Source organism: Triticum aestivum, chromosome 2B (genome assembly GCF_018294505.1).
Source record: "Triticum aestivum cultivar Chinese Spring chromosome 2B, IWGSC CS RefSeq v2.1, whole genome shotgun sequence".
Taxonomy (NCBI): domain Eukaryota; kingdom Viridiplantae; phylum Streptophyta; class Magnoliopsida; order Poales; family Poaceae; genus Triticum; species Triticum aestivum.
This window is the reverse complement of record NC_057798.1, coordinates 547,275,025-547,347,113: the sequence shown is the minus strand read 5'-3', so window position 1 is coordinate 547,347,113 and position 72,089 is coordinate 547,275,025. Positions and strand designations below refer to the sequence as shown.

The following is a 72,089-nucleotide window of genomic DNA, read 5'->3' as shown; positions in this document are numbered from 1 at the left end:
ACCAAAAGGGTCAAATTCAGTTAAAACTAGATTGTCGCAAGTAAATTGGCGAATAGAAATAAGATTTTTAATGAGGGTGGGTGCAACTAGAACATTGATACGTCTCCGTCGTATCTACTTTTCCAAACACTTTTGCCCTTGTTTTGGACTCTAACTTGTATGATTTGAATGGAACTAACCCGGACTGACGTTGTTTTCAGCAGAATTGCCATGGTGTTGTTTTATGTGCAGAAAATAAAAGTTCTCGGAATGACCTGAAACTCCACGGAACACCTTAGAAAAAACAATAAAAAATCCTCGCCAAAGAGGAAGACCAGGGGGCCCACACCCTGTCCACGAGGGTGGGGGTGCCCCCCTGGGCGCCCCCCCTACCTCGTGGGCCTCCTGGTGGCCCTCCGACGCCAACTCCAACTCTATATATTGGCTTTCGGGGAGAAAAAATAAGAGAGAAGAAATCATCGCGTTTTACTATACAGAGCCGCCGCCAAGCCCTAATCTCTCTCGGGAGGGCTGATCTGGAGTCCGTTCGGGGCTCCGGAGAGGGGGATTCGTCGCCGTCGTCATCATCAACCATCCTCCATCACCAATTTCATGATGCTCACCACCGTGCGTGAGTAATTCCATCGTAGGCTTGCTGGACGGTGATGGGTTGGATGAGATTTATCATGTAATCGAGTTAATTTTGTTGGGGTTTGATCCCTAGTATCCATTATGTTCTGAGATTGATGTTGCTATGACTTTGCTATGCTTAATGCTTGTCACTAGGGCCCGAGTGCCATGATTTCAGATCTGAACCTATTATGTTTTCATGAATATATGTGTGTTCTTGATCCTATCTTGCAAGTCTATAGTCACCTACTATGTGTTATGATCCGGCAACCCCGAAGTGACAATAATCGGGACCACTCCTGGTGATGACCATAGTTTGAGGAGTTCATGTATTCACTATGTGCTAATGCTTTGTTCCGGTTCTCTATTAAAAGGAAGCCTTAATATCCCTTAGTTTCCAATAGGACCCCGCTGCCACGGGAGGGTAGGACAAAAGATGTCATGCAAGTTCTTTTCCATAAGCACGTATGACTATATACGGAATACATGCCTACATTACATTGATGAACTGGAGCTAGTTCTGTGTCACCCTATGTTATGACTGTTACATGACGAACCGCATCCGGCATAATTATCCATCGCTAATCCGGTGCCTACGAGTTTTCCATATACTGGTTCTCGCTTATTTACTTTTCCGTTGCTACTGTTACAATCACTACAAAAATACCAAAGACATTACTTTTGATGTCTTTACTTTTGTTACCGTTACCACTACTATCATATTACTTTGCTACTAAACACTTTGTTGTAGATACTAAGTTTCTAGGTGTGGTTGAATTGACAACTCAGCTGCTAATAGTTGAGAATATTCTTTGGCTCCCCTTGTGTCGAATCAATAAATTTGGGTTGAATACTCTACCCTCGAAAACGGTTACGATCCCCTATACTTGTGGGTTATCAAGACCTTTTTCTGGCGTTGTTGGCGGGGAGCATAGCTCTATTCTTTGAGTTACTTGGGATTTATATCTGCTGGACACTATGAAGAACTTGAAAGACGATCGAACTACTATCTTGCCCTCAACTACGAGGGGAGGTAAGGAATTGCCATCTAGCCTTGCCCTAGATTCCCCTTCTGTTATAAGTAAGCTACCGACACCTAAACCTGCTACTGCTATGAATTCTGATATGTCGCATGTTATTGATGATGCCACTTCTGCTATGCATGATACTTGTGATGAAACTACCTCTATGCTTGATACTACTGTGACCCTTGGAGAATTTCTTGATGAGCAAATTGCTAGGTCTAGAGAAAGAGAAATTATTGAACCTGAATACGATGATGATAGTGATGATGAGAATATGCCTCCTATTCCCGAGGGTTATCTTTTTGATGCAGACTCTTCTGCAGCTATTTTGCTTGCCAGGATAGATATGAACTTAAGAGGTTGCTAGTTAAATGGAGTAAAGAATCTTTTAGAGTAGAATAAGACCCGACCCTGCTTTTGCTACTTCACCTATTTGTGTTCCTGATAAGGATTATTATGATTTTTCTGTTGATCCAGATATAATTACTTTGGTTGAATCTGATCCTTTCTATGCTTATGAATCTAAAACTGTTGTGGCACATCTTACTAAGTTGAATGATATAGCTGCCCTGTTTACTAATGATGAGAGATCGCGCTACCTTTATTTACTCAAAATATTTCCTTTCTCATTAAAGGGTGATGCTAAGATATGGTTTAATTCTCTTGATCCTAGTTGTGTGCAAAGTCCCCAGGATATGATTTATTACTTCTCTGCTAAATATTTCCCTGCTCATAAGAAACAAGCTGCGTTGAGGGAAATATACAACTTCGTGCAAATTGAAGAAGAGAGTCTCCCACAAGCTTGGGGGAGGCTTCTCAAGTTACTTAATGCTTTGCCTGATCATCTTCTTAAGAAACCTGAAATACTTGATATCTTTTATAATGGACTAACTAATGCTTCCAGAGATTACCTGGATAGTTGTGTTGGTTCTCTTTTCAGGGAAAGAACACCGGATGAAGCTGAAATTCTATTGAATAATATGTTGACAAATGAAAATAATTGGGCACCTCCTGATCCACCTCCTGAGCCAGCTCCAGAGCCAATTACTGAACCTATTCCTAAACCAACTCCGAAGAAGAGAGGTGTTCTATTTCTCAGTCCCGAAGATATGCAAGAGGTAAAGAAATCTATGAAAGAAAAAGGTATTAAAGCTGAAGATGTTAAGAATTTACCTCCTATTGAAGAAATACATGGTCTTAATTTACCGCCTATTGAAGAAGTATATGATCTCAACTACTTATTTACTGAAGAACCTCCCGATATCCCGACACAGGTAGTAAAGGTAAATTCTCTCTATAGATATGATAAAGCTGAAGTCCCTCCTACTAAAATTGCTATTCAGTGCTTGGATGAATTTGATGACTTTATGTTTAAGCAAGATGACTTTAATGCTTATTTTGGTAGACAATTAAAACAGAATACCTTTATGATTAAATGATTGGGTGATTATATGGCTGATATTAGAGGTGAACTTAAACTTGTTAGCAAACATGCTTCTATGGTTACCACTCAAGTAGAACAAATACTTAAAGCTCAGAAAGAAGTGCTTGATGAAATGAATAGTAAGAAAAATGATTATGCTGTTAGAGTGGCTACTAGAACTGGTAGAATGACTCAGGAACCTTTGTATCCTGAAGGCCACCCTAAGAGAATCGAGCAAGATTCTCAGAGAAATAATATCGATGTACCTAGTTCTTCTAAGAGGAAGAAAAAGAAAAATGATAGGACTTTGCAAACTTCTAGTGAACCTATTGCTGAACCACCTGAGGATCCAAATGATATCTCTATTTCTGATGCTGAAACACAACCAGGTGATGAACATGAACCTAGTGATAATGTTAATGATGATGTTCATGTTGATGCTCAACCTAGTAATGATAATGATGTAGAAATTAAACCTACTGTTGATCTTGATAACCCACAATCAAAGAATCAATGTTATGATAAAAGAGACTTCGTTGCTAGGAAACATGGTAAAGAAAGGGAACCATGGGTTTAGAAACCCATGCCTTTTCCTCCAAAACCATCCAAGAAAAAGGATGATGAGGATTTTGAGCGCTTTGCTGAAATGATTAGACCCATCTTTTTGCGTATGCGATTAACTGATGTGCTCAAAACAAATCCTTATGCTAAATATATGAAGGATATCATTACTAATAAAAGAAAGATACCTGAAGCTGAAATTTCCACCATGCTTGCCAATTATACTTTTAAGGGTGGAATACCAAAGAAACTTGGAGATCCAGGAGTACCTACTATACTAGGCTCCATTAAGAGAAATTATGTTAAAGCTGCTTTATGTGATCTTGGAGCCGGTGTCAGTGTTATGTCTCTCTCTTTATATCATAGACTTGACTTGAATAAGTTGACACCTACTGAAATATCTTTGCAAATGGCTGATAAATCAACTGTTATACCTGTCGGTATTTGTGAGGATGTGCCTGTTGTGGTTGCAAACGTTACTATTTTAACGGACTTTGTTATTCTTGATATTCCTGAGGATGATAGTATGTCTATTATTCTTGGAAGACCTTTTCTTAATACTGCAGGGGCTGTTATTGATTGCAACAAAGGCAATGTCACTTTTCATGTTAATGGCAATGAGCACACGGTACACTTTCCAAGGAAACAACCTCAAGTTTATAGTATCAACTCTATTGGAAAAATTCCATCGATCATATTTGGAGGTTTTGAATTCCCTCTCACTACTGTCAAGAAAAAGTATGATATTCTTATTGTTGGGGATTTTCGTATCCCCGTTGAGGTAACTTAGTGCTATTCGAAATTTCTCCGGTTCCATGATTATCGGAATGAGTTTGTTAACAAGACTTGATCAACCTTGTTAGTGGATTCTTTTTGATAAGCATGAGATGGATGAAACTAGAAGCACAACTTTCTGTACCATCTTTATATTTCCTGTTATTTAGTAGAAATAAAGTAAAATAGTATTTTCTGTCTGTCTCTCGACTTATCCGTGCAATATAAAAATATCCTGAAAATAAAAGTCATCAGAATGCCATGCCAATTTAATATGATTTTTTCGGGAATATTTGAGGATTTACTGTGCAAAAATCACCGCGGGGGGAGCTGCCACCTGGCCACGAGGGTGGAGGGCGCGCCCCCCTGCCTCGTGGGCCCACGGTGGCCCTCCTCCACTTATCCCTACGCCCATCTTCTTTCTGCCTCACACAAACATGAAAAACCAACTCAAGCACGAGTTCCAGCCCCCGTTGCTGTGATTTTCGATCTCCTTGCTCAAAGCACCTCTCGCAAAACTGCTTGGGGAGATAGTTCCTTGGTATGTGACTCCTCCATTGGTCCAATTAGTTTTTGTTCTAGTACTCTATTCATTGCAAATTTGTGATGCATAGGTGACCATGTTCTTGAGCTTGCATGTCAAATTTATATGGTTCCAAGTAGTTCCAATGCTTTATATGGGCTCTAGGCACTTGTAGGAGTTGTTGCTATCAATTTTATTGAAGTTGATTCACTTTTATTTGAAGTTACTAAAAATTTCAGAAATTTTTCAAAGGAAACAATATGTTTAGGAGGATGTTGCAAGGTGGCCCTTCAAGGAAGCAAGGCCCCAGGCTTGCAATATGTGATGCTGACGAGGAACCACCAAGAGACGCTCCTGTGAGGCCCTGTGAATGACCTTCAGAAAATTTTATGAATCAAGTGGGAATCAAAGAAGAATTTAGCGCATATTTGCGCAGCGCCGGTCTTGAGGACTTTGAAGCTGACAAATGCCCCCAGTATCATGATCTCACAAGTTCATTTGTGAGGAGGTTTGAGTTTTCATCTTCGCGTAATTCTCCTTCAGTCATGTTTGACCTTTATGACAAATCTTATACCATGGACTTAGAGGATTTCACTTCTGCTGTGGGGTAATCTAGAGATATAACACAAGCCACTTTAGGGAGCATTCACTTTCCTGCTATACACAATTTTGCTCTCTTTATAGGTAGATGCATAAATGCTAAGGATGAAGCATGTCACTTGTGTGTCCCTGACCTCAGCATTCTCAGAAGTGCTGTGTTAGGAGACCAATCTTATCATATGGGAGCCATCATAGCTCGTAGGTTGCATCAGAATAGACATAACGGAGATTTCTTTGGAGGAATTTATGCAGCCCGCTTAGCTAATTTTCTTGAGATAGACATTCGCGAGGGTGATCTGGAGTTACCCCCTTCTTATTTAGATTTTGATTCTATGGCATCTCACCAGTTTGTTGAGAGGACTGAACCACCTCTCCAGTATCGACTAATCTTTAACAAATGTCATGTAGTCCATATTGCTCTTCCTGCTCCTACCTTCTTTGATTTTCAGACAAAAGGAAGATATATTATTACCAGAGAGGAGGCAGATGAGTACGAGAGGAGAGAGGAGGCTGCTCGACGCCATGCTACAGCTCAGGCGGCGATAGCAGCTGCATCACAGTATGACCCCAGCTTCACCTACGGGTATCCGCCAGGCTATCCCTGGCAATAGACCAACTTAGGCCAAAAGCCTAAGCTTGGGGGAGTACGTATTTCCCACCGACATTACATTCATGTTCACACACACTCATTGCTAGATGTCGGTGCTCATACTCTTTCACTGTAATATCCATGCTAGTTTATTTTCTTTTTCCTACTTTCTTCTTGTGTGTTTGATAAACCTTAAGAAAAACCAAAAAAATTAGTAGTAGTTTATTTCCTTACTATAGTAATTAAAAAAGAAAATCCAAAAATATTTCCCGCTCTTCTTTTGCTTGTTGGGAGCTTTCCCGTGTAAATAGTTTTTATTTTCTTTTCCTTTATTTGGGGGTCGAGAAGACTATATTGAAATTTCTTAGTGGCTCTTATATGCATGAATGATTATTTAACTTAGAGCCCATATTACTTGTCTTCTCTTTTGAGTTGAATGCTTGCAGATTCCAGCTTAGTCCAATGCACCTGCACTCTTATTATTATACACATCATTCGGTCGTGCAAGTGAAAGGCAATAATGATGATATATGATGGACTTATTGGGATGAGAAAAGCTGGTATGAACTCGACCTCTCTTGTTTTTGTAAATATGATGATTCATCGTTCCTGAGTCAGCTATTATGAAGTAAACATATTTGCAATGACATTTAGAGATTATAGTTGCTTGTGCCATGCTTGATTAGCTATGAGTTATAATGGTTTACCTTGCGTGCCAACATGCTATTAGAATGATTATGATGTGGTATGATGGGATGGTATCCTCCTTTAAATGAATTGAGTGACTAGACTTGGCACATGTTCACGCATGTAGTTGAATCAAATCAACATAGCCTTCATGATATTTATGTTCATGGTAGATTATATCCTACTCATGCTTGTATTCGGTGTAAATTAATTTTAATGCATGTTTACGACTGTTGTCGCTCTCTCAGTTGGTTGCTCCCCAGTCTTTTGCTAGCCTTCACCTATACTAAGTGGGAATACTGCTTGTGCATCCAAACTCCTTAAACCCCAAAGTTGTTCCATATGAGTCCACTATACCTTCCTATATGCGGTATCTACCTGCCGTTCCAAGTAAATTTGTATGTGCCAAACTCCAAACCTTCAAATGAAATTCTGTTTTGTATGCTCGAGTAGCTCATGTTTCAACTAGGGTTGCCCTTATCTTCCATGTTAGGCGGTTATTCTCAAGAGGAGTGGACTCCGCTCCTCATTCACGAGAAAAATGGCTGGTCTTCGGGATGCCCAGTCCCATGCTTTATGCAAACTAAATCAAAATAACTGCAAACAAAACTCCCCCTGGGACCCGTTGAATGTTGGAGGCACTTCTTGTTTCGAGCAAGCCATGGATTGATGCTTGTGGAGGAGGGGGAGTATAAACTTTACCATTCTGTTTGGGAACCGCCTATAGTTTGTGTAGCATGGACGATATCATCATCTCAAAGTTGTTGCGTTGACAGCAAAAGTATGCCACTCAAAATGTTATTCAATCTCTATTTTAAAACCGAGCTCTGGCACCTCTACAAATCCCTGCTTCCCTCTGCGAAGGGCCTATCTATTTACTTTTATGTTGAGTCATCACCCTTCTTATGAAAAAGCACCCGCTGGAGAGCACACTGTCGTTTGCATTCATTATTACTGGTTTATATTGGGTATGACTTGACTGGATCTCTTTTACCATGAATTACAATGTTTAGTCAGTCCTTGATCTTTAAAGGTGCTCTGCATTTATGTTTTGCGGTCTCAGAAAGGGCTAGCGAGATACCATTTTGTTATATCATGTTATGATTATTTTTAGAAAGTGTTGTCATCCGAGTTTTATTATTATGGCTAGCTAGCTGATTATGTTATTGATATGAGTAATTGTGAGACCTTTGTGTTATTGTGAGTATGGTTAGTTCATAATATTGCTGAAACTTGAATGCTGGCTTTTCATGTTTACAACAACAAGAGCAAACAGAGTTTGTAAAAGTTTTTCTTTTTCTCTTTCAGTTTGTCAACTGAATTGCTTGAGGACAAGCAAGGGTTTAAGCTTGGGGGAGTTGATACGTCTCCATCGTATCTACTTTTCCAAACACTTTTGCCCTTGTTTTGGACTCTAACTTGTATGATTTGAATGGAACTAACCCGGACTGACCTGTTTTCAGCAGAATTGCCATGGTGTTGTTTTATGTGCAGAAAATAAAAGTTTTCGGAATGACCTGAAACTCCACAGAACACCTTAGAAAAAATAATAAAAAATCCTCACCAAAGATGAAGACCAGGGGGGCCACACCCTGTCCACGAGGGTGGGGGCGCCCCCCTAGGCGCGCCACCCTACCTCGTGGCCCCCCTGGTGGCCCTCCGACGCCAACTCCAACTCTATATATTGGCTTTTGGGGAGGAAAAAAAAGAGAGAAGAAATCATCGCGTTTTACGATACGGAGCCGCCACTAAGCCCTAATCTCTCTCGAGAGGGCTGATCTGGAGTCCGTTCAGGGCTCCGGAGAGGGGGATTCGTCGCCGTCGTCATCATCAACCATCCTCCATCACCAATTTCATGATGCTCACCGCCGTGCGTGAGTAATTCCATCGTAGGCTTGCTAGACGGTGATGGGTTGGATGAGATTTATCATGTAATCGAGTTAGTTTTATTAGGGTTTGATCCCTAGTATCCATTATGTTCTGAGATTGATGTTGCTATGACTTTGCTATGCTTAATGCTTGTCACTAGGGTCCAAGTGCCATGATTTCATATCTGAACCTATTATGTTTTCATGAATATATGTGTGTTCTTGATCCTATCTTGCAAGTCTATAGTCACCTACTATGTGTTATGATCCGGCAACCCCGAAGTGACAATAATCGGGACCACTCCCGGTGATGACCATAGTTTGAGGAGTTCATGTATTCACTATGTGCTAATGCTTTGTTCCGGTTCTCTATTAAAAGGAGGCCTTAATATCCCTTAGTTTCCAATAGGACCCCGCTGCCACAGGAGGGTAGGACAAAAGATGTCATGCAAGTTCTTTTCCATAAGCGCGTATGACTATATACGGAATACATGCCTACATTACATTGATGAACTGGAGCTAGTTCTGTGTCACCCTATGTTATGACTGTTACATGACGAACCGCATCCGGCATAATTATCCATCGCTAATCCGGTGCCTACGAGTTTTCCATATACTGGTTCTCGCTTATTTACTTTTCCGTTGCTACTGTTACAATCACTACAAAAATACCAAAAGCATTACTTTTGCTGTCTTTACTTTTGTTACCGTTACCACCACTATCATATTACTTTGCTACTAAACACTTTGCTGCAGATACTAAGTTTCCAGGTGTGGTTGAATTGACAACTCAGCTGCTAATACTTGAGAATATTCTTTGGCTCCCCTTATGTCGAATCAATAAATTTGGGTTGAATACTCTATCCTCGAAAACTGTTGCGATCCCCTATACTTGTGGGTTATCATACATCGCAAAGTAAAAGAGGTTTAGTGGAAGAGGGAAGTTGAGCTTGACCAACACAATATATAGGAATAGATGATCCATCTCCGAGGGTAATGGAAAGGAAAGAAGATTTAGTGCAAGATGATAACCAATTACTAGATGCAGACATATGACTAGAGGCCCCTGAATCAAAGATCCAATCCATACCTGAGTTTCCTTGTACAGCAAAGTTATTCGTGGCCTGGAGAAAAGTAGCTTGAGCCCAGCTCGGCGTCGCAGGTGAGGGTGGCGTCGGGAGCAGTGCCGGCGGATATGATGGTGAAGGCAGTAGGGTCGGCTGGGGTGTGTAGTAGGCGCTGTCATCGGTGGAGTAGTGACCATAAGGAGCATACGTCGGGGCGGCGTGAGAGGCATTGGCCGGCTGTGGTGAGGGTGGCGTCGGGAGCAGTGCCGGCTGAGGTGTGTAGTAGGCGCCGCCGTCGGTGGAGTAATGACCATAAGGAGCATACGTCGGGGCGGCGTGATAGGAATTGGCCGGCTGTCAGGGGTTGAGAACCCCGGGAGCACCAGTAGGCGGCCGAAGGCCGGGTTACCAGGCACCTGAGTATGCCGGCGAAGCACCGAGTGCGGATGGAGCGGACCAAGGCATGGGCCACGCTTGAACGAGCCCTGTCCAAGGATCATGAGGAGGCCGCCATGCAACCGTAGATGGAACACTGGTGGGTGGTGCATGACTCGGTGTTGTTGATGTCGTAGGCGGAACCGAACGAGTCGACGGTGGCCTGTAGATAGGATTTTTGCCGCGGTAGTTCGGACAAGGGCGCTAGCCTGGGGGCGGTTGAGAGGATGACGATGCGGACGACCCGGCGGCAGGAGCCGGCATGGGAGGCGGCACTGGTGTAGACGGCGGAGGAGGACGAGCCACGGCATGAAAGACCTTGGGGCGAGAGTCCTTGCGAGCTTGTGTTTCCGCCGCGAGTCGGAGCAGGGAACGAACTTCTGCGAAGGTAGGAGGAGGTCGTATCATCGGTATGAACAAGGCTTGCTTGTCAAAGTCCTCGCCGAGGCCGACGACAACGATGTTGATTAGATGTGAGTTGCTGACTGTATCACCGAGTTCGCAGAGCTCATCACCATTGGTCTTAACGCGCTGGCAGAACAGGTTCACCGGGGCGTCTCCTTGCACCATATTGTGAAGCTTGGCATGAAGAGCGTTTTCCGAGCGTCAGTGTTGCTTTGGAAGAGCTGACGGAAGGAGTGCCATATGTTGGCAGCGGTGGCGCCGTCGTGATCGAGCATGTTGAAGATCTCGGTGGTGATGCGGGTGTAGAACCACTGGACGATCGCCAGATCGTCTTTCTGTTGGGGAACGTAGCAGAAATTCAAAATTTTCCTACGTGTCACCAAGATCTATCTATGGAGAGACCAGCAACGAGTAGAAAGAGAGTGCATCTACATACCCTTGTAGATCGCTAAGCGGAAGCGTTCAAGTGAACGGGGTTGATGAAGTCGTACTCGTCGTGATTCAAATCACCGATGATCAAGTGTCGAACGCACGGCACCTCCGCGTTCAACACACGTACAGCACGGTGACGTCTCCCACACCTTGATCCAGCAAGGAGAGAGGGAGAGGTTGAGGAAGACTCCATCCAACAGCAGCACAACGGCGTGGTGGTGGTGGAGGAGCGTGGTAATCCAGCAGGGCTTCGCCAAGCACCATGGGAGAGGAGGAGTAGGGAGAGAGGTAGGGCTGCGCCAGAACTTCGTGTATAGCTCCCATGCGCCTCCCCACTATATATAGGGGTGGAGGGGCTAGTTTCTTGCCCTCCAAGTCCATTGGGGCGTTGGCCAAGGTGGGAGGAAAGAAATCTCATTATTTCCTTCCCCACCGATTGTTATCCCCCCTTTTTAGGGATCTTGATCTTATCCCTTCGGGATATGATCTTATTCCTTCTAAGGGGGATCTTGGTGCGCCTTGACCAGGGGTGTGGGGCCTTTCCCCCACTACCCACGTTCATGTGGGTCCCCCCATGCAGGTGGGCCCCACTCCGGAACCTTCTAGAACCTTCCCAGTACAATACCGAAAAATCCCGAACATTTTCCGGTGGCCAAAATAGGACTTCCCATATATAAATCTTTACCTCCGGACCATTCCGGAACTCCTCGTGACGTCCAGGATCTCATCCGGGACTCCGAACAACATTCGGTAACCACATACAAGCTTCCTTTATAACCCTAGCATCATCGAACCTTAAGTGTGTAGACCCTACGGGTTCGGGAGACATGTAGACATGACCGAGACGTTCTCCGGTCAATAACCAACAGCGGGATCTGGATACCCATGATGGCTCCCACATGTTCCACGATGATCTCATCGGATGAACCACGATGTCAAGGACTTAATCAATCCCGTATTCAATTCCCTTTGTCTATCGGTATGTTACTTGCCCGAGATTCGATCGTCGGTATCCAATACCTTGTTCAATCTCGTTACCGGAAAGTCACTTTACTCGTTCCGTAACACATCATCCCGTGATCAACTCCTTGGTCACATTGCGCATATGATGATGTCCTACCGAGTGGGCCCAGAGATACCTCTCCGTTTACACGGAGTGACAAATCCCAGTCTCGATCCGCATAAAACAATAGATACTTTCGGAGATACCTGTAGTGCACCTTTATAGTCACCCAGTTACGTTGTGACGTTTGATACATCCAAAGCACTCCTACGGTATCCAGGAGTTACACGCTCTCATGGTCGAAGGAAGAGATACTTGACATTGGCAAAGCTCTAGCAAATGAACTACACGATCTTTTGTGCTAGTCTTAGGATTGGGTCTTGTCCATCACATCATTCTCCTAATGATGTGATCCCGTTATCAACGACATCCAATGTCCATAGCCAGGAAACCATGACTATCTGTTGATCACAACGAGCTAGTCAACTAGAGGCTCACTAGGGACATATTGTGGTCTATGTATTCACATGTGTATTACGATTTCCGGATAATACAGTTATAGCATGAATAAAAGACAATTATCATGAACAAGGAAATATAATAATAATACTTTTATTATTGCCTCTAGGGCATATTTCCAACACTTTCAACCATTGCGGATCGTCGGGGCGGGGAAGACAGTTGGCGGCGACATGCGAGCGCAGGTTGCAGCGGCCGAGGTGGAGATCAAAAAGATGTCTCCAATGATAGTAGTTGTGGGCGGCGAGATCAAGGACTATGGGGATGTAGGGGCTAACGTTGAAGATTGTGTCAGCAAGAGACATTGGTGCGGCGAGGATGGGTGTAGAAGAGTTTTGTGGAGCTATGGAAAGGGCCGAGAGAGAAGCGGCCGCGGCGTTGGCAGCCTTGGCGATGAGCGTGGCCCGGCGCTCGAAGTAGCCGGGCGGCGGTGGCGGCGGCGGCCTCGACGGAGCCATACCCTAAACCCTAGGACCGGTATCTGATACCATGAAGGATGAATAAAATTGTTGCTTATTGATTGATTTGGTGCGGCATACAAGAGTATATAAGAGGGTACAAACTAATTTAGGGTAGGGTTACAAAACTTACTTGGACTAGAAGTTGTAATGACTACTCTAACAGAAAGGTAAAAGGGACAAGTGAGAGGCATATGAGAAGATCCAAATCCTCTTGCAGAATATGCCTGTTTTAACTAACACGAAAAGAAATAAGCTGTCCAAGAAGCATTACACACTACTTGTCTCCTCTTTGATGTTGACATGTCTCAATTATTCGAGTATGCCGCCCGCCTAGAAGTTCTATGTATTAAACATGTATGTACACTACACAGATCCCCGTTTACATTATTAGTCCATTACGCTGTCCAGTCGCAGAGTCACATACAGGAGCTACCAGTACCAGCTTTTTCGGTTTAATAAGCGTGATTATTACAGGTAAGCAGGCTGGATTAGACGCTGAGAGCTCGCATAGTCGATCTGCTCACCCTCTACCATCAGTGCGTGCACCATTGTCCTCTACACTTAAACTACTAATGACCCCCTCTCAGCATGATGAGGAGCCGCGATTTCGTATTGGTTCAGTCAGCGTAGTATTATAGCTGGTTGGCGATTAAATATTCGTGGTCGAAACTGACTGCAGGTTGAGTGTAGAATGTACTACTCCCGGGCGATTAAATATTCGTGGGCGATTAAGTATTACATACCATGCGTACACAATGTCGATTTGGAGCGTCCAACTCTATAATTGCTGTCGTGATGATGAGTGAGCTGAACTGACAGTGATCATTCATTTTCTTTTCCATGGACACATACGAAAGGATAGGGCTAACCAAGTGTTGATCTTGGAAGGAAGGGGTTAATCATCGAAGTTGCGGCGGTAGGTATGTGCGCGAGCGACTAGTCCTCGACCCCTGGGCACGATCAAGGCCATCTTCCTGAGCGGCTAAACAATTTAAGGAGACAACCACCACATATATAGATGCTCTGTACGTACGTTGTCGCTGTTCTGCCGACTGAACCAACCAAATGGAGATGAGAACAATCTCGGATGGATAAACTTGTGCGGCGCAAGCAGCCATACTATACATTCACTTGCAGTGCACATGACGATCGGTGGATGGACACATGTCGCTTTCCTCGGCCTCTGCGAGCGCGAAGCAGCGGCCCGGGTGGAGAAAACAAGGAAAGAAAGGCGCGAGGTGCAGGCTGCCTTGTCTAGCTCCAAACATGCGATGGATTGATGGATAGACAGATGATTGCGCGTGTATAGATGGGCGCAGGTTCGTCTTCTTCCTGGCCGGTTACTGTATTTGATTAGCCGGTGCAGATGCAGACGCGGCGCGCGAACAAGTCTCCCGGGCGATCGCAGATCGGAACTCAGAAAGACGGCCCTTGAGGCCCCGAGGGCTCAAAAGCCGTTTTCGATTTGCCCCGCCCCGCTCAGCAGCGGCGCGCGCGTACGCAACGGAACGACAGCAGCAGCACGTACGTACGGGGTCGAGTATGGTTGGCCGCAATCATGCTCCGTATCTGGCGGAGAGGGACGGAGGGAAGGGAAACGTGGGCAACTGGGCAATGAATCCGAGAGGGACGTATGGCCGGCTGCCTCAGATGGTCATCGGGGGCACATAGTGCTATCTATAGATGCTATCCGTTCCGAACGGATCAGGAGAACGGCGGCGAGGTGTTTCGGCGCCGGGACGTATGCATGTGGCGACCGCTGAGGGGAGGGGGATACTTGGTGAGCAGTGATCCTTCTTGCTGATCGCGCGCCGTCTTTCCTTTTCGTCCGGTCCGGCGTGTGGTCGATACCATGGCGCGCCAAAATTGACTGTCTGTCTGTCTGTCTATCCGTCGCCGTCGGTGAGTGGCGTGCCGAGCAGCCTTGAGGCACGCACCACACGTGGTTTATCCACGTTGGGGTCGCAGCTGGTTCGGACGACGACAAAGACGGACATGAATGGGACACGATAAAAGAGCTAGGAATGTGACGTTGATATATGCAGCCTATATGATGATCTATTGCAAAAGACGCGCACTGCCTTCTCACTTTTGGGGCTTCAGCAACCCAACCTCTCAAACAAGCAAGCCATTCACATACAGATGCCATACCAGCATGCCTCACCACTAGTGTTCGTATCTTCGGACAGAAAAGCAAGGCAGAATCACACAAGCAGGAAACAAGAGCACTTTTCAGCCCCGTTTAGTAGGTCCATTGTGTTCCAAACGTAGAGTTGCTCTCCGAACTTCATTCAGAGACGGGCAACTTTTTACATTCATTAACTATCAAAAATAAGCATACACTCTCCGTAATGCTTCCACGTAAATATTTTGCCCAGTGACTACGGGGTAGTCCTGGCCATCTCAGGCCCGGCCCTGTCGGCCCACCCAGTCCCGGCCCTAAAATCCAGGGCCTAGACCCGATGGGCTTGCCCATGGGCCGGGCTTGGGCCTAAGTTTTGAGCCCACCAGTAGGACCTGGACGGACTTGGGCTTGGCATATTGGCATTTTAAGGAAGAGGTCCGGCCCATGGCCCTAAGCCCTAAGGGCTTTTTAGGGCTTTTTACCAGATGGGCCGGGCTTGGGCTTGAAACGTAGGCCTAGTGATAGGGCTTGGGAGGGCCTGGGCCTCAGTTTTTTGCCATGGGCTTTTTTAGGCCCGGCCCAAGCCTGGCCCAGCCCGGCCCATGGCCAGATATACTACGGGGGCAGCTCTCCGTAATGCAGCGACAGAATCGTGCGTACGTTCTCATCTTCTGGCGCATGCATGATGCTGCCGGGAAGAGCTAAGAGCATCTCCAGCCGTCCCCCCCCCCAAAAGGCATAAAAATGTTGCTTGGGGGCGAGCCGGAGGTATAATCGGCTCTGGAGGCGGTTGGGTACCCAGCCGTCACCCCCAGGTGCCGATGTTGGTCCAGTTTTCGGCCCATTTTTGGCGAAAAATGGCTCGGATCGGTGAGAATCGGCCCATTTTTGGCGTGAATTTTCAACATACATAATTTTGTTTATCACATAGTTCATCACAGAAAATCAATAGAAATCAAATAGTGCAACAAATAGTTCAATACAAATTATATAGTTCAACAAATAAAAACTCATATTTCATCACACGTCGAGCTAGGCGTCACCCTTGATCCTCCATAGATGCTCCACCAGATCCTGCTGCAGTTCTTGATGCACCTGTGGGTCTCGGATCTCCTGACGCATATTGAGGTAGGCAGTCCAGGTTGCCGGTAGCTGGTGATCAACTTCGGCAAGAGGACCTGCCTGTAGTATGGTTCAGTGTCAAACACTGACTCTTCCTACTCTCTCTCATTGATCATATTGTGCAAGATGACACATCAAGTCATGATCTCCCACATTTGATCTTTCGACCAGGTCTGAGCAGGGTACCGGACAACAGCAAATCGAGATTAGAGCACACCAAATGCCCGCTCGACATCCTTCCTGCAAGCCTCCTGAACCTTGGCAAAGTGAGACTTCTTACCTCCTGGCACAGCGTTTGAGATAGTCTTCACAAATGTCGACCATCTTGGATAGATGTCATCAGCTAGGTAGCAACCCTTGTTGTAGTGCCTCCCATTGACCTCGAAGTTCATCGGAGGAGAATGACCTTCAACAATCTTGGCAAAGAAAGGGGAGCATTGCAGCACATTGATGTCACTATGAGTTCTTGGCATACCAAAGAAGGAGTGCCAAATCCATAGGTCATGTGTGGCCACCGCCTCAAGTGCCACACTGCAACCGCCTTTGGCGCCTTTGTACATCCCTTGCCAAGCAAATGGGCAGTTCTTCCATTTCCAATGCATGCAGTCGATGCTTCCAAACATCTCAGGAAATCCCCTTGTTGCATTCTGTGCTAGGATCCGAGCAGTGTCTTCCGCATTGGGTGTTCGCAAGTATTGCGGTCCAAACACCGCCACCACTGCCCTGCAAAACTTGTAGAAACACTCAATGGCGACGGACTCGGTCATGCGCCCATAGTCGTCGAGTGAATCACCGGGAGCTCAGTATGCAAGCATCATCATCGCTGTCGTGCACTTCTGGATTGAGGTGAATCCAAGTGTTGCCGGTGCAATCCTTCTTGCACTTGAAGTAGTTGTCGAACCCCCAGATGGAATTCGCAATCCTAAGGAAAAGCTTTCGCCTCATCCGATAATGGCGCCGAAATACTTTGTCGCCATGCAGTGGAGCGTCGGCGAAGTAGTCGGAGTAGAGGATGCAGTAGCCTTCTAGACGATGTCGGTTCTTTGCGTTCATCCGCCCCGGCGCCGAGCCACCTCGCCGCAGCTTTTCATTGCTCGCCAGCAGGCCGGCGAGGGCGGCGAGGACCATGAGATGTTCCTCTTCCTGGACGTTGGCATCGGCTTCCTCCTCCAGCAGCGCGGCGAGCGCCTCCTCGTCGTCCGAGTCCATTGCCGAGCAGATAAATCGCCGAACACCTTGCGGGCGTGGCTGGCGCGCACCCGCCGGTACACTGCCCCTGCGCTGCCGGAACGCCAGAAAAATCGCCCGGGCGATTGTGGAGAGGTTGCCTCGGCGAAACCTCTTCTCTTTTCCGGCGGGGAGTGGCCTATGTAGCGATGGTGGGCGGTGGGCGGCGGCGGGATCGGCCGGGTGGCGGCCGGCGCGCGGGGGGTGGGAGGCGAATCTGGCCGATTGGCTTAACTTTTCGCCTGACGGTGTGGGCTAGACGTGCTTTTCCCTTGCGCCGGAGCCCCCGAGCGCCCCCCAGTGCACCGGGTTCGGCCTGCGACCGTCGGGCCCAAAACTGGTCAAGTCGGCGGATTTCGGCTTCCTGGAGGCACGACTGAGGCGTTTTTTCGGCGCCGGCACGTAAGAAATTGCCTGGGGGGCCTGTTGAGGGCGCGGCTGGAGTTGCTCTAAAACTACGCGCTCTTGGCCCCCTGACGGGGAAGCAACTCTCTATGGCGGCCCAGTACACACGCACTATGGCTTGCTTTTCGGTCGCACCGCTCATCTTGCTTTGGGGTCGACCAACCTTTTTGCCTTAGACTTTCCCAAGTGGAAGCTGCTTTGCAAGTTGTAATATGAAGCTTATGCTTTATGGGACCCATGTGTCAATGACTTAAAGGTAGGCTAGGCCATGGTAGGGGATCCTCGTCCCATCTGGGAGGGATGGCAAAAGACGATGCATGCCGACTTCGCTTTGAATCTTGCAGATGCACTTCAGATTCTCTGTCCCGGAGTGTTATGCTGCATGTTCTCCCCGTGCCCAAATCCATCTTGCCAAGTTTTTTGGGTTACAGACAATAGTTTGGCCTTTATGATGGTTGACTCATTGTCCATCCCTTGAAAACATTGGCCGAAGCACGACTGACTGACAAAAACATTTGCTATAATTTGGCGCCGTTGCTAAACCTCTTGCAACCTAAAAATGTTTTCACTGTGGCCAAAAAAAAGTGTTTCCAGTCGCCTCATACATAGGCGGGCGCTTACATTATTTTGCTAATCAAACTAGATACCCCACACCGTTCGACAACCCGTGATACTGTTGAATACGTGAATATGTGAGCAAATTACTATGAGATTTAATTCAAATAAGCACAGACCAAATCATGACAGCAATAATAGAGATTGAATTAATTATACGGACTAACATAGTAGATGAGTCGAATCTAGGGCACAGACTAGAAACATGAATTCTACCACCATCTCGAACAAGAAGGACAGAAATACATACGATGCAACGGGAGCAGCACCGTTGGCGTTGATGTTGTCGCCCATGTCGTTGAGGAAGAGGTTACCGAGGCTGCGGAAGAAGTCGTCGTTGGCGAAGTCGTCGCCGCCAGCAGTCGCGCGAGCGCGCTACCCAAAAATCTGATGGCCCCTCTCCCGTACAGGATCACGAGAGGCGGGATTCCGGAGGCCTGATGTCCCTTCTCACGGTGCATGCCAAAAGAAAAGATGGAGAAGACTTACGTGGCGGTGCAATAATCTAAAACGATGGTGCAGGACCATACGATACGGTCGCGGCTAGGGTAGATGTCTGCCTGACTATATAATGCAGGCCGGATAGGTCGCGTCCGAGTCGCGATCCAAAAGAATCAGAAACGATTCAGTATTTAAAGCGTCCTTAATTATTAATTAATGGCTCATTAATTTTTCCCGAACAGCAAAAATATAGACAACGTGCATAGCTTTGTCCTCGGCACGTTTCGAAACGCGACGTGGCGCGGCGAGGAGGAGGAGCGCGCATATAGGTTTCCTCTTCTCATGCTCATACAAGTGGTAGAAGAGTTCACCTTATAAAGAGGTGCAAGTCTCACTCAACTTTCGAGGTGGGATTAAACTTTAGTCCCGCTCACACCACTCACATGCTATGCATGAATGGGCCAAGAGAATTTCAGAATTTTAGTTGGGCTTTGGGCCAAAGGCCTACTAGTAAATTCCAACAATTCCCGACAAAGTCTCATTCACACATCACATCATTTAGTTCCAAAACATTGTTTATATACCGATGCTTAGTGAGGACTATGAAGTTGAACTTTCACTTAGAGATTTATGCTACACTAGGTCACAACTTGAATAGTGGATTATGCCTTGAAATACAAGTTTTCTGCCAGACTAGTTTCACACAAATTCTTGACCGATACTGGGCTGCTGCAAGGCTTCACCGCGGTTGGAGCGTATACGTCATACTCCAGGGCCTTTCATGAATTTATTAGAGAACACCCAATTCTCACAGACTGGGACGTTAACAGTCAAATTCATATGGATGTGTTCCTCGGGAGATACTCTGCAGGACAGAATCTCTGCTTACTCAAATAAGCCACTTGGAACACATTAAGATAACTATCAACCTGCCATGTAGATCAGAAGAGTATTGCATCTTCACGGAGTGGCATAATTAAATAGGGATACTCTCCTCCCAGCTAACCAACAGCTTGTCTCCCACTTCTACTTCACGGGATCTCCGATCACATAGAGTGGGTTACCACTATGAACAATTCATGCAATCACCACTATGGACAATTTTAGTAATGGAATCTCCGTTACATCGACGACGACTAACGCTAGAGTCTTATCAGATACAGATATAAAGCGTTTCCAATTACTAAATTCCCACTTGTACATTAACCTAGCTACTCTGCGGCTTGGACAACAAGAAGGTCGTCTGCCCTACGAATCCATGCACCAGGAACCCGTGAAGATGCACGGCCACCGGCATCACCTTGATCCTTTCGCCGATCATTCTCTTCATCTCCTTCAGGAGGCAAAAGTTTTTCCAAACCGTCATCACGCAAGAAAAGAACCAAACAGTCTTCGTCGTGGGTGCTACGATCTGCCATCAAACATGTTAGCGAGAGCCCTAGCTGGCAGGAAAAGAATAAATAACGGACATAGAATCACCTCTACGAGCAATAACGCCAGAAGGGCAGGGATAGTCGATACGATGAAAGTGGACCTGATGCTGAATAGTGACCTTTGACTAGATGCCTGACGATAATACACTAATAAAGAAGGCAACATCACACTGAGCTGTATCGACGACAGCAGGAGTGTGTTGCCTGAAAAGGAGTCTGCATCAAGAATATTTTCACACGAACTGGATGGAAACCTATCAACAGCACAACATGGTATGGATTCGTACCGACGAACTAGATATACTTGATACATACCAAACAGGGTGGTGTTGAAGGAAGCAACCGTGAGCGAGGTCGCCGGCACTTCTATGGACAGGAGCACAATCGCCATCTTCACACGGTGTCGGTACCTCTTCAGGAGGAGGAGGACTCAGTTATAGTACTACTGATTAGTGAAAGTTAGTGACTGATGCCTACGCATACCGATGTGGGAGAGAAGATGGAACAAGTAGGCACGGAGTTAAAGTGCATAGCTCCGCCATTGAACAAGTAGGCTAGGGGGCACCCCCCCCTCAAATAAGCCACTTGGACTATCAACCTACCATGCAAATCAGAAGAGTATTGCATCTTCACGGAGTGGGATAATTAAAATAGGGATACTCTCCTCCCAGCTAACCAACAGCTTCCTCCCACTTCTACTCACGGGATCTCCGGTCACATAGAGTGGGTTACCACTACGGACAACTCATGCGGTTAGCACTATGGACAACTTTCTAATGGGATCTCCGTTACATCGACGACGAAGGAAGAGTATGACGCTGGAGTCTTATCAAACTACAGATACAAAGCGTTTCTCATTACTAACTTCCCACTTGCACATTAACCTAGCTACTCCTGTGGCTTGGACAACAAGAAGGCTGTCTGCCCTACGAATCCCTGCACCAGGAACCCGTGAAGATGCACGGCCGCCAGCATCACCTTGATCCTTTCATCGATCATTCTCTTCGTCTCCTTCAGGAGGCAATAATTCGTACAGACTGTCATCACACAAGAAAAGAACCAAACGGTCTTTGTCGTGGGCGCTACGATCTGGCGTGGGCGTGTTAGGTGGAAGCATGAAATTTTGAAAGCTAGGAATTTTTTATTTCCTTAATTAATTACAAAGGAAGGACAAATATGGAGCATCGGATTTCCGTTACATTGACGACGAAGGAATAGTCTGAGCTGGAGTCTTATCTGACTACAGAGACAAAGTGGGTCCCATTACTAAATTCCCACTTGCACATTAACCTAGCTACTCCTGCGGCTTGGACAGCAAGAAGGCCGTCTGCACTACGAATCCCTGCAGCTAGTGGTGGAGCTTAGTGCAAGTCTGAGGGGGCCATGCCCCCCCCAGCCCAAGGCAAAATAATGAAGAAAAATTAATATTTGCCCTCCTAGTTGTTCATATTTTTGCTTTGGCCCTCCTGAGATTCTTGTCAAGCTCCGCCACTACCTGCAGCAGGAACTCGTGAAGATGCACGGCCGCCGGGATCACCTTGATCCTTTTGTCGATCATTCTCTTCGTCTCCTTTAGGAGGCAATAATTCGTCCAAACCGTCATTACGCAAGAAAAGAACCAAACAGTCTTTGTCGTGGGCGCTACGATCTGCCATCAAACATGTTAGTGCGAGAGCCAGAATAAACAGCGGACTTAGAATCACCTCTACGAGCAATAACGCCAGAAGGGCAGGGATAGTCGAGACGATGAAAGTGGCCCTGACGTTGAATCGTGACCTTTGACTAGATGCCCAACAGCAATACACTATTAAAGAAGTCAGCATCACACTAAGCTGTATTGATGACAGCAGGAGTGTGTCGCCTGAAAAGGAGTGTGCGTCAACAATATTTTCACACGAACTGGATGAAAACCTATCAACAGCACAACACGGTATGGATTCGTACCAATGGACTAGATATACTTGATACATGCCAAACAGGGTGGCGTTGAAGGAAGCAACCGTGAGCGAGGCCGCCGACGCTTCTATGGACATGAGCACAATCGCCGTCTTCACACAGTGTTGGTACCTCTTCGGGAGGAGGAGGACTGAGTTATAGTACTACTTATAGTACTACTGATTAGTGAAAGTTAGTGACTGATGCCTACACCTACCGATGTGAGAGACAAGATGGATTGAACAAGTAGGCTGGGGGCACGACCGCCGGCATCACCTTGATCCTTTCGTCGATCATTCTCTTCGTCTCCTTTAGGAGGCAATAATTCGTCCAAACCGTCATCACGCAAGAAAAGAACCAAACGGTCTTTGTCGTGGGCGCTACGATCTGCCATCAAACATGTTAGTGCGAGAGCCAGAATAAACAGCGGACTTAGAATCACCTCTACGAGCAATAACGCCAGAAGGGCAGGGATAGTCGAGACGATGAAAGTGGCCCTAACGTTGAATCGTGACCTTTGACCAGATGCCCGGCGGCAATACACTATTAAAAAAGTCAGCATCACACTGAGCTGTATCGATGACAGCAGGAGTGTGTCGCCTGAAAAGGAGTGTGCGGTCAACAATATTTTCACACGAACTGGATGAAAACCTATCAACAGCACAACACGGTATGGATTCGTATCGACGGACTAGATATGCTTGATACATGCCAAACAGGGTGGCGTTGAAGGAAGCAACCGTGAGCGAGGCCGCCGGCGCTTCTATGGACATGAGCACAATCGCCGTCTTCACACGGTGTCGGTACCTCTTCAGGAGGAGGAGGACTGAGTTATAGTACTACTGATTAGTGAAAGTTAGTGACTGATGCCTACGCCTACCTATGTGAGAGACAAGATGGATTGAACAAGTAGGCTGGGGGCACCCCCCCCCCCCCCCCCCCCCCCCCCGGCCCCAACATAGCTCCGCCATTGCACAAAGAGATCAATATTCCGGAATTAAATTTCCCAAATATTTGGCCCCAGCAATGAACCTCTCAAACTAGATGCCATACCAGCATGCCTAGCCACTGTATTCGTATCTTTGCCGCTTCACGGCGAATCGAAGCAAGGCAGAATCAGACAAATATTAATAGACACATTTCCGAACAGAAAACAAGAGCTCTTTCCAGTCTGTTTAGTAAGTCAATTGTGTTCCAAACGTAGAATTGCTCTCTGAATTATTGTTATTATTATCATTATTACTTCCTCCGTTCCTAAATATTTATTTTTTTAGAGATTTTAAATGACTACCACATACGGATGTATATAGATATATTTTAGAGTGTAGATTCACTCATTTTGCTCGCATGTAGTTACTTGTTGAAATATCTAGAAAGACAAATATTTAGGAACGGGAAAGTATTATTTTGCAGGGAAGCTCTCTAAACTTCATTCAGAGACAGACTACATTCACTTTTTTTTTGCGGGTAGACAGACTACTTTCACTGACTATCAAAAATAAATATACACTCTCCGGAACGCTTCCATGTAAGTATTTTGCCCATTGACTACGGGGACAGCTCTAAAGGAATGCAGTGACAGAATCATACGTTCTCATCTTCTGGTGCATGCATGATGCTGCCGAGGGAGGTAATAGCACTGCAGGTCCTTAAACTTGCAGTGGATGTGGTGATTTGGTCCTTGAAGTTGAAAAAGTGGATTATTTCATCCCTCAACTTGTCATGGATGTGCAAATTTAGTCTAAGACCAATCAGAACTCGCCAAGTGGAGCCAGCTGGCCTGGGCCGGTCAGCGCCGCGCATTTTGCAGTTTACCCCTGTCTTTATCACGAATCAACCCGCACTACTACACCTGAGTTAACTGGTGGGTATATTCCTTCTCTGGGTCTCATTGCACAAAACACTACCGACCAGAACGATTTGCTAGCAGATTTGCGCACGACCTGATGGCCTGTGGACAAGCATGGATGCACACGCAGTTCCTTCTGATCTTACCTCAAATTGCCGGGATTAAGAAAGGGAAACTTCAGGCATGGAGAAACTGTACATGTATCAAGTGACAAATACTTGCAACAGAACATATAGCAGCATAAAGAGTCTACAGAACGTGTGTCGGGCAAAGTTGCAAAACAGCATCATTTTCCAGGCCTTTTAGCGTTTCTCTGTACAATGATCACATGTCATCTACTAACAGCTCTCAAACACTACACACTGGTACTCTGACGAGCGAATTCAGAACTAAGTGCAACACCATCCAGCCATTCAAATGAAACATGATATTGAGTGTTGTCTACCCTGGGACGCTGCCGCTTAGTTGCCGGCATTGATTCCAAAAATCCGGGCCTTGTGACTGCAATGGTGTTCAAAAAGAGCATAGGATGTTGATAGTCTGTGGTGTGCGAAGCGATCAAGTACCTTTATATTCCCTACAGAAAATAACTAGCCTAGCTTTATATAACACTCAAGAATGTACCAAAGATATACTTGCACTAATAAAAACAAAAACCGAGTCTATTAATATGACAGTGACATAACAAAGAATTCATTAGAGTATTTGTTTATTTTCACTGAAGAGCAAACCCAAATTCAAAAATACTCCCAATCATTTGTGCGCATAAGTAGATTATATCTGCAGCACGTGAGAATGAAGACTCTTCACTAATAGGTCTAAAATAGGAGATTCTTTGGTATACTCATACAGGGGAATGTTTGCAAGCATATATAGAATCCAACATCAGAAAACATGTAGTCTATTTTCAAGTATGTCATTTTCTACTTTACGATCGACATGTCTTAATCTCAGTGTTAAATCTGCTGAAAGTATCTGGGAGGAAATTTCAACAAATGCTTTACGGTGAAGCGCCAATGATGTATGTACCTTATTAAGACTAGACGGGTGAAAAGATGACGATAAATAGACTTCGGAATAATATCTGAACCCATTGTGAGCCGCTAAAAACTCTGAAGATTATGACAGGGGCGCGCGAGATATTAACATCATGAGCCACCCAAAAAAGTAAGCTCTTTATCTTGTCAGCGTCCACTTGTACCGAGCTACCAACTGCGTATCAAATCAGCTTACATAGTTTCAGCCACAAGGAAAAAAAGTTATGTTAGTATCTTTGTCAAAGATAAAAATATGTTAATATCCACAAGGAGAGACAGGATATTTCTCCCTTGCAATGAAATTCAGAGTGGATAGTTGAACATAGAAACAGAGACAAAACAATCCAGCAGAAAATGGGACTCGGTTGTCTCAAAACCATATGAAACCTCACAGCAAAAATCTCAGACTGGAGTGTTAACAGTGGAAGGAAAGTCAGGTTAAGCATCAAATTAGTTTTCCATATCACCACCAACCTCAGGCTGCTGCTGGTGCTTGCAAAACCAGGAAGAGGTGATTAGGCTTGTGTGGAACCATGATGTATTTTCAGAAGCACAGTCACTCCTTCCTTGCTACAACAACTGCAATGTTATCTACCTTAACCTGAAGGAGAAGGATGCAGTCTGCAGAGCACTGAATTCAGCAGCTCACAAACAACACTTCCTTGGAATCAGCTATGTGATCCTGAAAGCACTTTTTAATTCCATGTACTGAGCCGAGCACAGATAATAACAGACATACAGGCGACAAAAAGAAATGCATTTGAATTGATGCGAGCTCCTATGCCGAACAGGCTACAAACACAAACATACTACTACTGCCTCCGTTCGGAAATACTTGACGCTTGTTTTCAGAAAATGAAGGAGCATATATATCATCCAGTATATACCAATTGAATCTATATACTATCCAACTTTGCCCAAAAGAATCAAGGCATGTATTGTATGTATCGTCCCCTTAATTGCTGCGCAAAACTTTACAGTGCAGAGTTGTTTTGTGCAATGAGACCCAGAGAAGGAATATACCCACCAGTTAACTCAGGTGCAGTAGTGCGGGTTGATTCGTGATAAAGGCAGGGGGTAAACAGCAAAATGCACGGCGCTGACCGGCCCAGGCCAGCTGGCTCCACTTGGCGAGTTTTGATTGGCCCTGGACTAAATTTGCACATCCATGACAAGTTGAGGGATGAAATAATCCACTTTTTCAATTTCAAGGACCAAATCATCACATCCACTGCAAGTTTAAGGACCTGCAGTGCTATTACCTCCTGCCGAGGAGAGCTAAAACTGTGCGCTCTTGGCACCCCGGCGGGGAAGCAACTTTCCATGGCGACCCAGTACGCACGCACGCCTTTCCGCTCCGCCCCGCTGTGCCCTGTCCTTTCTTTTTTTCTTTTGACATCTTGAGGAGCAATGCTACAGCTACGAACAAAGTTAACGTAATCTTACGTGATTAGACAGCTGGCGATTTGTGATTGGGATTAGAGGGGAGGAGGGTTACGTAAAACTTTACCCAAGTCTTAGTAAGTCTAGAATTATCGCATCTTGAGCCTGTCCATCTTGCTGTGAAGCGTTGTGGTCGACCAACCTTTTGTCATCAACTTTTGGAAGTGGGAACTGCAGATGGCAAAAGCCGGTGCATGCCGACTTCGCTTTGAATCTTGCAGATGCGCTTCAGATTCTCTGTCCCGGAGTAAGGTCCCGCCGTGGCTTGTCGTTATACGCTGCATGTTTTCCCAGTGTCCTAAATCCATCTTACCAAGTTTTTTTGGTCACAAACAATAGCTTGATCTTTATGATGGTTGGCTCATGCCCCCATTGTCCATCCCTTGCAAACATGGGCCAAAGCACGACTGACTGACAAAAACATCTGCTTAATTTTGCGCCTTTGCTAAACCTCTTGTAACCTGAAAATGTTTTCACTTTGGCCAAAAAAAAGTTTTTCCGGTCGCCTGATACATAGGCAGGCGCTTACATATTTTTGCTAATCAAAATGGATATCCCACACCGCTCGACAACCCATGATATATAACTTATGATATACTACCTAGTAAACTAATATAAAAGCGTTTAGATCATTTAGATCACTACTTTAGTGATCTAAAAGCGTTTAGATCGTATATTATGGGACAGAGGGAGTACTTAAGAAGCATTCCATGCTCAATCCGTAAAATACAAATCCTTACCCATGAAACGATGTTACCATGGTGACTGTCCATGCCTAAACTAGGCAGCTACTGCCTGCTGCACCTGCACTTCTCAAGTCCTGATCCAATTTCTCTACTATCCTTCTCTGAAGATGCATTTTCAGAGGTCCACTACCGTCGACGCGATTTTCAATATCCACAGAGAAATGTTGCCCCAAAACAAGCTACTTCACACGGCCAAACCTCTCCACAAGCTTCTGCTCAATCTCCAGCCTCTTCTCCACCAACAACGCGTACTTGTTCAGGAGCTCATCGTCCCCCTCGCAGCCCCCAAATGGAACAGCCAGCTTCATGCTGAGCGATTTCCTATCCAATCTGCCCGAGTACACGCGTGAGATCGGCACAAACTCGCCGCGCTGCTTGCAGAGCCACCCATGGGCTGCCCTCAGAGCAGCACCCAGCGAGGCAGAGTCTGCATATCGGTCGTCAGATAGAGTGCACCCACTAGAGGTCAGTGTACAATCAGGTCATGCAGATCTCTTGCACATACCTGGTCTCTGAACAGTGTAAACCGGACAGCCGAAAATGGACGCCATCGTCTTGAGAATGGCCTGGTTCGACGAGGCGCCACCAGTTGCTATGATCCGCTTCGGAGGCACCGGCAGGCCGCACCTCTCGGCATGTCCCCTCATGGACATGAACTGGCCTTCTATTAACGCACGCACCTGAATAAGTTTTGTGTTAAACCAGCCGAAACTTTGCTTGGCATGTTCAATCGTTTGATGACACCGACAAGTTGTGGAGTACTCAAACCTCTGACGGAGGATCAAACTCATCGGTTTCATGTTCCTTGGTCTCAGCTAATGGTCCATTGGTTAAGGTGTCAACAATGTAGCGGTGAAACCCGACTAGGCATATATATTAGCACATGGTGTGAGCGATGACACGAAGAGTGGATGGGGAACGATATGCAAGGTCGATAATAACCTGGAAGTGGTGGCAGGATCTCGTGCTCCTTGTAGTAAAATCCTAGTTTCCCTCCTGTAAAAGAAGAAAAACACGAGACATAATAATCCATGTGAAAGCTACCATTCTGTGGTCAATGCAAGCATCTAGCCTGATGGAAGGAAAGAGAAAGACAGGCTTTTCATAACATAACTGCATTAACCTTAGTGTGATCAACGCATAATCAAACATGTGTACCAACTTGCCGAAATGTAAACTTTTATAAACCTGATAGTTTAAATACCTTAATCTTTTAATTGAAAAAAAAACCTTAATCCAACGAAATTCACACCACCTTTTCAAGATATGCATTTTGAGGGATACTAATCATTTTGATCAAATACATCGCGTACCATTTAGGGGGTCTGTTTGCTCAAGCAAGTTGTTGAACACATCCCATGATTTCTCAGCATAACGATCACGAATGTCTGACAAGGAAGTCCATAAGTTAGCAAGAGTAACAGCACAACAGAAGGCACTGAAAATGGTACCTTCTCGAGTTAGAGATCCATTTTTATAGCAAAGCATAACCATGTAGGTGTTGGGGTCAACTGGATTAGGAAGTACGTTTCCATCCAGGGATGGTTCAGGCACATCAGTAACCCCAAATACCTGAAAGATCATAAATGCGTCACAATTACCACCAAAAGTTGATAGAAACAAAACAGTGTTGCACAATTACTGGTCATTTTTCCGCAAATCCTTTTACTAACTGTTCTGCAACACAAGAAAAACTAGGTTTGATCCGCATAATGGGCCAAATTCAGAACCATCTCCTAATGTACACACTAGCTGCACGTTCACATTATAGCATTGCTCTTAAAAAAAATAGAAGGATTAGTAGGCATGGTGATAGATGATTACTGTATCACTTGTTCCAAGGCTGATTGCTAGATCACCAGGATTGCTCAATGTTAGGCCTGCATAACCATACATATCAGGGTACGGAAATATTCTTTTAAATTTGCAGTATGTAAAGGTTCTTGTAAGCTTTATATTATTCCCTCTGATCCATAATAAGTGTCGTGGTTTTAGTTCAAATTTAAACTAAAACCAAAACCACGACCCTTGCATGCATCGTCCAGATGCAGAGGCCGGGGGTCCTCCTCCATTTCTAAAAAAAATACGAGAAAGCAGACATATCATATGTTTTAAATTCATATGCAGAAAGTCAGAACCTCACGTACCTGCAAGGCTATTGGGGTTGTCCCCTGACCACTGAACAACCAGACAGTTGCTTGGAAACTGAAATCTGAGAAAAACATGAAGTATCCAAGTATATCATTCTGACAGGTTAATCACACAAATCATTATGAATTAAGAAGTTAATTAGGCAACAATAACATCAGAAGGTAACTGGTAAATCATTGATCCCATTGCAAACAACATAATAGTGCCAATCTGACAGATATTGCAATGCCAGTAGCAATGAACAAAAAGTTAGTATCTGCATATAACTCAGAATTTCCAGACATTTACTCAAAAGAAAAATGTGCTAAACCACGCTACTCTGCATAAGCTACTCTGAACATATATGAGGCAAAAATTCGATATAAAAATCTAGACACAAATTCCGCTTAAGCTACCTCTGAACAAAATAAGGAGCTAAAGTTCCAGCGATAGCATGCGCTGGTGCTAGCTTCCCAATCTTCACATCCAAATCTGGAGCTGTAGCCTGTAGTAAACTTGGAATGCATCAGAAACAATCACAAAGCAAACTGGAGGGGGGAAATCAAGTAATAAACTGAATAATCTTGTTATGCCACCAGCTCTTTTCAGTCCCCAAAGATGTGGTTCCTGCAAACTGCAGTTGCAAAACTCTGAACATATAAGAAACCAAAACCTCAAGGGCATCTTGGCGCAGCTGACGCGTCTCAATGTCCATCAAGTTCATCCCGGCACCGTCGGTCTGGTCGATGCAGGCATAGCCGCCGATGAGCAACGACGCCATGAACGAGCTGACAAGCGAGATCCTCTCGGTGCCGTCGTAGAGGCCCCGCCTCGTCTGGAACATCTTCCTGATCTGCGGGCCGGTGCACCGCTCGTGCGCCCGGCACCCCGTCATCCGGGCCAGCGCCAGCGGGCCTCCCAGCGTGGCCTCGACCTCCCGGCACTGCGCCGTCGAGCTGCTGTCCATCCACACGGGCGACTCCGGCGCGGCGAACGCGCCGGCCAGCTGCGGCGCCAGGCCCCTGGCCGGGTCCAGGGAGGCCAACGCGGCGCCCGCCCCGCGGCCCCAGTAGACGCTGCCGTGCTGCTGCGCGCTGCCGGAGACGGCGGCTACGCGGCCGTAGTCCACCCTGGGCTTGAGCCTGCGGAGGAGCAGGTCCAGGGCCTCGGCCCACATCAGCGGCGGCGACACGATGCGGCCCGGCTCGGCCGGGTCCCGGCGGACGCCGCCCTCCGTGCCGTAGTGCGGCAGCTCGGAGTCGAAGTGCACGGCGTCGTGGGCGACGATTGCGAGGCTCGCGTCCAGCACGGTGGCTTTCAGCGACCTGCGAAGACCATGGCAAGAATGAACTACAATGGAACTGGAGGAATCATCAAAGGCAGCAATTCCAATGCGTGATTGACCGGGAATTCAGGGGCAAAAGATGATAGTTGGAAGGATCTAAGGCATGGAGTTTCTTACTGCGTGGAGCAATCAAACCCGAGGAAAAGGCAGCCGTCTGGGAGGGGGAGGGGGATGGAGCAACCATCGCCGTCGGCCATGAGGACGGGCAGAGAAGCTCCGTGGTGTGTTCAAGCGCTGGCTCGCTGGATGTTTGCGGATTTTTTATTTGATGATGACGAAGGGGAGCAAGCCAAAAAGAAGATGGGAAACACTTTAGATCAGTAGTCTGATACTTCTTATTCGCTCAGACGTCTTCTGCACCGTCCATCTTGTACCACATCCAATGGCTCGTTTGCTGGCATCTAATCTCCTTAAATTGCTCATAACTGCCATCCTCAAATTAAGTTTTTTTCATTAATGATTTGAACCAGCGTCCGTCCCTTCCCACAGCCAACAAATAGGCTGACTTCATTCTCCGCCATCCTCCTCCACGACAATCACGCCTTCCTCCACCTGTTGCTCTGCCTTTCCTTGTGGTTCTTTTTCCCGCTCATGGCAGCGACCTTCCCTACATGAGCGGGGACATGAACCCAAACACCTGCGTCGATCTTCTCTGCGGTGTAGTCTTATTCTCCACCATGACGCCAGATATGATCTACAAAGGCCGGGAGAGGATGGTGCGCGCGACATGCGGGTGGATGGTGGCCATGGTGTGCAGCATGGAGCATCCCAGTGGGTGTCGTTCTAGTCATCGGCATGGGAGCACACTTGTAACACAACGCTCAACTGTTGCAGGTCAATAAAGTCGGCAACTTGACGATGCCGACCGCGCTGCTCCTTGCCGCTCCCCGGCGTCGACACACATCTTTTGGGGAGAAAAAGAGGTCGTCAAAGCTAGGGAGAAGATGGCAGCTGGAGTGGACCGTCCAGGGACGGGTTTGACATCGACAAAGCACACACGAAACATGCATGCTTCCTAACATGGGATTCCCTGCTTCTTCATGTATCACCTTTGCTTCCTACCCCGGCCTCGCTCGTGCACGAGGACAACTTAGGCATGTCAAGTCTTCCCCGTGGCCCTATCTAACCACCACACTCAGGCAACGTTGGTCTGATCTCATTGTTGCTGCTGAGATCTTGTGGACCCTATTCCTCAAAGACATCTCTCTTTGGATGGTGCTCATGTTCCAGTAGGGGGCTTCATCCCGTTGTGCTTCGATATTCATGTCTTGTTGTATGTTAATGTCTTGTTGTATCTTGTATGGAAGCAATGTCCAATGTATGATAATTTTGTTTTCTTTGGAAGAAAATTATGATCTCATTTACAAGCTATGTTGATGGAAAAAATTCATCAATCAGAAAGTTCGTCGTTGAAAATATGTACATGCTACATTTGAAACAACTTTCAACTTATTTGGAAGCACATGCTCATTTTTTTTGAAGCACATGCAATTGTCACGTGGCACATGTATGCTGCACCAACTTCTTAAATTTGTATCCAACATATCTCTATTTTGCTTCCTTCTCACGAAATAGAATCTCTTGTTACACAATGAGAAAGCATTATAGGTTTCACAGAACATTTATGCTTCCTACATAGTTGAACAAAGTTTCAGTTAGACACTAATCATGCTTCTAACAATAGCACACTATGCTTCCAAATAAATCAAGCTTCTCTTACACAGTAATCAGGTATGTTTCCACCGTTACTGCATGATGCTTCCAACGTTCAGATTACATGTTGTCTACAACCCAAAATTTTAGTTTAGACGTCCTAGTTTGATCCGAGAATATTTACAGTTGGAACAAATTTTTGAAGTATCTTTATTTTGTAAACAGTTTTTTGAATAATATATGTTTCCATGGCATGGGTTTCCATTATAAAAATTCAATTTTCCATGCCATGTCTTCGCTGCAAAAAGAGAACATCTCCAGAAACAATAAAGTTTCTTTATCTGTTTATTGGAAGCAAATCCGCAATTAGTGGGAAGCATAATCTTTTGTATTTGTTTGTTGGAAGCAATCATAGCTTACCAAAACAATTGACGTAATTTCTGCAAGCAGTTAGTTACTAGAAGCATAGATAAGGAATGGTGGAGAGGTCAGCGGGAGGTTATTATGGAAGCACTTAATTACTATAGGAAGCAAATCCGCAATTAATGGGAAGCATAATTTTTTGTATTTGTTTGTTGGAAGCAATCACAGCTTACCAAAACAATTGACGTAATTTCTGCAAGTAGTTAGTTACTACTCCCTCCGTTCCTAAATATAAGTCTTTCTAGAGATTTCACCATGAACCACATACGGATGTATATAGATGCATTTTAGAGTATGGTTCATTCATTTTACTCCGTATGTGGTCCATAGTGGAATGTCTCCAAAGACTTATATTTAGGAACGGAGGGAGTAGAAGCATAGATAAGGAATGGTGGAGAGGTCACCGGGAGGTTATTATGGAAGCACTTAATTACTATAGGAAGGAAATAACTCAGCGCCTAACAATAGTATCAGATCGGACGAATAGCATGATGTTAATCCGACGGTCATCCAGTGGTCTGATGGGAAGCAAGGGATCAGTAGTCTGATCCCTAGTGGTTCCCAAAGAAGATTGACAAAAACGAATATGCTTTCATTGAGAGTTGAAAAATCAAGACCTCCTGCTAAACGGGTGCTCTAACTAACTGAGCTATGAAAAGTCTTTATTTTGGTTTCCTTTAAGTACCATAATATTCAAAAGTGTGCATTATTCATATTAGGTGGAAGCATGAAATTTTGAAGCTAGGAATTTTTTTTATTTCCTTAATTAATTACAAAGGAAGGACAAATATGAAGCATCGGATTTCCGTTATATCGATAAGGATGGCAATTTTATCCATGGATTCGGGTATCCATGGATACCCGACCCACTTGGGCAAAGGTAGGCCTTGTTTTTGTCCACTCCATGGATATCTAATGGATACACATAGGGACGAATTCAGGGGAGCTCCTATTGAGCGCTTTAAGCGCCGCCGAAGCCGACTAGCGCCTACAGCAAACGACAAATGGGCCGGCCCACGAATGCACCAGCGCAGAAATTGTTTCGCGAAAAAAGGACCCGCAAAAAACCTGCTAGTACGATGACTCGAACTCAGGTCGCCTCTTCAAAAGATGATGGTTCAGCTAACCATTTCTGCCCGCAGATCGCTGTGACAAACACGAACATGAATACTTAAAGAATTATTAAGGCCGCGTTATTTATTACACAATAAACCTTGCATTTTTTACGTTTTATATGAAAATTTATTTATCAAATTTTGAAAAAAGTTCACGAATTGGAAAAGTTCATCATTTCTGAAAAAAGATCATCCCATTTGATAAGAAAAGTCATCTATTAGAAAAAAAATCATCAATTTTGAAAGAAGTTCACAAAATGTGAAAAAAGTTCATCGATTTTAGAAAAAAACTAATAGAATTTTAAAAAAAAGTTCATCGAATGCAAAAAATGTTCATTGAATTTCGAAAAAAGTTCACCAAATTTGGAAATGTTCATTGGTTTTCAAAAAAGTTCACTGAAGCTATAAATAAGTTCACCAATTTTTTAAAGTTCACAAATTTTTTAAAAAAAGTTCATCGAATAAGAAAAAAGTTCACCGAAATTGAAAAAGTTCATCGGTTTGAAAAAAAGTTCACCGAATCCATAAATAAGTTCACCAATTTTTTAAAAAGATCATAGAATTTGAAAAAAAGTTCATCAATTTGGAAAACAGTTCACAAATTTGAAAAAAAAGGTTCATCAAATTCAGGAAAAAGTTCATCAAATTTGAAAAAAAAAACATCAAATTGGAAAAAGTTCATCCAATTAGAAAAAATCATCAATTGTTAAAAATAGTTCACTAAAAAAAGTTCATTGATCTTGAAAACAAAATTTCATCAAAGGTTAAAAAAGCATCATCGATTTCGAAAAAGTTCACGCATTTAAGAAAATAAAAAACATGAAAATCAATGAGGGAGGAAATCTGGAAGAAGAAGAAAAAAGGAAAAACAGAAAACGAAAATGGAAAAAAGGACAAAGAAAAAAAAGAAAACAGAGCAAGAAGGAATAAAGAGTAAAAGAGTTGTAGATTAACAGATCATTCTCGGTAGCGCGGTGGTTGTTCGAACGATGTTTGACGTTGTAGATCGCCGGTTCGAATCCTGTCGGGTTCGCTAAATTTTTGTGAAATTGACATACGCAGTTATAACGGGCCGGCCCAGCGCGGGCCGTTTGTAAATTTGCCTATAACGGGCGCCTGCAGCGCTAAATAGGATTTGCCCGAATTCAGGGGGGGACGAGGGGTCTCCCTAATGATCGTGTCGTACGTTGATGGGGATGAGTTACGCGCTGATATTTTTGCTTCCGTGGAGACTCAGACAGGCGTTGCCAGCGACCACCGTCAAGCAAAAGACAACGGCGAAAAGACTCGCTTCCTGCCCTGCGCTAGCCATGATCGATCGACTACGCAGTTTTTTGTGCACTTGTTTGTGAGTGCTCTAGTTCACAGTGCAAGCGTGGGTGGGTGTATCGGCATGGCGGCACAGCGAACGTGCTGAACTCACTGGTTTTACTCACGGCACAGGAGCTTGCACATTGAGAGCTTTACCTACACATGTAACTTAGAGCATCTTTAGCTGATCCCGCAAAAGGAGATGTTTTGAAGGATTAGACCTAGATATCAGACCCCTAAATTGTTAGTGCATAAAAAAAATTGACTTCCATCCTCTAACAGTTGTCTTCACTTGAAAAAAATTAGTCCGAAAGGATACCATTCTTGGTAAACATAAGGAGGCTACTATCACCTCCCACATTCAAGACTTGGCGACCGGCGCACCGGCCGATTGGCTTGGCACCGGTTACAAAACCCACTACCACAGCTCCGAAACCTTAGCTGACTCCATGCCACTTCAATTTTTCCCGCCGCCGTCCCCGAATCGGCCGTCTCCTAAGCCCGATTCGGCCTATCGCCGCCGCCATTCTCAAGGTAGAAGTCGCGGTTGCCAGTCGACTCCCCGCCACATCACACAGCCCCGCGTCGACACCCACAGATCCGCTTCGCCCCTCCTATGACCCCACCGCCTTGCGTCTCCGTCCCTTGCGCCATCTTCCTCGACTACGTCACCGTCGCCCCTGGAGCTCCGTTGCCACACACACTGTCTTTGTTGTCGATGTATTCCCCGACTCCACCTCCGCCATCACCATCCTCTCCAGCAGCTGACTCCAAGAGCTCTGCCGCCACCGCCATCCCTGAAGTACAACGACATCTGGTGGCGGTCGTGGGGAAAATTCACTGTGGAAGTCCACCACCTCGACCTTGGCTACCATTGGTAAGGTACGCTTGACACAATGGAGGAGGCCGCACGGGCATCCGCCGCCACCACCCTTCATTTCTTCACGCGGTGGGCCACACTTAATTTACCGTACATCGTGCGTACTCGGTCACACTTGCCTCTCCCGCCGCTCGGATTGTCTCCAGCTACGAGCAAATCAAGAGCTGAAAGGCGTATGAGCAACTGTATGTCGAGCGCTTGGATAAGGAGGTGATACCGAAGCTCATCGGGGAGGAGGCGGACCTTCTAGCGCTGAACCTAGATTTTTTTTTCGTATCCGTGGTCGACGAGCGCAAGGTCCAGCATGAGCGTGCCAATCGTGGATGCCTTGAAGTCAAAGAAAATCAATTATGAGATGTGCTCGACGAGATCCTAGCCGAGTCGGAGATTCCGGTATTACTCAGGGGTTTCTTCCATGTTATGATGCTACAATGGGAGACTTTGAAGACCGAGGACGATGCGTCCCTCACCAACGACTAGGAGGCTTGCTCCTCCAACGCTTCGAGGGTGACCACCGTCTCCTCATCTGTCCTGGGCTCGGCCTCCGATGACGATTTCGACATTTATTATCATCAGAAAGATTATATATTATGTAGTTTTGTAGGTTTTAATATCGATGAGTGGATTAGTTCAATGTCTATTTATGGTGTGTATGATGCAAATGTAGTAGGCATGAACTGTTTAATTATGTTATGTATGATGCTAATGTGGAAGCGTTGTCAAAATATGAAATTAACTAGTTAAGTTAGTGTCTCGAACGTTTGCATTATTAACCAACATGTAGGGAATTAGGGGAAGCACGACACAATTTGTTCACGTACATGATGCACGCTGTCGTTTCGACCTCTATGGTGCGTTCAGTTTCATTATTAATTAACCTCGTCTAAAATCTCTATTTTTTGTTGTCTAGCATGAATAACCGAGGATTGATCGACATAAAAAATTGGAGTTGGAATCAATTAGTTATAGCATGGTGCACCCGGTAATTGCCTTTGGCTCCTAGGTGCATATGCACCCATTGTCAAAATACACATTTTGAAAAGTTAAAAAATTCGGAACAAAAATCCGGTGTGTATATCTGGACATTTTATGTGCATGCACAAGGTTTCAGTGAAAAACGACGTTTTCTGTGGCTTGTGTAAAAAAGACAATTTCTGATGCTTCATTCTAACTATTCACGAGGCATTTCTTTATCTTTTTTACACAAGCCACAAAAAACGTCGTTTTTCACCGAAACCTTGTGAACGCACATAAAACGTCCGGATATACATGCGGGATTTTTGTTTTAAATTTTTCAACTTTTCGAAATGTGTATTTCGACAATGGGTGCATATGCACCTAGGAGCCAAAACGCCGCTCTCAGTAGAGCTCAAGTGTGGAACTCGTCTCCCCCTATACCAAATTTCTGGCTCCATCCCTGGATACAATATGATACATGGGCCCATACTTTAGTGACACTAGACTAAGAGCATCTCCAGCCACGCCCTCAACACGCCCCCCAGACGATTTTATCGCGTCGAAGCCGAAAAATGGCCCAGTCGTGTCCCGAGGAGCCCTTTTTCGTCGGCTTGGGCCGAAATCAGCGCTGGCGGACTCAGGCCGAACCCGGCGCGCTGGGAGGCGCCGGGGCGACCGGTTTTGGCGCGAAAGAGTTGCGGGCCCGCCGAGTCAGCGACGCACGCCTCGTCGTCATCCGAACGCCTCGGTTTCCCGCGTGGAAGCAATGGCAAGGCTGCCGCCGGTCAGCCTTGCCATTGATTCCTCACGGGCGGCACGTCATGGGCGGCGCGACAACGCCTCCCCTCCCGCCATGCGTACACATGGCGCGGCTATATATGCCGGTGGCCTCCCTCGCCTCTGGCCACACCAGCCCTAACCGCCCATCGAGCGCCGCTGAGCTCTCCCTCTCCCTTGCGCAGCCACCGGCGCTTCTTCCCTCCCTCTCCCTCTCCCCCAAGACCGATGGTCACGTGTTTCCCCGGCGACGCGGCGGCGGTCAACGGCTTCGGCCGCCGCTCGCTTCACGAGTGGGAGGCCTGGCTATTGTTCGAGGCGAACATCCCGGCGCCACCGGACATGCGCGCCGGGCCGACGGGGTAGAGACTCAGCAACGGTGGAGTGCCCATTCCCCCGGTGCCCGACGTCGAGGCATGCCCCGCCTTCTTTACCGTCGAGGTCGACCGCGTACAAGCCTCACTGACAGAGGAGCAGCTCGCCCTCCCCAGTACGTCGCCGACAACCACGCGACGTGGGCGCCGTACTGCCAGCGTCGCTAGGAGCAGAGGCTGACATCCACCAACGGGGCGTCGGTGGTGGGCGGCGTCAAGAACAGCGAGGGGCGCCGCGTGTGGTGGGGCACCCCCGGCCGCACGCTCGAGGACGTGCTGGAGCACCTCGAGGGCGGCAACGACCCGCCGCTGGCATACCCTGCCGCGGCGGCCGCCCCGGCCCACCGCCGGCGCCCCGGGCAATGGATGCCCAGGAGGTTCGGTTCCTCCTCGACTTCGTCCTTGCACTCCTCCTCCCGTTTTTCTTCCCACTCCTCCGACTCGCCGGCGGTGTTCAGCGTCAAGGCCGAGCCCGCAGCGGAGACGCCGCTTGGCCGGCGCACTCACAGCGCCGGCATCGTCATAAACGAGGGTGGCCGGCGCGCCTCCTCCTCGGCTCCTCCGCGCTTCGTCAAAGCAAAGACGGAGCCGGGGCTCGCGGCCGTGAAAACAGAGTCGGGGCTCCTCGCCGTGAAGAGAGCACGGCGCCGGGGAGCCCGACGAGGCGGCGGCCCTGAAATGGGTGCGCGACGACTGGCTGAAGATGGAGATGGAGCGACAATGCCGCACCCTGGAGCACTTCGAACATCGGCGCCGGGGCCGCGATGAAGGAGGTGTCGTCGTCCTTGACGACAGCGACGACGACGACGCGCCGCCACCGCCACCGGTCCGCCATGGCGACGCCGGGCAGGGCTCCAACAGGGGCGGCCGCATCAAGGAGGAGAAGGCCGCCGCCGACGACGACGGCGAGGATGGCGGCGACGAGGCGACTACGCTGCGTTCAACAACTTCTTCGGCCCGTAGTTGTAGTTTCGGCCTTTTTTTAATAAATTTGCTATGTAAAATGTCGAACATGTCTAATATATGTCAAGTTTGCCGAATTTTAGCCGAACTTTGCCGAATGTTTTTTTTAAACATAAACGGCGTCTGGGGGTGGCACTGGATCGGCGCGGAACCCACTCGCCCCCAGGCCGATCTTTTGCGCCGGCTCGCCCCCCGGTGACGATTTTACGCGCCACCTAGGGGCCAACAACTGGAGATGCTCTAACCACAAACTCCCATTCACTAAAAATGCAAAAACCCAACCCATGTTTCCTAATCCTCTACCATATTAACCTGACATTAAATCTAAACCTAGCTCGGTTGCCTCCCATCCACTCATATCGCCTGCCCCAAGCCCTCCGGTATGGCAGCACTCTGCGCTATAATCACCAATGCGCCATGCCATGCCGGCTCTCCCTGATCTCTACCTGGCCGTCCACCCGACCAGCATCAGTGATAGGCAAGGTATCCACTGCCAACAGCCCTGTGACCCATTCCACCGCCTCACTCCTTCCCTAATCGACAATCAATCTCTAGTGAACAAGGGGGCGAGCCGGTGATTGTCCCAAGAACGATCCCATCATTCGCCAGAGCGCAAAGGAGGAGGTGATTAACATCAATGAAAGTGACTGACAACGGCGGCAACCAGCGGAAGAGCAAGTCCGGGGCTCTTCATGCTGCTGAGGAGCGCACGTGGTCGATAACCACCAGAGGAGTACCGTGCACCCTAGACGGGAGCACCATCAATACAGTAGAAGGTCATATCTGATGCTCTCTCCCTCATGACCTGTATGGGATTTTATATGAAAAGCTACAAGTCGTAGGAAGGTGAGATCAGTTTAAAGATCAATTGACTAGGAGTTAACCGAATTGGGCGTGCAACTCACTAAATCCTATGAACAATCTAGCAATGGCTGGACTGAAGACTGGACCTAGCTAGCCGACTATCAGCTAACTGAATGTACAGTGTACTGAATATGTGAATGTGTCAATGAAAGAGGTGAATTAATTTGATGTTTGTAAGGCTTTGAATGGTGATTTTTCTATGCACATGGAGCTCCATGGGTACCTTGGTATCCAACGGGTTTGGGCATGGGCACAAGTTGTGCTCATGGATACTATTTCCGATCAAAATTCTTTTGGCAAGGAGATAGCGAGCGAAAGAAATATCGACTGGCTAAATGGAGTGTGGTTTGTCGTCCCAAAGACTAAGGCGGGTTGGGCATTCATGACCTTGAGGTTAAGAATAGGGCCCTCCTCGGCAAATGGTTGTTTAATTACTGACCGAAAATGGTGTATGGCAAACCCTCCTGAGGAGGAAATATGTGGGCTCCAAGGCTGTACCCAAGTATACTGGAAGCCTGGGGATTCTCACTTTTGGGCGGGTCTAATGGCTATGGAGAAATAATTCTTCTCGTATGGATCATTCTCGATTAAGGACGGCTCGAAAATTAGATTCTGGGAGGACAAGTGGCTAGGAAATGCCACACTCCGGGAACAATATCCGGCTCTATACATCATTGTGCGTCACAAGGGCGATACTATTGCCACTATAATGGAATCATTTCCGCCAAACGTGACTTTTAGAAGAAATTTAGTTGGACCCAGACTCCAATCGTGGTACATCCTGCTTCAACGGTTGTCCACGGTGCAATTGTCACATGGGTTTGATGTATTTCGATGTAACCTACATGGGAATGGAAAATTCTCAGTGGAGTCTATGTATAGAGCATTAATCCAGTCTGATGTGCGAGTTGATAATAAGAAGAAGATCTGGAAGATGAAGATGTTGGAAATATGCCCTAGAGGCGATAATAAAATTATTATTATTATATTTCTTTGTTCATGATAATTGTCTATTGTTCATGCTATAATTGTATTATCCGGAAATCGTAATACATGTGTGAATATATAGACCACAACATGTCCCTAGTAAGACTCTAGTTGACTAGCTCGTTGATCAACAGATAGTCATGGTTTCCTGACTATGGACATTGGATGTCATTGATAACGGGATCACATCATTAGGAGAATGATGTGATGGACAAGACCCAATCCTAAGCATAGCACAAAGATCATGTAGTTCGTTTCGCTAGAGCTTTTCCAAATGTCAAGTATCATTTCCTTAGACCATGAGATTGTGCAACTCCCGGATACCATAGCAGTGCTTTGGGTGTGCCAAACGTCACAACGTAATTGGGTGACTATAAAGGTGCACTACGGGTATCTCCAAAAATGTCTGTTGGGTAGGCATGAATCGAGACTGGGATTCGTCACTCCGTATGACGGAGAGGTATCTCTGGGCCCACTCGGTAATGCATCATCATAATGAGCTCAATGTGACCAAGTGTCTGGTCATGGGATCATGCATTATGGTATGAGTAAAGTGACTTGCCGGTAACAAGATTAAACGAGGTATTGGGATACCGACGATCGAATCTCGGGCAAGTAACATACCGATTGACAAAGGGAATTGTATACGGGATTGATTGAATCCTCGACATCATGGTTCATCCGATGAGATCATCGAGGAGCATATGGGAGCCAACATGGGTATCCAGATCCTGTTGTTGGTTATTGACCGGAGAGGCATCTCGGTCATGTCTGCATGTCTCCCGAACCCGTAGGGTCTACACACTTAAGGTTCGTGACGCTAGGGTTGTAGAGATATTAGTATGCAGTAACCCGAAAGTTGTTCGGAGTCCCGGATGAGATCCCGGACGTCATGAGGAGTTCTGGAATGGTCCGGAGGTAAAGATTCATATATAGGAAGTCAAGTTTCGGCCATCGGGAAAGTTTCAGGGGTCACGGGTATTGTACCGGGACCACCGAAAGGGTCCCGGGGGTCCACCGGGTGGGGCCACCTATCCCGGAGGGCCCCATGTGCTGAAGTGGGAGGGGAACCAGCCCCTGGTGGGCTGGTGCGCCCCCCCCCCTTGCCCCCCCCCGCTCCTAGGGTTGGAAACCCTAGGGGTGGGGGCGCCTCCACTTGCCTTGAGGGGCAAGCCACCCCCTTGGCCGCCGCTCCCCCTTGGAGATCCCATCTCCTAGGGCAGGCGCCCCCTAGGGGCCCTATATATAGTGGGGGAGGGAGGGCAGCCGTACCCAAGTCTCTGGCGCCTCCCTCTCCCCACGCACCACCTCTCCCTCTCGCAGAAGCTTGGCGAAGCCCTGCCGTGATCATTGCTGCATCCACCACCACGCCATCGTGCTGCTGGATCTTCATCAACCTCTCCTTCCCCCTTGCTGGATCAAGAAGGAGGAGACGTCTTCCCAACCATACGTTTGTTGAACACGGAGGTGCCATCCGTTCGGCGCTAGGATCTCCGGTGATTTGGATCACGACGAGTACGACTCCCTCAACCCCGTTCTCTTGAACGCTTCCGCACGCAATCTACAAGGGTATGTAGATGCACTCCTCTCTCTCGTTGCTAGACAACTCCATAGATTGATCTTGGTGAAGCGTAGAAATTTTTTATTTTCTGCAACGTTCCCCAACAGTGGCATCATGAGCTAGGTCTATGCGTAGTTACTATGCCCGAGTAGAACACAAAGCAGTTGTGGGCGTAGATGTTGTCAATTTTCTTGCCACTACTAGTCTTATCTTGCTTCGGCGGCATCATGGGATGAAGCGGCCAGGACCGACCTTACACGTACGCTTACGTGAGACAGGTTCCACCGACTGACATGCACTAGTTGCATAAGGTGGCTAGCGGGTGTCTGTCCCTCTCACTTTAGTTGGAGCGGATTCGATGAAAAGGGTCCTTATGAAGGGTAAATAGAAATTGGCATATCACGTTGTGGTTTTACGTAGGTAAGAAACGTTCTTGCTAGAAACCTATAGAAACCACGTAAAAACTTGCAACAACAATTAGAGGACATCTAACTTGTTTTTGCAGCAAGTGCTTTGTGATGTGATATGGCCAAAGGATGTGATGAATGATATATGTGATGTATGAGATGATCATGTTCTTGTAATAGGAATCACGACTTGCATGTCGATGAGTATGACAACTGGCAGGAGCCATAGGAGTTGTCTTTATTTTTTGTATGACCTGCATGTCATTGAAGAACGCCATGTAAATTACTTTACTTTATTGCTAAACGTGTTAGCCATAGAAGTAGAAGTAGTTGTTGGCGTGACAACTTCATGAAGACACGATGATGGAGATCATGACGATGGAGATCATGGTGTCATGCCGGTGACGAAGATGATCATGGCACCCCGAAGATGGAGATCAAAGGAGCAATATGATATTGGCCATATCATGTCACTATTTGATTGCATGTGATGTTTATCATGTTTTACATGTTATTTGCTTAGAACGACGGTAGCTTAAATAAGATGATCCCTCGAAATAATTTCAAGAAAAGTGTTCCCCCTAATTGTGCACCGTTGCGAAGGTTCGTTGTTTCGAAGCACCACGTGATGATCGGGTGTGATAGATCCTAACGTTCGAATACAACGGGTGTAAGCCAGATTTACACACGCAATACACTTAGGTTGACTTGACGAGCCTAGCATGTACAGACATGGCCTCGGAACACGGAAGACCGAAAGGTCGAGCATGAGTCGTATAGAAGATACGATCAACATGAAGATGTTCACCGATGATGACTAGTCCGTCTCACGTGATGATCGGACACGGCCTAGTTGACTCGGATCATGTTTTCACTTAGATGACTAGAGGGATGTCTGTCTGAGTGGGAGTTCATTGAATAATTTGATTAGATGAACTTAATTATCATGAACTTAGTCTAAAAATCTTTGCAAAATGTCTTGTAGATCAAATGTCCAACGCTCATGTCCACCTCAACTTCAACGCGCTCCTAAAGAAAACCAAGCTGAAAGATGATGGCAGCAACTATACGGACTGGGTCCAGAACCTGAGGATCATCCTCATAGCTGCAAAGAAAGATTATGTCCTAGAAGCACCGCTAGGTGAAGCACCCATCCCAGAGAACCAAGACGTTATGAACGCTTGGCAGTCTCGTGCTGATGATTACTCCCTCATTCAGTGCGGCATGCTTTACAGCTTAAAACCGGGGCTCCAAAAGCGTTTTGAGCAACACGGAGCATATGAGATGTTCGAAGAGCTGAAAATGGTTTTCCAAGCTCATGCCCGGGTCGAGAGATATGAAGTCTCCGACAAGTTCTTCAGCTGTAAGATGGAGGAAAATAGTTCTGTCAGTGAGCACATAGTCAAAATGCCTGGGTTGCACAACCACTTGACTCAGCTGGGAGTTAATCTCCCAGATGATACGGTCATTGACAGAATCCTTCAGTCGCTTCCACCAAGCTACAAGAGCTTTGTGATGAACTTCAATATGCAGGGGATGGAAAAGACCATTCCTGAGCTATATTCAATGCTGAAATCAGCAGAGGTAGAGATCAAAAAGGAACATCAAGTGTTGATGGTTAATAAAACCACTAAGTTCAAGAAAGGCAAGGGTAAGAAGAACTTCAAGAAGGACAGCAAGGGAGTTGCCGTGCCCGGTAAGCCAGTTGCCAGGAAGAAGTCAAACAATGGACCCAAGCCTGAGACTGAGTGCTTTTATTGCAAGGGAAGTGGTCACTGGAAGCAGAACTGCCCCAAGTACTTAGCGGACAAGAAGGCCGACAAAACCAAAGGTATATGTGATATACATGTAATTGATGTGTACCTTACCAGTGCTCGTAGTAGCTCCTGGGTATTTGATACCGGTGCGGTTGCTCACATTTGTAACTCAAAACAGGAGTTGCGGAATAAGCGGAGATTGGCGAAGGACGAGGTGACGATGTGCGTCGGGAATGGTTCCAAGGTCGATGTGATCGCCGTCGGCACGCTGCCTCTACATTTACCTACGGGATTAGTTTTAAACCTCAATAATTGTTATTTAGTGCCAGCTTTGAGCATGAACATTGTATCAGGATCTCGTTTAATTCGAGATGACTACTCATTTAAATCCGAGAATAATGGTTGTTCTATTTATATGAGAGATATGTTTTATGGTCATGCCCCGCTGGTGAATGGTTTATTCTTAATGAATCTCAAGCGTAATGTTACACATATTCATAGTGTGAATACCAAAAGATGTAAAGTTGATAACGATAGTCCCACATACATGTGGCACTGTCGCCTTGGTCACATTGGTGTCAAGCGCATGAAGAAGCTCCATGCTGATGGACTTTTAGAGTCTCTAGATTATGAATCGTTTGACACATGCGAACCATGCCTCATGGGCAAAATGACCAAGACCCCGTTCTCCGGAACAATCGAGCGAGCAACCAACTTACTAGAAATCATACATACTGATGTGTGCGGTCCAATGAGTGTCGAGGCTCACGGAGGCTATCGTTATGTTCTCACCCTCACTGATGACTTGAGTAGATATGGGTATGTCTACTTGATGAAACACAAGTCAGAGACCTTTGAAAAGTTCAAGGAATTTCAGAATGAGGTAGAGAGTCAACATGACCGAAAGATAAAGTTCTTACGATCAGATCATGGGGGAGAATATTTAAGTCACGAATTTGGTACGCACTTAAGAAAATGTGGAATCGTTTCACAACTCATGCCGCCTGGAACACCTCAGCATAACGGTGTGTCCGAACGTCGTAATCACACTCTATTGGATATGGTGTGATCTATGATGTCACTTACCGATTTACCGCTATCATTTTGGGGATACGCTCTAGAGACAACTAGATTCACTATAAATAGGGCACCGTCTAAATCCGTTGAGATGACACCGTATGAATTATGGTTTGGGAAGAAACCTAAGCTGTCGTTTCTAAAAGTTTGGGGATACGATGCTTATGTCAAGAAACTTCAACCTGAAAAGCTCGAACCCAAGTCGGAAAAATGCGTCTTTATAGGATACCCTAAGGAAACTATTGGGTATACCTTCTACTTAAGATCCGAGGGCAAGATCTTTGTCGCCAAGAACGGGTCCTTTCTAGAGAAAGAGTTTCTCTCGAGAGAAGTAAGTGGGAGGAAAGTGGAACCTGATGAAGTACTACCTCTTGAACCGATAAGTAGCACAACTCAGGAAGATGTTCCTGTGGTGCCTGCACCAACAAGAGAGGAAACTAATGATGATGATCAAGGTACTTCGGATCAAGTTACTACTGAACTTCGTAGCTCCACGAGGACACGTTCTACACCAAAGTGGTATGGTAACCCTGTCCTGGAAATCATGTTGTTAGACAACGGTGAATCTTCGAACTATGAAGAAGCAATGGCGGGCCCAGATTCCAACAAATGGCTTGAAGCCATGCTATCCGAGATAGGATCCATGTATGAAAACAAAGTATGGACTTTGATAGACTTGCCCGATGATCAACGAGCGATAGAAAACAAATGGATCTTTAAGAAGAAGACGGACGCGGATGGTAATGTTACCATCTATAAAGCTCGACTTGTCGCTAAGGGTTATCGACAAGTTCAAGGGATTGACTACGATGAGACGTTCTCTCCCGTAGCGAAGCTGAAGTCCGTTCGAATCATGTTAGCAATTGCCGCATACTATGATCATGAGATATGGCAAATGGACGTCAAAACGGCATTCATTAACGGTCATCTTAAGGAAGAACTGTATATGATGCAGCCGGAAGGTTTTGTTGACCCTAAGAATGCTAACAAGGTATGCAAGCTCCAGCGCTCCATCTATGGGCTGGTGCAAGCATCTCGGAGTTGGAACATTCGCTTTAATGAAATGATCAAAGCGTTTGGGTTTATGCAGACTTATGGAGAAGCCTGCGTTTACAAGAAAGTGAGTGGGAGCTCTGTAGCATTTCTCATATTATAAGTGGATGACATACTTTTGATGGGAAATGATATAGAACTTTTGGACAGCATTAAGGCCTACTTGAATAAGTGTTTTTCAATGAAGGACCTTGGAGAAGCTGCTTACATATTAGGCATCAAGATCTATAGAGATAGATCAAGACGGCTCATAGGTCTTTCACAAAGCACATACCTTGATAAGATATTGAAGAAGCTCAATATGGATCAGTCCAAGAAGGGGTTCTTGCCTGTGTTGCAAGGTGTGAAATTGAGCTCGGCTCAATGTCCGACCACGGCAGAAGATAGAGAAAAGATGAGTGTCGTCCCCTATGCCTCAGCCATAGGGTCTATCATGTATGCCATGACCTGTACCAGACCTGATATAAACCTTGCCGTAAGTTTGATAGGAAGGTACCAAAGTAATCCCGGCATGGAACACTAGACAACGGTCAAGAACATCCTTAAGTACCTGAAAAGGACTAAGGATATGTTTCTCATATATGGAGGTGACGAAGAGCTTATCGTAAAGGGTTACATCGACGCTAGCTTCGACACAGATCTGGATGACTCTAAGTCACAAACCGGATACGTGTATATTTTGAATGGTGGGGCAGTAAGCTGGTGCAGTTGCAAGAAGAGCGTCGTGGCGGGATCTACATGTGAAGCGGAGTACATGGCAGCCTCGGAGGCAGCGCATGAAGCAATCTGGGTGAAGAAGTTCATCACTGACCTAGGAGTCATACCCAATGCGTCGGGGCCGATCACGCTCTTTTGTGACAACACTGGAGCTATTGCACTTGCCAAGGAGCCAGGTTTCACAAGAAGACCAGGCACATCAAGCGTCGCTTCAACTCCATTCGTGAAAATGTTCAAGATGAAGATATAGATATTTGTAAAGTACATACAGACCTGAATGTAGCAAATCCATTGACTAAACCTCTGCCTAGAGCAAAACATGATCAACACCAGAACGCAATGGGTGTTCGATACATCACAATGTAACTAGATTATTGACTCTAGTGCAAGTGGGAGACTGTTGGAAATATGCCCTAGAGGCAATTATAAAATGGTTATTATTATATTTCTTTGTTCATGATAATTGTCTATTGTTCATGCTATAATTGTATTATCCGGAAATCGTAATACATGTGTGAATATATATACCACAACACGTCCCTAGTAAGCCTCTAGTTGACTAGCTCGTTGATCAACAGATAGTCATGGTTTCCTGACTATGGACATTGGATGTCATTGATAACGGGATCACATCATTAGGAGAATGATGTGATGGACAAGACCCAATCCTAAGCATAGCACAAAGATCGTGTAGTTCGTTTCACTAGAGCTTTTCCAAATGTCAAGTATCATTTCCTTAGACCATGAGATTGTGCAACTCCCGGATACCGTAGGAGTGCTTTGGGTGTGCCAAACATCACAATGTAACTAGGTGACTATAAAGGTGCACTACGGGTATCTCTGAAAGTGTCTGTTGGGTTGGCACGAATCGAGATTGGGATTTGTCACTCCGTATGGCGGAGAGGTATCTCTGGGCCCACTCAGTAATGCATCATCATAATGAGCTCAATGTGACCAAGTGTCTGGTCACGGGATCATGCATTACGGTACGAGTAAAGTGACTTGCCGGTAACGAGATGAAACGAGGTATTGGGATACCGACGATCGAATCTCGGGCAAGTAACATACTGATTGACAGAGGGAATTGTATACAGGATTGATTGAATCCTCGACATCGTGGTTCATCGGATGAGATCATCGAGGAGCATGTGGGAGCCAACATGGGTATCCAGATCCTGTTGTTGGTTATTGACCGGAGAGGCGTCTCGGTCATGTCTGCATGTCTCCCGAACCCGTAGGGTCTACACACTTAAGGTTCGGTGACGCTAGGGTTGTAGAGATATTAGTATGCAGTAACCCTAAAGTTGTTCGGAGTCCCGGATGAGATCCCATACGTCACAAGGAGTTCCGGAATGGTCCGGAGGTAAAGATTCATATATAAGAAGTCAAGTTTCGGCCATCGGGAAAGTTTCAGGGGTCACCGGTATTGTACCGGGGCCACCGGAAGGGTCCCGGGGGTCCACCGGGTGGGGCCACCTATCCCGGAGGGCCCCATGGGCTGAAGTGGGAGGGGAACCAGCCCCTGGTGGGCTGGTGCGCCCCCCCCCCCCCGGGCCCCCCTGCGCCTAGGGTTGGAAACCCTAGGGGTGGGGGCGCCTCCACTTGCCTTGGGGGGCAAGCCACCCCCTTGGCCGCCGCCCCCACTTGGAGATCCCATCTCCTTGGGCCAGCGCCCCCCCAGGGGCCCTATATATAGTGGGGGGGAGGGAGGGCAGCTGCACCCAAGTCTCTGGCGCCTCCCTCTCCCCACGCACCACCTCTCCCTCTCGCAGAAGCTTGGCGAAGCCCTGCCGTGATCATTGCTGCATCCACCACCACGTTGTCGTGTTGCTGGATCTTCATCAACCTCTCCTTCCCCCTTGTTGGATCAACAAGGAGGAGACGTCTTCCCAACCATACGTGTGTTGAACACGGAGGTGCCGTCCGTTCGGCGCTAGGATCTCAGGTGATTTGGATCACGACGAGTACGACTCCCTCAACCCCGTTCTCTTGAACGCTTCCGCACGCGATCTACAAGGGTATGTAGATGCACTCCTCTCTCTCGTTGCTAGACAACTCCATAGATTGATCGTGGTGAAGCATAGAATTTTTTTATTTTCTGCAACGTTCCCCAACAGAAGATACCTCTTAAGAATAAAATATTTGCATGGTACCTTCATCGCGGAGTCATTCTTACTAAAGATAACCTTATCAAGAGGAATTGGCATGGAAGTCTGTGATGTGTGTTTTGTCATCATGATGAGACAATAAAACATTTATTCTTCCAATGCAAATTGGCTCGGTCTATATGGTCAGTCATCCAGGTAGCTTCTAGCTTGTATCCTCCTTGTAGTGTTGCTAATGTATTTGGCAACTGGTTACATGGGATTGATCACAGGTTTAGAACTCTTCTTAGGGTGGGAGCGCTTGCCATTATTTGGTTGCTTTGGCTATGTAGAAATGATAAGTTTTTCAATGGTAAAAGTACTTCTCTAATGCAGGTTATCTACAGATGTACCGGGACTCTTCGTTTATGGTCCTCTCTACAACGCGTGGAGAATCAAGACCTATTTACAGAGGTGTGTACACATTTGGAGGATATGGCGAGGGATACTTTTATCCAACATGGGTGGCAGCATGATCTTAGGATTGTCCCACCTCCGCTTTAGGCATTATATAGACACTATCTTTGTATTCCGGCTTTTTATTTTTCGTTTAAGCGAGAGGACTTTGTTTGGCTGTGTGCATCTTAGTTATGCAGAGGCCGGGGTGTAATGCTTAAACCTTTTAAGTAATAAAGCACCCCTTTTCGAAAAATGGATACTATGATGGATGGGTGGACGACATGAAGATGGGTCATGGGTTGGATTTGGACCAGCTCCACCCTGTCCAAACCCGACCCAGTGACATCCCTACACATCGATGACGAAGGAATAGTCTAACGTTGGATTCTTATCAGAGTATAGATATAAAGCGTTTCCCATTACTAAATTCCCACTTGCACATTAACCTAGCTACTCCTGCGACTTGGACACCAAGAAGGTCTTCTGCCCTACGAATCCCTGCATCCAGTGGTGTAGCTTAGTGCAAGTCTGAAGGGGCCATGCCCCTCCCCCCCCTAGCCCAAGGAAAAATAATGAAGAAAAATTAATATGCATAGCTTAGATTTGAAAAAAAAAATCAATTCTTTGCCCTCCCAGTTGTTCATATTTTCGCTTTGGCCCCCTGAGATTCTTGTCAAGTGATACGTCTCCAACGTATCTATAATTTATGAAGTATTCATGCTATTATATTATCTGTTTTGGATGTTTATGGGCTTTACTATACACTTTTATATTATTTTTGGGACTAACCTATTAACCGGAGGCCCAACCCATATTGCTATTTTTTTTGCCTATTTCAGTGTTTCAAAGAAAAGGAATATCAAACGGAGTCCAAACGGAATGAAACCTTCGGGAGCGTTATTTTTGGAACGGAAGCAATCCAGGAGACTTGGAGTAGACGTCAGGGAAGCTTCGAGGTGGCCACGAGGGTCAGAGGCGCGCCCTACCCCCCGGGCGCCCCCCACCCTCGTGGATCCCCTGACCAACTTCTTTCGCCTATATATATCCATATACCCTAAAAACATCCAGGAGCACAATACATCGGGAGTTCCACCGCCGCAAGCCTCTGTAGCCACCAAAAACCAATCGGGACCCTATTCCGGCACCCTGCCGGAGGGGGGATCCCTCACCGGTGGCCAACTTCATCATCTCGGCGCTCTCCATGACGAGGAGGGAGTAGTTCACCCTCGGGGCTGAGGGTATGTACCAGTAGCTATGTGTTTGATCTCTCTCTCTCGTGTTCTTGATTTGGCACAATCTTGATGTATCGCGAGCTTTGCTATTATAGTTGGATCTTATGATGTTTCTCCCCCTCTACTCTCTTGTAATGGATTGAATTTTCCCTTTGAAGTTATCTTATCGGGTTGAGTCTTTAAGGATTTGAGAACACGTGATATATGTCTTGCATAATCTGTGGTGATAATGGGATATTCACGTGATCTACTTGATGTACATTTTGGTGATCAACTTGCGGGTTCAGTGACCTTGTGAACTTATGCATAGGGGTTGGCACACGTTTTCGTCTTGACTCTCCAGTAGAAACTTTGGGGCACTCTTTGAAGTACTTTGTGTTGGTTGAATAGATGAATCTGAGATTGTGTGATGCATATTGTATAATCATACCCACGGATACTTGAGGTGACATTGGAGTATCTAGGTGACATTAGGGTTTTGGTTGATTTGTGTCTTAAGGTGTTATTCTAGTACGAACTCTATGATAGATCGATCAGAAAGGATAACTTTGAGGTGGTTTCGTACCCTACAATAATCTCTTCATTTGTTCTCCGCTATTAGTGACTTTGGAGTGACTCTTTGTTGCATGTCGAGGGATTGTTATATGATCCAGTTATGTTATTATTGTTGAGAGAACTTGCACTAGTGAAAGTATGAACCATAGGCCTTGTTTCCTAGCATTGCAATACCGTTTACGCTCACTTTTATCATTAGTTACCTTGCTGTTTTTATATTTTCAGATTACAAAAACCTATATCTACCATCCATATTGCACTTGTATCACTATCTCTTCGCTGAACTAGTGCACCTATACAATTTACCATTGTATTGGGTGTGTTGGGGACACAAGAGACTCTTTGTTATTTGGTTGCAGGGTTGTTTGAGAGAGACCATCTTCATCCTACGCCTCTCACGGATTGATAAACCTTAGGTCATCCACTTGAGGAAAATTTGCTATTATCCTACAAACCTCTGCACTTGGAGGCCCAACAACGTCTACAAGAAGAAGGTTGTGTAGTAGACATCATCAAGCTCCGCCACTACCTGCAGCAGGAACCCGTGAAGATGCACCGTCGCCGATATCACCTTGATCCTTTCGCCGATCATTCTCTTTGTCTCCTTCAGGAGGCAAAAGTTTGTCCAGACCGTCATCACGCAAGAAAAGAACCAAATGGTCTTCGTCGTGGGCGCTACGATCTGCCATCAAACATGTTAGTGCGAGAGCCCTAGCTGGCAGAAAAGAATAAACAGCGGACTTAGAATCACCTCCACGAGCAATAACACCAGAAGGGCAGGGATAGTCAAGATTATGAAGGTGGCCCTGACGCTGAATCGTGACCTTTGACTATATGTCCGGCGGCAATACACTACTAAAGAAGTCAATATCACACTGAGCTATATGAGAGAGAAGATGCCTACGCCTACCGATGTGAGAGAGAGGATGAAACAAGTAGGCACGGAGTTACAGTACTTACCAATCAGGGACGCCAACGACGCGGCGAGCCCCAACAGCAAGAAGGATGCCCGTGGCAGAGCTTCTGCAATAGGTTTGACCTGCCGGGCAAGTAGTGTGAACACCGCGTTGCACACGTACTATGTGAACAGGACGAAGAAGACCTTCGAAACCCGACAGCGAGTAGGATACCCGTGGTAGAGCTTCTGCCACAGCTTTGACCTGCCGGGCAAGTAGTGCGAACACCACGTTGCACCCGTACTGTGTGAACAGGACGAAGAACACCTTCGAAAGATGTTTCCAAACAAACTCCTCCGCCTTCTCCTCCATCTTGCGAACCTCCTCCCCCCCCCCACCGGCTTGGACAGCAAGAAGGTCGTCTGCCCTACGAATCCCTGCATCCAGTGGCGGAGCTTAGTGCAAGTCTTAGAGGGCCATGCCCCCCCCAGCCCAAGGCAAAATAATGAAGAAAAATTAATATGCATAGCTTTGATTTGAAAATAAAATCAATTCTCTTCCCTCCCAGTTGTTCATAATTTCGTTTTGGCCCCCTGAGATTCTTGTCAAGCTCCGCCACTACCTGCAGCAAGAACTCGTGAAGATGCACCGCCGCCGGCATCACCTTGATCCTTTCGCTGATCATTCTCTTCGTCTCCTTCAAGAGGCAAAAGTTTGTGCAGATCGTCATCACGCAAGAAAAGAACCAAACGGTCTTCGTCGTGGGCGCTATGAAATGCCATCAAACATGTTAGTGCGAGAGCCCTGGCTGGCAGGAAAAGAATAAACAACGGACTTAGAATCACCTCCACGAGCAATAACACCATAAGGGCATGGATAGTCGATACGATGAAGGTGGTCGTGACGTTGAATCGTGACCTTTGACTATATGCCCGGCGGCAATACACTACTAAAGAAGTCAACATCACACTGAGCTATATGAGAGAGAAGATGCCTACGCCTACCGATGTGAGAGATAAGATGGAACAAGTAGGCACGGAGTTACAATACTTACCAATCAGGGACGCCGATGGCGCGGCGAGCCCCGACAGCGAGAATGATGCCCGTAACAGAGCTTCTGCCACAGGTTTGACCTGCTGGGCAAGTAGTGCGAACACACGTTGCACAGGTACTGGGTAAACAGGAGGAAGAAGACCTTCGAAAGATGTTTCCAAACAACCTCCTCCACCTTCTCTGCCATCTTGCGAACCTCCTCCCCCCCTCCCCCGTGCCGGCTTGGACAACAAGAAGGTCATCTGCCCTACGAATCCCTGCATCCAATGGCGGAGCTTAGTGCAAGTCTGAGGGCGCCATGCCCCCTCCCCAGCCAAAGGCAAAATAATGAAGAAAAATTAATATGCATAGCTTAGATTTGAAAATAAAATCAATTCTTTGCCCTCCCAGTTGTTCATAATTTCGCTTTGGCCCCCTGAGATTCTTGTCAAGCTCCGCCACTACCTGCAACAGGAACCCGTGAAGATGCACCACCGCCAGCATCACCTTCATCCTTTCGCCGATCATTCTCTTCGTCTCCTTCAGGAGGCAAAAGTTTTTCCAAACCGTCATCACGCAAGAAAAGAATCAAATAGTCTTCATCGTGGGCGCTACGATATGCCATCAAACATGTTAGTGCGAGAGCCCTAGCTGGCACGAAAAGAATAAACAACGGAATTAGAATCACCTCCACGAACAATAACACCATAAGGGCAGGGATAGTCGAGACGATGAAGGTGGCCCTGACGCTGAATCGTGACCTTTGACTATATGCCCGGCGGTAATACACTAGTAAAGAAGTCAACATCACACTGAGCTATATGAGAGAGAAGATGCCTACGTCTACCGATGTGAGAGAGAAGATGGAACAAGTAGGCACGGAGTTACAATACTTACCAATTAGGGACGCTGACGGCGCGGCGAGCCCCGACAGCGAGAAGGATGCCCGTGGCTGAGCTTCTGCCACAGGTTCGACCTACCGGGCAAGTAGTGCGAACACCACGTTGCACACGTACTTCGTGAACAGGAGGAACGACACATTCGAAAGATGTTTTCAAACAACCTCCTCCACCTTCTCCGCCATCTTGCGAACCTCCTCCCCCCCCTCCCGCGCCGGCTTGGACAGCAAGAAGGTCGTCTGCCCTACAAATCCCTACATCCAGTGGCGGAGCTTAGTGCACGTCTGAGAGCGCCATGCCCCCCCGGCCCAAGGCAAAATAATGAAGAAAAATTAATATGCATAGCTTAGATTTGAAAAGAAAATAAATTCTTTGCCCTCCCAGTTGTTCCTATTTTCGTTTTGGCCCCCTAAGATTCTTGTCAAGCTCCGCCACTACCTGCAGCAGGAACCCGTGAAGATGCACCGCCGCCGGCATCACCTTGGTCCTTTCGCCGATCATTCCCTTCGTCTCCTTCAAGAGGCAAAAGTTTGTCCACATCGTCATCATGCAAGAAAAGAACCAAATGGTCTTCGTCGTGGGCGCTACGATATGCCATCAAACATGTTAGTGCGAGAGCCCTAGCTGGAAGGAAAAGAATAAACAACGGACTTAGAATCACCTCCACGAGAAATAATTCCATAAGGGCAGGGATAGTCGAGACGATGAAGGTGGCCCTGACATTGAATCGTGACCTTTGACTAGATGCCCGGCGGCAATACACTACTAAAGAAGTCGACATCACACTAAGCTATATGAGAGAGAAGATGCCTACACCTACCGATGTGAGAGAGAAGATGGAACAAGTAGGCACTGAGTTACAATACTTACCAATCAGGGACGCTGATGGCACGGCGAGCCATGACAGCGAGAAGGATGCCATTGGCAGAGCTTCTGCCACAGGTTTGACCTGCTGGGCAAGTAGTGCAAACACCACATTGCACGCGTACTGGGTGAACAGGACGAAGAAGACCTTCGAAAGATGTTTCCAAACAACCTCCTCCACCTTCTCCGCCATCTTGTGAACCCCCCCCCCCGCGCGCCGGCTTGGACAGCAAGAAGGTCATCTGCCCTACGAATCCCTACATTCAGTGGCGGAGCTTAGTGCAAGTCTGAGGGGGCCATGCCCCCCCAGCCCAAGGCAAAATAATGAAGAAAAATTAATATGCATAGCTTAGATTTGAAAATAAAATCAATTCTTTGCCCTCCCAGTTGTTCATAATTTTGCTTTGGCCCCTTGAGATTCTTGTCAAGCTCCGCCACTACCTGCAGCAAGAACCCGTGAAGATGCACCGCCGCCGGCATCACCTTGATCCTTTCGCTGATCATTCTCTTCATCTCCTTCAGGAGGCAAAAGTTTGTCCAGACCGTCATCACGCAAGAAAAGAATCAAACAGTCTTCGTCGTGGGTGCTACAATATGCCATCAAACATGTTAGTGCGAGGGCCCTAGCTGGCAGGAAAAGAATAAACAGCGGACTTAGAATCACCTCCACAAGCAATAACACCATAAGGCAGGGATAGTCGAGACGATGAAGGTGGCCCTGACGCTGAATCGTGACCTTTGACTAGATGCCCTGCGTCAATACAGTACTAAAGAAGTCAACATCACACTGAGCTATATGAGAGAGAAGATGCCTATGCCTACCGATGTGAGAGAGAAGATGGAACAAGTAGGCATGGAGTTACAATACTTACCAATCAGGGACGCCGATGGCGCGGCGAGCCCTGACAGCGAGAAGGATGCCCGTGGCAGAGCTTCTGCCACAGGTTTGACCTGTTGGGCAAGTAGTGCGAACACCGCGTTGCACGCGTACTGGGTGAACAGGAGGAAGAATACCTTCGAAAGATGTTTCCAAACAACCTCCTTCACCTTCTCCGCCATCTTGTGAACCTCCCCCCCCCCCCCCCGTGTCGGCTTGGACAGCAAGAAGGTCGTCTGCCCTATGAATCCCTACATCCAGTAGCGGAGCTTAGTGCAAGTCTGAGGAGGCCATGCCCCCCCCCCCAGCCCAATGCAAAATAATGAAGAAAAATTAATATGCATAGCTTAGATTTGAAAATACAATCAATTATTTGCCCTCCCAGTTGTTCATAATTTTGCCTGGCCCCCCTGAGATTCTTGTCAAGCTCCACCACTACCTGCAGCAGGAACCCGTGAAGATGCACCGCCACCGGCATCTCCTTGATCCTTTCGCCGATCATTCTCTTCGTCTCCTTCAAGAGGCAAAAGTTTGTCCAGACCGTCATCACGCAAGAAAAGAATCAAACGGTCTTTGTCGTGGGCGCTATGATACGCCATCAAACATGTTAGTGCGAGAGCCCTAGTTGCATGAAAAGAATAAACAACGGACTTAGAATCACCTCCACAAGCAATAACACCATAAAGGCAGGGATAGTCGAGACGATGAAGGTGGCCCTGATGCTGAATCATGACCTTTGACTAGATGCCCGGCGGCAATACACTACTAAAGAAGTCAACATCACACTGAGCTATATGAGAGCGAAGATGCCTATGCCTAATGATGTGAGAGAGAAGATGGAACAAGTAGGCACTGAGTTACAATACTTACCAATCAGGGACGCCGATGGCGCGGCGAGCCCCGATAGCGAGAAGGATGCCCGTGGCAGAGCTTCTGCCACAGGTTTGACCTGCTGGGCAAGTAGTGTGAACACCGCGTTGCACGCGTACTGGGTGAACAGGAGGAAGAAGACCTTCAAAAGATGTTTCCAAACAACCTCCTCCACCTTCTCCGCCATCTTGTGAACCTCCTCCCCCCCCCACGCCGTCTTGGACAGCAAGAAGGTCGTCTGCCCTACGAATCCCTGCATCCAGTGGCGGAGCTTAGTGCAAGTCTGAGAGGGCCATGCCCCCCCAGCCCAAGGCAAAATAATGAAGAAAAATTAATATGCATAGCTTAGATTTGAAAATAAAATCAATTCTTTGCCCTCCCGGTTGTTCATAATTTCTCTTTGGCCCTCTGAGATTCTTGTCAAGCTCCGCCACTACCTGCAGCAGGAACTCGTGAAGATGCACCGCCGCCGGCATTACCTTGATCCTTTCGCCGATCATCCTCTTCGTCTCCTTCAAGAGGCAAAAGTTTGTCCATACCGTCATCACGTAAGAAAAGAACCAAACGGTCTTCGTCGTGGGCGCTATGAAATGCCATCAAACATGTTAGTGCGAGAGCCCTAGCTGGCAGGAAAAGAATAAACATCGGACTTAGAATCACCTCCACGAGCAATAACACCATTAGGGCATGGATAGTCGATACGATGAAGGTGGTCGTGACGTTGAATCGTGACCTTTGACTATATGCCCGGCGGCAATACACTACTAAAGAAGTCAACATCACACTGAGCTATATGAGAGAGAAGATGCCTACGCCTACCGATGTGAGAGATAAGATGGAACAAGTAGGCACGGAGTTACAATACTTACCAATCAGGGATGCCGACGGCGCGGCGAGCCCCGACAGCAAGAAGGATGCCCGTGGCAGAGCTTCTGCCACATGTTTGACTTGTCGGGCAAGTAGTGCGAACACCGCGTTGCACATGTACTGCGTGAACAGAATGAAGAAGACCTTCGAAAGATGTTTCCAAACAACCTCCTCCACCTTCTCCGCCATCTTGCGAACCTCCCCCTCCCCCACGCCGGCAAGGACGACATGCAGGCGCGCGAAGCACCCACCGTCAGGCGCACCTCCTCCTCCTTAATCTCCGGCGAGGACCGCCACCGTCATGCGAACCTCCTCCTCCTTGATCTCCGGCGAGGACGCTGAAGGAAATATGCCCTAGAGGCAATAATAAAGTTATTATTTATTTCCTTATATCATGATAAATGTTTATTATTCATGCTAGAATTGTATTAACCGGAAACATAATACATGTGTGAATACATAGACAAACAGAGTGTCACTAGTATGCCTCTACTCGACTAGCTTGTTGATCAAATATGGTTATGTTTCCTAACCATAGACATGTGTTGTCATTTGATTAACGGGATCACATCATTAGAAGAATGATGTGATTGACTTGACCCATTCCGTTAGCTTAGCACTCGATCGTTTAGTATTCTGCTATTGCTTTCTTCATGACTTATACATGTTCCTATGACTATGAGATTATGCAACTCCCGTTTACCGGAGGAACACTTTGTGTGCTACCAAACATCACAACGTAACTGGTTGATTATAAAGGTGCTCTACAGGTGTCTCCGAAGGTACTTGTTGGGTTGGCGTATTTCGAGGTTAGGATTTGTCACTCCGATCATCGGAGAGGTATCTCTGGGCCCTCTCAGTAATGCACATCACTATAAGCCTTGCAAGCAATGTAGCTAATGAGTTAGTTACGAATGATGCATTACGTAACGAGTAAAGAGACTTACCGGTAACAAGATTGAACTAGGTATTGAGATACCGACGATCGAATCTCGGGCAAGTAACATACCGATGACAAAGGGAACAACGTATGTTGTTATGCGGTCTGACCGATAAAGATCTTCGTAGAATATGCAGGAGCCAATATGGGCATCCAGGTCCCGCTATTGGTTATTGACAAGAGAGGTGTCTCGGTCATGTCTACATAGTTCTCGAACCCGTAGGGTCCGCACGCTTAACGTTTTGTTGACGATATAGTATTATATGAGTTATGTATGTTGGTGACCGAATGTTGTTCGGAGTCCCGGATGAGATCATGAACATGACGAGGAACTCTGGAATGGTCCGGAGATAAAGTTTGATATATGGGATAATAGTGTTTTGATCTCCGGAAGGGTTCCGGAATTCACCGGAAGGGGTTCCGGATGTTTCCCGAAATGTTTGGGTACGAGAACACGTTATTTGGTCCAAAGGGGAAAGCCCACGAGGCTTTTGGAAAGTGCAAAAGGAAGTTTTGCGGAGACCAGAGGCTAGACGCCAGGAACCCTGGCGTCTAGGGGGTAGACGCCGGGAACCCTGGCGTCTAGCCCTGGAGTCCGTGTAGGACTGTTGCCTTCCGGGCAAAACTGACTTTGAGGAGGCTTTTACTCCAAGTTTCGACCCCAGGGTTCAACATATAAATAGAGGGGCAGGGCTAGCACCAAAGACACATCAAGAAACACCAAGTCGTATGCCGGCAACCCCGTCCCCTCTAGTTTATCCACCGTCATAGTCTCTGTAGTGCTTAGGCGAAGCCCTGCAGAGATTGTTCTTCACCAACACCGTCACCACGCCGTCGTGCTGCCGGAACTCATCTACTACTTCGCCCGTCTTGCTGGATCGAGAAGGCGATGACGTCATCGAGCTGAACGTGTGCAGAACTCGGAGGTGCCGTGCGTTCGGTACTTGGATCGGTCGGATCGTGAAGACGTACGACTACATCAACCGCGTTGATAAACGCTTCCGCTTAGCGATCTTCAAGGGTATGAGGATACACTCCCCCTCTCGTTGTTATACATCACCATGATCTTGCGTGCGCGTATGATTTTTTTTTTTTTTTGAAATTACTACGTTCCCCAACAGTGGCCACCATCAAACCCGAGGAATAGGGAGCCGTCTGGGAGGGGGAGGGAGCAACCATCGTCGGCGGCCATGAGGACGGACAAAGAAGCTCTGTGGTGGGTTCAGTCGCTGCCTTGCTGGATGTGTGTGTATTTTGATGACGAAGGGGAGACAAGTAGAGGAAGCAAAAAAAGATTAAATAAAAAAATGCTTTCATAGGAATAGGGAGCCGTCTTGGAGGGGGAGGGAGCAACCATCGCCGTCGGCCATGAGGACTGACAAAGAAGCTCCGCGGTGGGTTCAGTCCCTGCCTCGCTGGATGTGTGTGGATTTCGATGATGAAGGGGAAACAAGTGGAGGAAGCAAAAAAATGCGCTCCGTGGTGGGTTCAGTCCCTGCCTCGCTGGATGTGTGTGGATTTCGATGACGAAGGGGAAACAAGTGGAGGAAGCAAAAAAATGCTTTCATTGAGAGTTGAACTCAAGACCTCCCGCTTACTAAACGGGTGCTCTAACCAACTCAGCTATGAAAGCTTCTCAATTTGGTTTCCTTTAAGGGCTTTAATAAATCTTAGGCACTCGTTGTAGGTGCAAAATGAACCAAACAGCAACAAACATAGGGCTGCATCTCAACCAAAAATAGTGTTGTACATTCCGGTTTTTTTTTTTTTTTGCCAATGCTGTACATTCCAGTTATTGGAACGTCTGACGTTTCACTAGATCTGAATCATGAAATGTACAAAACAACATGCATAACTAGAACGACAAAAGCATCATCTACCATATCACCAAGCGAACAGAAACGACCAGGACCAAAGCACTGCTATTTTCGATATGCTCATCTAGCATATTGGTGTTCTTAATATATTCATGCATGCCATTATTGTTCCTCGGGTTATATGGCAAGAGTTCAGGAAAATATTAGGCTCACATACAACACAGGATGGATCGCTAAGATCAACATATGCGTTCAAAACATACAACTAGCTCTTTTTTTTTCGGCGCTCATTTTGATCTCTCTCAAAAATGTGTTAGTTTGTTACAGCTCATAAAGTTCAGATTTCCACAGATGAATGGAGAACAAATGTCGAACCAAAACAATGCAACTGTAGGAAAAATTAAACAGAAAATATCTGAGAGGCTCCTTGAGTATCCTTCCCCTGGTGCGCATATGCCACTCACGACTGCTTGACAGCATGGGAACCACGCGAATCCCCATGAGAATTCCACTGAAGCAGCATCCATACAATTGACGTCCCTGAGCAAACATGAACAGGTGAGTCACTCAGAAAGGTTAAACAAATAATCTAAACTTAGGAATGCATTATCTGTTCTCCATAACTCATTGACATATCAGACTGCAATACCACCTCAGAGGCCATTTGGCCATTTGAGCAGAATTGAAGTGAAAGTACATTCTCAAATAACGTAGAAAAACTAGTTACATGCAAGCATACAAAACTAGCTCTTACATGGCAGAACTTGTAGCACCATTCTCTAGATTGGGTGCTTTACAGTAGCACCAGGTTACTTATCTAACTGTTATAAGTGCCAGTAGCTAATACTCAAATCTAATAATGTTACAGACGAACTAGTAGGTGACAAAGTATTCAAGTAAAGATACAGTACCTGCAAAGAAGCCAACAGTGCCAAGATTTGCTGCAGCCATGGTATGATATATCAAGTACTCCGTGAGAAAGTGACCAAGAGCATAGATGAATGACAGGAAGGTGGCTATATACAGAGGCTTGTTTTCTAGGTTGAATGCACACAGAAAACACAGTGTGCAGGTCAGGAGTGTCCAGACCCCAAAAGTACGACCGTGTATTTCAGTCACTGCATGCAAAAGAACAAACGAATGTTATTAGCTCCATGATGATCATAGTAAGGTTAAGATATTATTCCCTCTGATCCAAAATAAGTGTTGTGGTTTTAGTTCAAATTTGAACTAAAAGCACCACGCTTATTTTGGATCGGCAAGAGCATCTCAGATGAACAACTCTTGACAACAAAATGCAGAAGATAACAACATAAAATCATGTGGGCTCTTAAAGCGACAACAAAGTCATTTATATAGCTATTAGGTTCATAATTGTCAAAGATCCACCCACTTCATACTGAGAGCATGATTGGTTTGATGCCAAAAATTGGCATGCCAACATTTGGCAAATGCCAAATGTTGGCTAGTGTTTGGTTGGTTACCAATTTTACTTCCCAACCTCACAAGAAGTTGTCAATTTTTGGTAACTTTTGATATTGCCAATTGTTAGCTTGCCAAGTATTGGCAATGCCAAATGTTGGCATCAAACCAATCATGCTCTGATTCCTCTTGAGGAACAACTATTTAGCAATTTACTATGCATCCGCTTTCTGACTTGCGTCGTCATCATGAAGATGACTTTTATTCAGGATATAACCACAAGACGTCATCTATATAAGTCAACCCTCTTACCTCTGATATTGCACCTCTTAACTCAAAATGAACAAACTCTTGACAACAAATGACAGAAGATAACGTCATAATTATCATGTGGGCCGTCTTCGATCCACAGCAAAGTCATTTATATACATGTTATGGTTCATAATTCTCAAAGATCCACCCACTTAATCTTAATGCTTCTTGAGGCGCAAATTTTCGGCAATTTAGGACGCATCTACTTTCTTTCTGATTTGCAAGATGACTTTTATTCAGGATATAACCACAAGACGTCGTCTACATAAGTCAACCCCCTTAACTCTGCTAATCTGCTACTATTGCACGTGTCTCTTCAAATCACCAAATCCCCAGTCAACCACGGATGCAGCTACTCCAGACCCCCACTCCCAAAGCTTAGGTCAGTACTAGGTCACTAAACAGACAGGAAGATTCCCACTTACACATTACTAACTCCCACAACGCGGATCCCTAAACAGACAAAACTAACAGTAAATTCGCAGCAATAATCAATCTACTACCACCCCCTAAGACGGACAAATCCACACAGATCAACGAGATGCAACCATGAACTCCACACGGAGCGGCGAATCTCGATAGGCGAGAGAGAGAGAGGGGGGGGGGGGGGGGGGTCACTCACTCTCTGTCTGGGAGAAGACGGCGGCGCGGAGCGCCCAGATGTTGAAGAAGCCGAACCACACGGAGGCGAGGCGGAGGGAGCCGACCAGCATTAGCCACCAGCCGAGCGCCGGCACGCTCTTCCTCCCGCCCTTCTCCGCCATGCTCTCCAAATCCTCCTCCGCGATCTGCTGCTGCTGCTGCCCTCTTCTCTCCGGGCGTGAATACCCAAGAGTCAACTGGTCAAAATCACTTCCTCTTTCCACAAAGAGGCAGCCTGTTAACGCACAGCGACAATCGCGGCCCATGCTAGTCTTGGTTTGCTTATGATGAGTACCGGCCTGGTTAAAGCCCAACACGAGGCCCTGGTAGTCTACAACATTCCTAAAATTCGTAAAGAAAAGACAGTCCTAAAAGATGGTTTGGTTTTACCGCTGTTATTATTAAGATAAAAAAGTTGCATCTTTTTTTTTCGAGAATCATAGGGTATTTATTTCAAGGGTATAGAGTTACAATCTTCAGCGACTAGCTCACTAACACACAAAGGGGGATGGTTTAACCAGCACACAGTGCTATCCCCGTTCCGCCCATATGTCGCTAAACAATGTGCAACTCTTTTTTTTTGAGGAAAACAAGGAGTACAACTACTCCTGAGCCAACACAGGGTCGGCAGCTAATGCTGCAGCCAGGTCATCTGGGACGCTCGCCATCATAGTCATGTCTTCCTGACTTCTAGCCCGAGCAGCTAGAAGGTGAGCCATCTTGTTTTGGTTCATGCTCGTGTAGTTGACCTAGGTTGTATTGAATTTCACCAATTCCTTCTTGATGTCGGCGATCACGGGGTACCAGGCAGATAAGTTGCTGGCACCTGGCCGCAGCTCATTTGACAAAAACGTGCAGTCCGTGTCAGCAACGATTGGCCCCATGTGCAGGTCGGACAGGGTCTGTAGTCAAGCAAGGAGGGCGAGAGCCTCAGCTTCCTCTACTGCGGCACAGTAGCCAATCTGTTTGGAAAAAGAGAAAACCACGACCGCTCTGTGGTCTCGTGCGATCGCACCCGCATGGGAAATTCCATTGTCTGCCCGGAATGTTGCGTCTGAGTTCAGTTTGATGGTGCACACATCTAGAGGACACCATTGATTTGCAGTGGTGTTGCCTGAGCCCTCTACAGTGCCTGTGTCTGTCTGGTGATGCAAAGAATGTTGAAAATATGCCCTAGAGGCAATAATAAAATGATTATTATTATATTTCCTTATTCATGATGGTGTGCTGTCGTATGCTTGCAAGAAACGAAAAAGACATCTTTTGATCTATCTTTTGTTAAATCATGCTGCCCGTGTAATTTTGATCAGTTTGCTTTTGTTGCCTCCCGTGGGGCTTCTGGTGGTATTGTGACTTTGTGGAACAGCTCGATCTTCTCAGCTGTCACCTTGTTCTCCGAAGACTTTGCGCTTGTCACTAGGTTTACCTCCACACAATCTGCTCAACAATGGACACTCGTCAATATTTATGGACCCTGTCAAGGAGAGCAACGTCAAAAATTCATTGACTGGTTATTTGATATTGATATACCTTCTCACGAAAACTGGCTCTTTGTGGGTGACTTCAATTTCATCCGTGCACCTGATAACCGTAATAAACCTGGGGGTAATGTTAATGACATGGTAACATTCAATGATTTCATTAGAACACAGAGCCTAATTGAACTGCCAATCAAGGGACGTTCTTTCACATGGAGCAACATGCAGGTCGACCCACTATTCAAGCAATTAGACTGGTTCTTTACCAGCAATAATTGGACTACCACATATCCCAAAACCCTGGTTAATCCTCTGGGCAAACCCGTGTCTGATCACACGCCCTGTGTAGTCTCAATTGAAACGTCTATCCCCCGTTCAAAATTGTTCAGATTTGAATCTTACTGGATTCATCACCCCGGGTTCATGGAAACAGTGGCAAATTCCTGGGCTAAGCAAGTCAAATCAACGAACTATGCCACTGTCCTATGTAGAAAGCTCAAGAACTTAAGACGAGACCTCAAGCATTGGAGCAAAGGGATATCTAAGCTCTTGGTGGCAATTGCAAACTCCAATAAAGCCCTAAACGAACTGGATGAACTGGAAAACAAAAGAACCTTAACAATTCCAGAGGGCAACTTTAGAAAAATTTTGAAAGCGCACATTCTGAGGCTACTGAAATATCAACAGTTATACTGGAAGGAACGTTGCACGACGAGATGGGTCAAATTTGGAGACGAGAACTCCAAATTCTCTCAGGCCCTTGCTTCGGAGAGATATAGGCGGAACAATATTGCGACTCTTACCACTGACAATGGGGACACGGTGGAAGACCATGCTGCCAAGGAATCAGTTATTTTCGAAACATTTAAGCAAAGAATGGGCACAGCCAAACAATATTCCATGAAATTTGATCTGTCACGCATAATTAAGAGGGTCGAGGGTCTTGATCAGCTCACTCTCCCATTCACACACGAGGAGATTGATAGAATCATTATGGAAATGTCGGCGGATCGCGCACCTGGTCCTGATGATTTCACTGGGGTTTTCTTAAAACGATGTTGGCCCATTATAAAGGAGGACTTCTATCAATTGTGCAATCAATTCCACGAGGGGGGCCTTAACCTGGAGAGTATGAATGATGGATTCATTACACTGATCCCGAAGATAAACTCCCCAGCCTCAGTTAATGATTTCAGACCGATAACATTACTCAACTGCTGCCTAAAAGTTGTCACAAAAATCTTGGCAAACCGGCTTCAAAAAATCATCTTGAAGATAATACATCGTAACCAGTATGGCTTTCTCAAGGGGAGATCCATTCAAGATTGCCTCGCATGGGCGTATGAATATATATATATATCAATGCCAATCTTCAAAAAACGAAATCATTCTTCTGAAATTGGACTTTGCCAAGGCCTTCGACACCATTGAACATGAGGCTATGATTGAAATTATGGCAAGCATGGGATTTAATGACAAATGGTTGAATTGGATCAGATGCATCTTCTCGACGGGTAAATCTTCTATCCTCCTTAATGGCACTCCAGGGCACCAATTTCATTGCAAGTGTGGGGTGAGACAGGGTGATCCGCTATCCCCTCTTATCTTTGTCCTTGCAGCCGACCTTCTCCAAGCGGCAATTAATGATGCCTTTGCACGCAATGAAATCCACCTGCCTTTCCCTGCACGGAACCAGCATGATTACCCTGTAATCGAATACGCCGACGACACCATACTTGTGCTTCCAGCCTGCCCGAGACAAGCCTTGATATTGAAAAACATTTTAACTGATTTCGCAACATCCATTGGATTGAAGATCAACTTTCATAAATCAACCCTTATCCCCATTAACTGCCCTACGGACCGCTGCAATCAGTTGGCTCACATATTTGGATGTGTTGTTGGAAAAATGCCGTTTACATACCTAGGGCTGCCTCTGGAAACAACTCGGCCAACAGTTCTTGATCTCATGCCCCTTGTTTGCATGGTGGAGAGAAGGCTTTCGGCTACCCTCAACATGATATCCTATGGTGGAAAGCTTTCGCTGCTCAACTCTGTGATTACCTCTTTGGTAATATTTGCATTGTGCACCTTGCGCTTACCTACTAAAATCATTGAGCTGCTGGATAAGATTAGACGAAAATGCCTTTGGACCAAGAAAACAGAGCAGGGTGATAAATGTAACTCATTGGCCTCTTGGGATATGGTGTGCAAGCCCAAAGAGTGTGGCGGTTTGGGTGTCATTGACCTTCGAACCCAAGGGGACGCACTTCTCCTCAAATTCCTTCATAAATTCTACACTAACTGGGATGTGCCCTGGGTTCAGCTTATTAAAGACACCTATTATGATGGCCAGATACCACATGCAACTGACCCCTGCGGGTCTTTCTGGTGGAGAGATGTGTCCAAACTCATGCCGATTTTCCGTGGCATCACAAAAGTCCAGGTGGTAACTGGTACCACGGTCCTATTTTGGAAAGATGACTAGTGTGAGGGCATCCTAGCTGAATCTTACCCACGTGCTTTCTCATACGCCACTCAGGAGGACGTCTCGGTAAAAGATTTCTTGACCATTACATCACTACATGAGGCGTTTCATCTGCCTCTATCCCCACAAGCCTATGCTGAAGTCAGAAAAAGAGGATACCAGGGGCGTGCTTTTGTCAAATGTCTCACAACACGAGGACATTTGGACGTATGTTTGGGGGACAAAGATTATACCACTCACAAATACTATACCTTCTGCTTTCGGAACATCCAATGTCATCGTGCCTTTCATTGGCTCTGGAAATCCAAATCAACCATGAAGATTAAAGTATTCGGCTGACTTTTGCTTTCGGACCGCTTAAACACAAGGAATATGCTTAAACGACGCCATTACAACATCGGGAAGAATCATGATTGCATTCTATGCGGGCAACACATTGAGGAAACCCTAGAACACTTGTTCTTTGGATGTTCTATTAGTACCCAATGTTGGGCCACACTAGGTATTGCCTGGCAACAAGGTGGGACTTGTCTGTCCAAGATCTCAATGATGAAGAACACTTGGGGGAGACCTCTCTTCATGGAAGTTTTCCTTCTCGCGGCATGGAGTATATGGAAAGAAAGGAACAACAAACACTTTAAGGGGATTGCTCCATCCCGTGCTGCTTGGCTTAGTAGATTCAAGGCTGATTTTTCCCTCCTTACTCATAGGGTTAAGGAGAAGCACAAAAACTTAATCCCTTTGCTTTTGTCCTCACTTCAATAATGTAGCTTTCATGCCCCTTCCCAAAGGGAAAGGGATTTGTAATTAACCATGTAACTCTTTCATCTCCATTAATTAATTCTTTCACAGTAGGGGGTTCCCCTACTGTTTACGATCAAAAAAAATTTATCTATTATTCATGCTATAATTGTGTTATCCGGAAATCATAATACATGTGTGAATACATAGACCATAACATGTCCCTAGTGAGCCTCTAGTTGACTACCTCGTTAATCAACAGATAGTCATGGTTTCCTGACTATGGACATTGGATGTCATTGATAACGGGATCACATCATTAGGAGAATGATGTGATGGACAAGACCCAATCCTAAGCATAGCACAAGATCGTGTAGTTCGTTTGCTAGAGCTTTTCCAGTGTCAAGTATCATTTCCTTAGACCATGAGATCGTGTAACTCCCGGATGCCGTAGGAGTGCTTTGGGTGTACCAAACGTCACAATGTAACTGGGTGACTATAAAGGTATACTACAGGTATCCCCGAAAGTATCTGTTGGGTTGACACGGATCGAGACTAGGATTTGTCACTTCGTATGACGGAGAGGTATCTTTGGGCCCACTCGGTAATGCATCATCATAATGAGCTCAATGTGACCAAGTGTTTGGTCACGGATCATGCATTACGGTACGAGTAAAGTGACTTGCCGGTAACGAGATTGAACAAGGTATTGGGATACCGACGATCGAATCTCGGGCAAGTAACGTACCGATTGACAAAGGGAATTGTATACGGGATTACTTGAATCCTCGACATCGTGGTTCATTAGATGAGATCATCGTGGAACATGTAGGAGCCAACATGGGTATCCAGATCCCGTTGTTGGTTATTGGCCGGAGAGTTGTCTCGGTCATGTCTGCGTGATTCCCGAACCCGTAGGGTCTACACACTTAAGGTTCGATGACGCTAGGGTTGTAGAGATATTAGTATGCGGTAACCCGAAAGTTGCTCGGAGTCCCGAATGAGATCACGGACGTCATGAGGAGTTTCGAAATGGCCCGGAGGTGAAGAATTGTATATAGGAAGTCAAGTTTCGGCCAGCGGGAAAGTTTTGGGGGTCACCGGTATTGTACCGGGACCACCAGAAGGGTCCCGGGGGTCCACCGGGTGGGGCCACCTATCCCGGAGGGCCCCGTGGGCTGAAGAGGGAAGGGAACCAGCCTCTGGTGGGCTAGTGCGCCCCCTTGGGCCTCCCCCTGCGCCTAGGGTTGGAAACCCTAGGGTTGGGGGGCGCCCCACTTGGCTTGGGGGGGCAAGTTCCCCCCCTTGGCCGCCGCCCCCCTTGAGATTAGATCTCTAGGGGGTCGGCGCCCCCCCCAGGGCCCCTATATAAAGAGGGGGAGGGAGGGCAGCCGCACCCTAGTCCCTGGCGCCTCCCTCACACCCCGTAACACCTCTCCCTCTCGCTGAGCTTGGCGAAGCCCTGCCGAGATCGCCGCTACTTCCACCACCACGCCGTCGTGCTGCTGAATCTCCATCAACCTCTCCTTTCCCCTTGCTGGATCAAGAAGGAGGAGACGTCTTCCCCAACCATACGTGTGTTAAACACGGAGGTGCCGTCCGTTCGGCACTAGGATCTTCGGTGATTTGGATGACGACGAGTACGACTCCCTCAACCCCGTTCTCTTGAACGCTTCCGCTCGTGATCTACAAGGGTATGTAGATGCACTCCTCTCTCTCATTGCTAGATAACTCCATAGATTGATCTTGGTGAAGCGTAGAATTTTTTTATTTTCTGCAACATTCCCCAACTGTGGTATCAGAGCTAGGTCTATGCGTAGTTTCTATGCACGAGTAGAACACAATCTTGTTGTGGGCGTAGATGTTGTCAATTTTCTTGCTACTACTAGTCTTATCTTGTTTCGGCAACATCGTGGGATGAAGCGGCCCGGACCGACCTTATACGTACGCTTACGTGAGACAGGTGTAACGCCCCGGATTCGTTGCGCCAGGTGTCCGCCAGTTATTCGCCGTCGTTGCCATGTCATTTGCTTGCATGTTGCATTTTATCATGTCATCATGTGCATTGCATTGCATACATGTTCGTTTCTTGCATCCGAGCATTTTCCCCATTGTTCATTTTGCAATCCGACACTCCTATGTCCTCCGGCGTTCCCCTTTTGTCTCCTGTTGTGAGCGGGTGTTAAACATTCTCGGAATGGACCGAGGTTTGCCAAGCGGCCTTGGTATACCACCGGTAGACCGCCTGTCAAGTTTCGTGCCATTTGGAGGTCGTTTGATACTCCAACGGTTAACCGCGGAACCGTAAAGGCCTCGTATGTGTTGCAGCCCAACACCCCTCCAAATCAGCCCACTAATCCATCCAAACCCCCTCCATGCTCTCAGTCGTTCGATCATGATCGTGTGGGCAAAAACCGCACCTCATTTGGACTCTCCTAGCTCCCGGAATCTATAAATTCGTCCTCCCCATCCAAATTTCGGGTCTAAACCCTAAATTTTCCCTCCACCGCCGCCGGACGCGTCCGTGACGGCCGGACACGTCCGCCCCGCTCCCCCCGTCCAACTATGCACCGCCACGTGCCCCGCCCCGCCAGCCCGCCGCGGGCCCCTGAGGCCCGAGCCGCCCGCCGCCCGATCCCGTGGGATCCGCCGCCGCCATCTCCGCCTCCTCGCCGGCGTGCCGCCCGACGCCGATCTCCGGCCACCGCCTCCGCGCGCCTCCGTCCTGCCCCGCCGCCGCCGCGCCCTCCAGCCTCGTCGCCCGTGCGCCTCCACGCCGGCGCCGCGCCGCCTCCCGCGCCCGGCCGCCGGATCCGCCCGTGCCCCGCCGCCTTTGCCCGTCGGCGCCCCGTCTCCCTCGCCGGCCTCCTTCCCCGTCGTCTTATCCGGCGAGCCGCCGCTTGCCTCGGGAACCGTGCCCAGATCCAGATCCGTTTTCGGAGGTTGACCCCGAATTTTGCCCAAGTCCCTTACATGTTTGCATATTCTGGTGCATACTTTGACCTGCCATATCTTGTTGCATACTGCTCCGTTTCATGCGCATGATATATCAAAATGTTTGCTGTGAGATACTATTCATTTCATTCCATTGTGCCATGTTTGTTTGAGGTCATCTTGATGCCCTAATCATCATTGCAAGAGTGCTATATGATGTTAATCTGCTGAAACTCTTATAACTTGATGATTTATCATTTTGTTGCATTTGATGTGTGCATCCTATGAGCTTGAAGTCTACATGTGTTTTGAACTACATCATGCCATCTTTACAGGTGCCATCCATGTTTTTTTTATTCTTGTAGTGAGTTCATCGAGCTCGTGAAGTAGGGTACTTGTTGTTGTTGTTTTGCTAGTCTGAATCTGTTATTTCGTGATGCTATGTAGACCTGCTGCCACAAGTCATTCTATGCATAATCTGGAGATGTTCACTAAGAATGTTTTGTTATACATGTCATGATATATCATTTAATTCCCCTAGTTGCATTTATAGCCTGCTGTAACTTATTCATATCTTGCTCCAAACTTGCTAAATAATGTTGATGTCAGCCTGTTAACATTAAGTGCAGTTTTGCCATGTGTTTTGTGAGTGATCCATGCACCCTATGAACTTTCTATTACCATTCTTAGCTTCATAAACATGCCTTATTACTTTTGGTTACCTTGCCATGCCATGTATTGCTCTGTGGTGAGTGGTACAAGCTCACCAACATGCCTACTTATTGTTGTTCCTGCCATGTCTGAATCTGTCATATCATTTGCCATGTTTACATGGGTGCCATCATATTTTCTGTGCCATTTTGGCTCATGGTCAGTAAGGGACTTTTGTTATATGCAATTAGTAGATTCATGCCATGCCTTTTTCTTCCATGATAAGTTTTTGTGATATGTTGTTTGATAGCTCTAAACA

General features: G+C 46.6%; 2 protein-coding genes and 1 non-coding gene across 5 annotated transcripts; all 3 read right to left on the bottom strand.

Annotated features, from left to right (window-relative positions):
- Positions 1 to 24,392: 24,392 nt before the first annotated feature.
- LOC123045948 (xylulose kinase 2) lies at positions 24,393 to 31,169 on the bottom strand. 3 transcript variants are annotated; one of them, XM_044469199.1, is made up of 13 exons: positions 30,952 to 31,169; positions 30,163 to 30,814; positions 29,906 to 29,994; positions 29,507 to 29,571; positions 29,184 to 29,239; positions 28,811 to 28,931; positions 28,673 to 28,747; positions 28,302 to 28,355; positions 28,128 to 28,222; positions 27,865 to 28,039; positions 26,681 to 27,786; positions 25,163 to 26,589; positions 24,393 to 24,710 (listed from the first exon to the last, which is right to left on the bottom strand). In XM_044469199.1, the coding sequence occupies exons 1-11, from the start codon at positions 31,029 to 31,031 to the stop codon at positions 27,539 to 27,541; spliced, it is 1,710 nt and encodes a 569-aa protein (XP_044325134.1). In that variant the 5' UTR covers positions 31,032 to 31,169; the 3' UTR covers positions 24,393 to 24,710; positions 25,163 to 26,589; positions 26,681 to 27,538. The 3 variants fall into 3 exon arrangements, with proteins under 3 accessions (XP_044325134.1, XP_044325133.1, XP_044325135.1); XM_044469198.1 differs by having other exon boundaries at positions 25,163 to 27,786; XM_044469200.1 differs by having other exon boundaries at positions 24,393 to 24,634; positions 25,163 to 27,786.
- A 29,675-nt stretch (positions 31,170 to 60,844) lies between these two features.
- Positions 60,845 to 60,918, bottom strand: TRNAT-AGU (transfer RNA threonine (anticodon AGU)). Its single transcript has one exon. It is a non-coding gene; the product is annotated as a tRNA-Thr (tRNA).
- Positions 60,919 to 61,349: 431 nt separating this feature from the next.
- Positions 61,350 to 63,749, bottom strand: LOC123041605 (ergosterol biosynthetic protein 28). The gene is made up of 3 exons (XM_044464195.1): positions 63,459 to 63,749; positions 62,014 to 62,220; positions 61,350 to 61,642 (listed from the first exon to the last, which is right to left on the bottom strand). Exons 1-3 carry the CDS (start codon positions 63,742 to 63,744, stop codon positions 61,563 to 61,565), a joined length of 573 nt encoding a protein of 190 aa, XP_044320130.1. The 5' UTR covers positions 63,745 to 63,749; the 3' UTR covers positions 61,350 to 61,562.
- Between the last annotated feature and the right edge of the window lie 8,340 nt (positions 63,750 to 72,089).

Bases quoted from the DNA above. Each gene is read 5' to 3' on its own strand.
- LOC123045948 (XM_044469198.1), bottom strand. From the start codon at position 31,031: ATGGCCGACGGCGATGGTTGCTCCATCCCCCTCCCCCTCCCAGACGGC. The intron at 29,995-30,162 runs GTTTTGGTTTCT...AGTTTACTACAG, and splicing joins TGCGCCAAGATGCCCTTGAG to GCTACAGCTCCAGATTTGGA. The intron at 29,240-29,506 runs GTACGTGAGGTT...ATGGTTATGCAG, and splicing joins CAACCCCAATAGCCTTGCAG to GCCTAACATTGAGCAATCCT.
- LOC123041605 (XM_044464195.1), bottom strand. From the start codon at position 63,744: ATGGGCCGCGATTGTCGCTGTGCGTTAACAGGCTGCCTCTTTGTGGAA. The intron at 62,221-63,458 runs GTGAGTGACCCC...TTTTGCATGCAG, and splicing joins CGTCTTCTCCCAGACAGAGA to TGACTGAAATACACGGTCGT. The intron at 61,643-62,013 runs GTACTGTATCTT...ATGTTTGCTCAG, and splicing joins CACTGTTGGCTTCTTTGCAG to GGACGTCAATTGTATGGATG.